This window comes from Galeopterus variegatus, unplaced genomic scaffold (assembly GCF_000696425.1).
Source record: "Galeopterus variegatus unplaced genomic scaffold, G_variegatus-3.0.2 Scaffold202, whole genome shotgun sequence".
Classification (NCBI taxonomy): domain Eukaryota; kingdom Metazoa; phylum Chordata; class Mammalia; order Dermoptera; family Cynocephalidae; genus Galeopterus; species Galeopterus variegatus.
This window is the reverse complement of record NW_007726313.1, coordinates 349070-421158: the sequence shown is the minus strand read 5'-3', so window position 1 is coordinate 421158 and position 72089 is coordinate 349070. Positions and strand designations below refer to the sequence as shown.

General features: G+C 35.4%; 1 protein-coding gene and 1 pseudogene across 2 annotated transcripts; one reads left to right on the top strand and one right to left on the bottom strand.

Moving 5' to 3' along the window:
• Positions 1 to 37775: 37775 nt before the first annotated feature.
• On the bottom strand, positions 37776 to 64122 carry NUP35 (nucleoporin 35kDa). 2 transcript variants are annotated; one of them, XM_008565724.1, is made up of 9 exons: positions 64030 to 64122; positions 60869 to 61039; positions 58939 to 59066; positions 56221 to 56281; positions 44768 to 44909; positions 42179 to 42248; positions 41190 to 41318; positions 39953 to 40117; positions 37776 to 38403 (listed from the first exon to the last, which is right to left on the bottom strand). In XM_008565724.1, the coding sequence occupies exons 1-9, from the start codon at positions 64067 to 64069 to the stop codon at positions 38326 to 38328; spliced, it is 984 nt and encodes a 327-aa protein (XP_008563946.1). In that variant the 5' UTR covers positions 64070 to 64122; the 3' UTR covers positions 37776 to 38325. The 2 variants fall into 2 exon arrangements, with proteins under 2 accessions (XP_008563946.1, XP_008563947.1); XM_008565725.1 differs by lacking the exon at positions 64030 to 64122 and adding an exon at positions 63503 to 63571.
• On the top strand, positions 48605 to 50755 carry LOC103584909 (annotated as a pseudogene).
• Positions 64123 to 72089: the final 7967 nt, after the last annotated feature.

Here is a 72089-nt window from a genome sequence, read left to right as displayed (position 1 = left end):
AACAAACTTTGTTTAAATAAATTTAAGTAAAGTGTCAGCCCTCATGTTTTGTTTTATCTTCAAATAACAGCAATTCCATATGGCAATCTAGGAAAATTGAAGTTAATATTTACAACGTCTTTTCAATATAAATTTTGTTGATTTATACGACTTAGCTGCCCCATTTTATTAAATTTATTTTTTATTAATTACTTTATATACACTCAGTTACCTCCTTTAGAAATCTTGTTTATTCATTTTGTGGTTCCCTATTGAGTTTAATAAGATATTTACTTTTAATAATGTAATAACTCTAGGTAAAACAGTATGATTAGTTTGAAATTTATTTTCTAAGTTAATAATATATTTAAATCTCTGGATAGTGCTTCTTTGCAAGGCTAGGATCAAGTTAGAAAATAATCACCTCTGAAATGATGAGAAAAGTCTGAAGACAGGAGACAAAGGGAAAGGCATCCTTATTTTTTGAAACATGTTTGGGAAAGGTCAAAAAAGCAAGTATTTTTATTCAAACTTTGATTTATTCTGTGCTTCCAGTGATTACAAACACACGATACAGTATTTCATTACATTTCGCTACCTAAATTGTAAATCAAATAGCTCTTTGGAGATGTAAGTATTTACCATATATAATTAACTTTTCAGTCGTAAGTGCTGATATAAATCAACGTTAACATTTGTATTTCTTATCTTTTAAAATGGTTAAATGATGAATACAGTTATCACAAAGGGACGGAGGGATTGAAAACCCTTTAACTGTTACTAAATCCCGAATCCTGTTCTGAATTTCAATTTGCTCTTAGAAAAATTTTAAAGCACTAGCACTTTGAGCCCAACCTCCTTTATACATAAATGCCATTTACTTCTTGCAACTTGCTTTTAATAATTGCTTGAGTCATTTAAATGCGTGCAGACTTCTTAGCTGATGCTGAAACTTTGTACGAGTACTAAGGGTAAAATTAAATGACTCATTTCCTTTATGATCAAAGCTGAAAACCTTTTCTTGCTATTATGTTGTGAATTCCACTAAATAATTCCACAGTCATTTATTGGATTTTTCTTCTTTCAGACATTCACATTCCATGCTATTGTACAGTAGGTGAAGTGGTAACTTTTTTCAATATACCTCAAAATTTCATTTTAAATGCCCTGCAGCAAAGATAATAGTAGCTATTTCCTGGCAGCGGGGTGAGCCAGTTTATCCTTTCTAGACTTTGACATTTAAAAGAAGTCCAGAAATATAAATTAAGAACATCTTAAGTTAATGCCATAGATTAAAATATAGCAAATAACACGTTTGCACTTAACTAATTTTGAATAAATGTCTGCTTAAAAGAAAAAATTCAGTCTTTCCTAAACAAAGTATCTTGTGAGTAACCTTGAAATATAATTTCAGAAGTCACAAAGCATCTTTGCTCTTTTTTTAAATATATAACAGCTTCTGTACCTCTACTTATATCACTCCCATGAAAAAGGAAAAGAAAAAACAAATCAGAAACTCTACAACAGTAAAACCTTGCGATTGCTAAGTGGCAATTGTCAAGAGTTAAGAACAAAATATCAGTAATAATTCTAAGAATTTTGGTAATTGGAAAAAATTTATGAAAGCTTGATGTGACTTTATGTTGGTGATTCATTAAAGTCAACTTTCTTAGCTCCTTTAAAGTCTTATTCAAGATCAGTTCGCCTTTATTTTTTGGTGTTTTTGTTTTGTTTTGTTTTGTTTTTTGGTGGCTGGTCAGTACAGGGATTGAACCCTGGACCTTGGTGTTACCAGCACCACACTCCTACCAACTGAGCCAACTGGCCAGCCTTCAGTTTAGCTTTAAATGGAGAAATATTTTAACTCACCAATCGCTAATGAAAACATGATCTTCATATATTCAGCAAATTGCATTTCTGTTTTCTAGGACTGATAAGGAAGACAGCAAGACATCAATCAGTTGATATGACATTCCATAGGATCTGTTAAGAGATGAATTTGGGCAATGTCATGTGCAAAACTGACTGTTAAAAACTATACCAGGTCACAGTATAATTTTTGTAGATATCTTTTACTCTCTCCCTTCATCTTCTATATTCAGTCTGTCACCAAGTGCTGACATTCTTCCATTATCATCTCCCTTCCTTCTCTTATTCTTTCTTCTCCTTTCCCAGGTTCTCATTATCTTATGCCTGAAAAATTATGATATTCTCTTAGTTCAGGGGATCTTGAATATCAATCTGAGGATCTGTGCAGATATATATAACAGTGTTTTACAGGTACAGGAGAAAAGAGAAAAAAAGATAAATGCTGTAAGTCTTTCATAACATCAAGTTTATTCATCTTAATGTTCTGTCCTTTACTCTGGCGGTACGTCCTTCCTACTGACTTGATATTAAAATCCCATTTCTTTATGAAATAGTAGAGATAGTATGTGGTAACTTATTTTTTATTTTTTGTTGTTAGTTTTCTTTTTAATATCCTTTCTTAGCAAAATAAATAATTTATACTACATATTAGAACTCAAGAATTTTTTAGAAACTTGACTGGTCTATGAAATCCAAAAATCTGCAAAACAGTATGGCTGATGATCTCCCTGAGTTTGGTTACTTCCTTCCAAATTCACTATTTGTTAAAGTTGTAAGATGCTCTGCCTAAAACCCAGAATCAGGCCAATCCATTGCTCAAGAACCCTCAATAGCTCCTTGTTGCATTCAACATGTGTTCTAACATCTACAGCAACCTCTACAATCTGGCCTTTTTGCACCTGTCCACCTACTCCAGGCAAGCAGGAGGCCTCACTCTCTCTCCATGTACTATACTTTTTTCAGCTCCTGGCTTTTGAACAGGCTTTTAACCCCTGTAAAAAATCACTCTTTCCCCAATTATGTCTGACACTAAAAATTGTATTTATTCAAATAACTGGTGGCTCATCCTGATTGTTCCAGTTCCTTTCTAGAACCAAATTCCCTGAATTCATTTTCTTGGTGAGTCAGTCAATAAATCTTTTTAGTATTATTATCTTCACTATTTCTAGTAGTCTGTGCATCTTCTCAAGGAGGTGGCCTTTGAGAAGGATTTTATTAATACAAATTGAACTATAAAAGGAAAAGCCACATTTTTTTAATCTGAGTGTTCACGTATTCATTACTTAAATTTTAAAAGGTATCTAGAAAGCCCAGATTTTAGGATATTGCATAAATATCAGTATTACAGATAGAACAGTGTTTTGTAGGTTCATAGGCACTGATAAATGAGCCAGAGATGGCCATAAAACTTCGTTATGAATATTGTAGGATTAACTGAAGCTTAAATCAACAGCCTAGTAGCCATGTTTCAGATAATAATCATATCCAATTACTTTTCTCATTATTTCAACTCAAACTCCTTTAATCTCTTCTCATCATGAAAGAGTATTAAACACCCTTCTCTATGTTAAAGACAATGCAATCTTGTCTGTTCAGAGCGCAGTGATGTGAAAGGATGTCTATTAAAGTGCATGGTGGTTCTTTGTTGCCAACCTCAACTCATTTAATACCAAAACTCATTGAATATATAGCATTTTGATAAGTCATTAAAAGAGCTTTAAATTGTTGAAAACATATGATCCTGTAATGTCTGAACAAAAATGTCAATTAGAAAAATTAATTTACTTTGAAGAGTCACTATATCTATGTTGTTACTTGTGTACATGCATTGTATCCAAGTACCTAGACCATAGTAGAAACAGCTCTAAATTTGGAGTCAGCAAACCTAGATTCGAGGATATACACATTCACATCCTGTGGTGGAGTGAATATGGCAATTCATCTTCCTCTTTGAGTTTCAGTTTTTTCATCTGTAAATAGGAGAAAAATTAAATACCCTTCAAAAGTTGTTTGAAGATTAAATGAGAAAATGTTTATGAAAAAATCTTTGTAATATTGCATTACTATAAGAAGTCTCAAATTAAACAGGACTTCATTAAATTTGTGCTCAAGTTTTGTGACTGTAAGCCAAAAAAAAAAAAAAAACAAGCTGCCTACAGCCAAAATCCCTATTTAAAAAGTGAGAGAAAACATCTCGCATGCCTTCAAAACTTACAACCAACAGTAATATTTCACGTAACACAAAAATATTTTTATTGTGCAAGTTTCTATTTACTGTTGATAAAAAATATTATTTCTTATTCCATCCAGTTTGACAGACAGGTTCAATTTTCTCTTTGGCCAATACACAATGAATGACTCAGCAAATTATCATGCACTGTGTCATAACATAAAATTAAAGAGATTTATGCAGAAAGTAAAAAAAAAAAAACTAATTATATGTGATTTTTGTTAAAAGTTTCCTTGGCATGAGCGATTTCAGTAGATCGATGAAGTCAAAATTCAATTTGCAGGTGGCTGAGGAGTAAATAAGAGGTGAGAAGGTGCAAATGGCAATTATGTGTTTCTCTTTTAAGAAGTTCCGCTGAGAAAGGATGGAAGAAGATGCAATGGGATCTAAAGGGAGGCCACTGAGACAAAAAGGAGAGAAGGAAAGAAGGAGTAAGAAGGTACTCAAGTTCAAAATGAGCAAGGAAAAGGGAAGGGAGAAATCTGTGGGATCAGAAACCAGATTGCTGAGATTTGAGAAGTAAATGAGAGTCAAGAAAATGGCAACAGCAAGACCCTCTCTTTTGCTACAGCCCAGATTTGTATTTTTTTTTTAGTTGTTAACCATTTGAAAGGAACTATATTTTTTTCACATTGCATAACTTACTAAAATCACAAATGACCTGCAAAATGCCAAATCAAATGGACACTATTCAATCTATATCTTGCAGTGAAGCATTTTACATCTTAATCTTCTTGAACCTTCTCTCAGCATTCTTTTTTCATCTCCTTGAAAGTCTCCTTTTCCTAAGGCTCTCCCTGAATCATTAGAATAGACTAGGTAATAGTGTGGTAACAAATAACTCAGTGACATAACTCAACAAAAGTGCATTCGTCACTCATACTGCAAGTCCAAGACAGTGTAATAAAAAGGATTAGAAATGCCCTGCTTTGTTGCAACAGTAACCCTGTACCCATTACAGGCTGTTGGATGAAAACCAGACACTCCTATCTGTGTCCAATCACCAGTGAGTAACAGTAGCTTTGGGACCCAAGACCTTTCAGACAGTTGAAGACTGTCACCTTCAGGTAGAGGGTTGAAAGCAATGTGATTAATATCTGAGTATTATTGAGAGCATTGTATTCGAAAGAAAAATAAAGGGCATGCAAAAGACTTTGAAAGATCTATCTCTCTTAGCATCCTGAAAGTTCTATCTCATTGCAATTAAAAGAATCAAAGGAAGGTCTAGCATAAGAAGGAAAATCACCTCCAGTTTTGGCCAAGTATTTTGTACTTAAAGATCCTGTGATTTTTTTTTTAAGCCCTCTGTCCTATTTTCTTCAATATTAATTTCTTTTAGTCCCAACAGATGGGTAAATTTATGTAATGGCAGCATATCTTCCATTAGTCATCATTCATAGGGGAAAACTCTATAGTTTTTCAGATATTCTGACTTGTGGATATAATTGTGCAGAATTTTTACAACAATTTAGATCTAAAATTTAGCACTTTTTGGGAAAAAAATCTGGGTGGTGAACTTCCTTTTTTTTTTTTAATAGTCACAGCATTCCATACTTAATTCTATGAAAGTTTTAGTACTCCATTGAACACGTGATAAAACTGATCCCAGATGCAGTTTTTATTTCACTAAATGCAACCTGAAAATGAACATGCTCTTTCATTTGGGAACAAAATTCAATTATAAAGAAACAGAAAATGCAATCTGAGATCAATAGCCTATTACAGTGCCAGCATGAGGGATAATTTCAGCTCAGTTTAATCTACTGAAATATGTGGCTATACAGTTTATTTGCTTGTGCATTCCTAACATACATTTAGTTTAATTTTATTGGAATACAAAGAGTATATGTAGAATCAAGTAGTATTCAAAAGCATAACAGAAAATTTTAAATCAACAAGCTGACAACTGAGGCAAACAAAAGAAAGTATCTCAATATGATATATAGATTCTCCTTAAAAATACAATTAGAATTTTAATATCCAATAGTCTCATTTTAATGAACATTTTCTTTTTTTTTTTTTTAAGTTGATTGGCAAGAAAACAGAAATGCACTAGGTCTCTGAGCTGGAAATTAAATCTAAAGATGCATATTTCAATTTCATACATTTGTTTTTGAGGTAGGAAGCTTGTGTGGATTATGTAATCCAATTCTATGATTTCATAGATGAGCAAACAGTGTCCCAGAGAGATTGAATGACTTGCTTAAGGTCAATCAGCTAGTTCATTGAGAGAAAAAGTGTGCTCTCATGACTGGTTAGATGGGATAGGAAGCCCGCAGATTTGAAATGTCTCTAAGAACACAGGCTCTGTATCTGATATCTCAATCCCTCCACTTATTACCTATGTGATCTTACAAGGTTATTTAATCTCTTTGTCCTCAGTGCCCATGTTTGTCAAATAGGGTTAATTATATTGCCTACTTCCTAAGGGTGCTGTGATCATTAAACAAGTCAACAGATGTCAAAAACTATGAACAGTGCCTGGCACACCAATGTAAATGACACCCCCAGAGTTGTGCAGTGTACAGTCTATCTAGTCACACACACGCGCAGGGCCTTCAAAACATTCATGGAAAGATTTCTATTATCTTTCACTTCTATTTTTCCAGGAACTTTAAAAAATATTATATATATTATATATATATATATACATATACATCTCTCAGAATATATACTGTATACTACAATATTGCATACTAAACACATACTAAATACTATGTTGTATTCTGGATTGCATCCCAGAAGAGCAAAATGACATTAGTGGGAACACAAGTTATATCCAAATAAAGTCTGGAGCTTAGTTAATAATAATGCACCAATATTTTCTTAGTTTTGAAAAATGTACTATGGTAATAAAAGATGCTAACATTAGGGGAAAAAATAAACAAATGAAGAAAAAAGAAAGAAAGAAAGATACAACAGTCACAATTATTCATTGAACTTTCAAATGGAGAGAGCAGAACTAAGACTACTAGAGGCAGGAAAGGGAAAAAGGGAGAGAGGTTAGTGAGAAATTGGTAAAGGGCCACAAAAAATGATTACATTGTATAATGTTGAATATACTAATTATCCTGAAAAAATAAATATATAACATTTTTTAAAAAAGGAAACTGGATAAAGAATATAAGAGGAACTATTCCACAGTGTATACATATGACGAAACATCACATCGTACCCCGTAAATATATTCAATTGTTATTTACCAATTAAATAAGTTAATTAATTAAAACAAGGGAAAAAAGAGGACTCTATAGTACCTTTGCAACATTTCTGTAAATCTAAAATTATTCCAAAATAAAACGTTTACTTTTAAAAAGCTAATATAGATAGTTTATGATAGTGTTACTTTGATTTTTATTTTTAAACATCTGGACTCAACCTGAATTCAATTCGATAGGAAATTTTAAGAATCACATATTGCATCAGTCCATTACATTGTATAATGTTGAATATACTAATTATCCTGATTTGAGCATCATGTATTGCACACAGTTATTGATATTCAGTGCTGTAACCCACAGATATGTACAGTGAAATATGTTTCAAAAAAAATAACAATAAAAAATCATTGCCCCCCTATATCCTTTAAACAAATAATTCTACTTGTAGGGAGCTATCCGACAAAATAATGCCAAAAAGCTTAATACACAAAGATGCATGTAAAATGTGGAAGCAGCCTAAATGGCTGGTTAATATGCAGTCATTTATAAATGATGATTAGAAAAAATGTTTAATGCCATGGGGAGAAATGCTTATATTGAAAGTGGTTGTGAGAAAAAATAAATAAATAAAGTGGTTGTGAGAAAACAGCAGGTTATAAGAAAACAAAATTGCCTCAGTGCTGAGATCTGAACAATGTTAAAAAGATACATGGGGAAAAATATAAATAAAAATAAAAAACAAAAGATACATGGAAAAAAAGACTGGAAGGAAATACAATTGCAACTTGCATCTGGCATGGGCCTCAGGCTGCTTCTACTCATGGTGGAAAGTGGCAGGTAGCTGGTGGGTACAAGCACATCACATGGCGAGAGAGGAAGCAAGAGAGAGAGAGAGGAGGTGCCCGGGTCCTTTAAAGAACCAGGTCTCGCGGGAACTAATAGAGCGAGAACTCACTCACTACCCCTCCTCCCCCAGGGAGACCATTAATCCATTCATAAGGGATTCGCCCCCATGACTCAATCAGTTTCCAACACTGCAACACTGGGGATCAGATTTCCACATGAGTTTTGGTGGGGACAACACATCCAAATTCCATCACATGTTATTTATCCTTCACTTAGGATCGCAGTTAAGGCTGGACTCATAAAGCACTACAGCAGCCAAGTAGATAATACAGCTCTCAGTAAAACAGTTAACAAAGAATTCATTTTTTAAAAATATTAATATTAAAATATTTGGTTTACACAATAAAACTTTCATTGCTTAAGCACTAAATCCAATGGTCTTCTTCTTTAAATGGCTACAAGATGCATGAAAAAGCCCATGCTCAGTTTCTCAGTTATGTACGTACTTATTTAAATATTTTACCTACAAACGTATTGTATGTTTGTTGTAAATAATCCAAACAAAAGAAAGGCCTATGTTTTGTTATTTCACAAATATGTTTTGTTATGCAGTTTCATTTTCTCTAATACTACATAATGCCTAGTTTTATAGTATTCTCAGGAAATTTCTCTCTCCATCTGAATATTAACTTTGTCAGGTGCTAGTTTCCAATCAAATGCATTCTTCTGGTATTTGTAAAATAAACTTAGTCCATAATTCAGATTTTATAAACAATGATAGAGGAAATGAAAGCCAGGTTTCTCAAATAACCAATGTTTCCAGTTATTCAATTTTCTCTTACAAAAAAAATCTAAATAATCTTCGACAAAAAGAAAAAATGTTATATGGACTCTTAAATCCTTTAATGTTCTACCAAAACATAAAATTCTCTAGAAATTTTTTCCAGATTTATTCTGTGTAATTCAATTCTACAATAGCAATTATTGGGGCAGTGTTTTACAAAGCAAGGGAGATGGATCACCTGCATCAGGATCACCAGAGAAGCATGTTAAAACTACAGATTATCAACCTGGCCCCAAACTCATTGGTTCAGAATGCCTGATTGTACAGCCAAGAAATGTGCATTTTTAACAAGCTTCTCTCACTTCCCAGCCAATACAAGTGAGCCTTACCCACACTAAATTTTAAGAACTCCTGTGGTTTGGTGACTCTTAGCTGTAATCCTCACTGCCTCCTATGCCCTGTTCTACATAGAGTGTGTTATCACTAATAAAATGGAACATGGGTCTTCTTTGGGACCCTTCACTTGCTCCTAAAACAGGACAATAAACTTAAATTTGCAGTCAATATAACCTAGGAAAAATAGACAGCACATATTTCTTTTTTTATTTTTTTAAATTTTATATTTGAGTTATATAACATGATGCCTTAATAGACATAGACATAGTGAAGTGATTACCACAATCTAGAAAATTAACATATTCATCATCTCGTATAGTTACCTTTCTCTTTTTTTTCATTTTTTTTTTTATGGTAAGAGTAATGAAAATCTATTCTCTTGGCAAATTACTAGTATACAATACAGTATTATTAACTACAGTCTTCATGTTGTACATTAGACTCTAGGCTTACTCATCCAACATAACTGTAGGTTTGTACCCTCTGACCTGCATCTTCCATCCCTTGGGTAACCACCTTTCTACTCTGTTTCTATGTATTTGATTTTTTTTTTTTCAGATTCCACATATAAGTAAGATCATGCAGTCTTTTTCTTTCTGTGTCTGACATATTTCAGTTAGCATAATGTCATCTAGGTTTATCTTTGTTATCACAAATGGCAGCATCTGCTTTTTTAAGGCTGAATAACACTCCATCATAATTTCTTTATCCATTCATTCATCAACGGACTCTTCAGTTGTTTCCATATTTTAGCTATCGTGAATAATGCTGTAATGAACATGGAGATGAGAGAGCTTTAGGAGGTGGTGGTTTTGTTTCCTTTGGTATAATTCTGATGGGATTGCTGGGTCATATGGTTTTATTTTTAATTTTTTGAGGAACTTCCATACTGTTTGCCACAATGGCTGTACCGATCTACATTCCCAAAAATAGGGTACAAGGGTTTCCTTTTCTCCACACCCTCACCAACATTTTTAACCTCATCTTTCCATGCTAACAGGTGTGAAGTGATATCACATTGTGGTTTTAATTTGCATTTGCCTGATGATTAGTGATGTGGAGCATTTTCTCATGTGCCTGTTGGCCATTTTTATGTCTACTTTGGGAAAATGTCTACTCAGGTCCTTTGTCCATTTTTTAATTGATTTATGTGTTTTTGTTTTTCATATTGAGTTATGTGAGTTCCTTACATAATTTGGATATTAACACCTTATCAGATATGGTTCACAAATATTTTCTCCCAATCTGTAGGCTGCCTTTTCATTTTGCTGATTGTTTCCTTTGCTGTGCAAAAGCTTTTTAGTTTGATGCAATCTTGTTTACTTTTGCTTTTGTTTCCTGTGCTCTTTGTGTCCTATTCAAAAAATTATTGCCAAAACCAATATCAAGGAGGCAAGGAGTTCTTCCCCTAAGTTTTCTTCCTGTAGTTTTACAGTTTCAGGTATTACATTTAGGTCTCTAATCTATTTTGACTTGATTTTTGTGTCTGGTATAAGATAAGGGTCTGATTTCATTCTTTTGCATGTGGATATCAGTTTTCTCAGCACCATTTATTTTAAAAAAGTATCCTTTCTCCATGATGTCTTATGGGTGCCCTTGTCAAAAATTAGTTGAAGATATTTGCTTGGGTTTATTTCTGGGCTCTCTATTCTGTTCCATTGGTCTGTGTCTGTTTTTAATCTTACTACCATACTGTTTTGATTACTACAACTTTGTAGCAGATTTTGAGATCAGATGATGTAATGCATCCAGTTTTGCTCTTTTTGCTCAGGATTGCTTTGGCTATTCAGCATCTTTTGATTGGCTGCTAGGTAGGCCCCTTACTTCTTCCTTTTGCCTAATTGTTCCTGGCTAGAACTTCCAGTACTATGTTGAGTAGAAGTGGTAAGAGTGAGAATCCTTGTCTTATACCAGTTATTAGAGGGAAAGCTTTCAGCTTTTCCCTGTTCAGTATGATGTTAGCAGTGGGTTTGTCATATATAGCCTTTATTGTACTAATGTACTTTCATTCCATACCCAATTTGTTGAGAGTCTTTATCATGAAGGGATGTTGAATTTTATCAAATGCATTTTCTGTGTCTATCGAGAAGATCGTGTTTTGTTTTTTTTCTTTCATTCTATTGATGTGATATATTACATTTATTGATTTGCATATGTTGAACCATCCTTGCATTCCTGGGATAAACCCCACATGATCATGGTGTATAATCATTTTCATGTGCTGTTGGGTTCAATTTGCTAGCACTTTATTGAGGATTTTTGCATCTGTTTTCATTTGGGATACTAGCCTGTAGTTTTCCTTTTTTTGTTGTTGTATCCTTGCCTGGTTTGGGTATCAGGGTAATGCTGGCATCATAGTATGAGTTGGAAGAATTCCATCCACTTCGATTTTTTGAAACAGTTTAAGCAGTGTTGCTATTCTTCTTTAAATGTTTGTTAGAATTCAGCAGTAAAGCCATCTGGTCCTAAGCTTTTCTTTGTTGGAAGACTTTTTATTACTGGTTCTGTCTCTTTACTTGTTATTGGTCTGTTTAGGTTTTCTATTTCCTTTTGGTTCAGTCTTGATAGGGCATTTGTGTCCAGGAACTTATCCATTTCCTCTAGATTTTCAATTTATTGGTGTATAGTTCATAATAGTCGCTGATGATCCTTTGTATTTTTGTGCTGTTATAATGTCTCCATTTGCATTTCTGATTTTATTTATTTGGGTCTTTTCCCTTTTTTTCTTGGTTAGCTGGTTAATGGTTTGTAGATTTTGTTTATCTTTTCAAAGAACCAACTTTTCAAGTAACTTTTTCGCATTGTATTATTAATTTCAATTCTATTTATTTATGCTCTGATTTTTATTATTTCTTTCCTTCTACTAATTTCGGGTTTAGTTTGTTCTTGCTCTTCTAGTTCCTTGAGAAGCATTGTTAGCCCGCTTACTTGAAATCTTTCTCTTTTTTTGATGTACGTATTTATTGCTATAAACTTTCCTCAATACTGCCTTGGTTATATGCCATAGGTTTTGCTATGCTGTATTTCTGTGTTCATTAGTTTCAAGAATTTTTTTTTCTTTCTTTCTTAATCTCTTCTTTAACCCATTGGTCATTCAATAGCATGTTGTTTAATTCCCATGTATTTGTGGAGTTTTGCAAGTTCCTGTTGTTATTGATATCTAGTTTTATTCCATTATAGTCAGGAAAAATACTTGATACAATTTCAATTTTTTTGAACTTTTAATATTTATCTTGTGGCTTATCATATTGTCAGTTCTAGAGAATGTGGCAGCAGTGGCACAGCTTTGCTGGAGGAGGTATTGCTGGGTTGGTTCACAGGCTGGGGAGTTCACAGGCTGGGGAGTGCACATGCACCCTGTGGGTCAGTCATCTCAGGAGTAGGCTGACTGGAGATGCAGTTGCTGGATTGATTCTCAGGCTGGGGGTGTGGGCATATTGCATGTCAGGATCTTCAGAACTGGATCTCTGCTGCTTCTCTGACCTGGGGTGGGCCTGCCAGAGGCACATCAGCCAAGCTGTTTCTCACTAGGATGTGTGTGCATGTGATTGCTCAAAGACCTGGGGGCAGGTCTTCCAGGGATGTGACAGCTCAGCTGTTTGAGTCAGGGGCGTGGGTGCACTTTGGTTCAGGTAGCCGAGTGCAGGTCTGCTGGTGACCCTTTTGCTGTGCTGGTTCCTGGGGCCAATGCAAGGTCATGCTTCCCTCTACAGTTCAGGAGCTGAACTGCCAAGGGCAGAGCTGCTGAGGCACTTCTCAGGATGTGGGTGAGGCCACTAGGAGAGGCTGCAGTGAAGGGGCCCATCCAGCTGCTTCTTGGGCAGTGGGTGGGGCCACGATGCAGGCCCACAGTGAGGGGGCCTGTCCAGCCACTTCTCAGACTATTGGCAAGGTTGCTAGGTAGGCTTATCTATTTCCCTCACTCTTCCCCTCTCCCTCTCCCCTCAACTGCTCTGCAACAATATCTTAAGATGTACAAACAATAACAATAAACAAATAAAAATAAATAAATAGAGTAGTAAAAGAAGGCCTTGCTGGGAATATGATATTTGAGAAATAAAAGAAAAAAAATAGGATAAGAGTTTGAGTCACATAGATATTGGGGGAAGAGTTTTCCAGAGAGAAGAGCAAATACAAAAGCCCTGAGATCAGAATGTATCCAGTATGCTTGAAAAACGTAAGACAAGTGCAGCTAAGCAGAGTAAGCATGGGGAAAAATAGTAGAAGATGAGGTAAAGAGGTAAGAGAAATGGGGCATGAAGAATGTAGGAGCCTATGGACCAGGTAAGAACTTTAGCTTTTACTTTGAGGGATTTAAGGAGCCACTGGAGGGTTTTGAGCAGAGGAGTGACATAACCTCTTATATTCAAAAATATCACTCTGGCTGTGTTAAGAATAAACTCTAGAAAGGCAAAGGTGGAAATAGCAAAAAATGGTGGTGGTGGTGGAGGTAGCAAAAAAAGAGCTGGATTCTGGCATTTACTGATTATTGTGTTTAATACAGACTGTGAGAGAAAACGAGTCAGGGACAACTCAAGGTTCTTTGGCTCTTTGGCCTGAGCATCCACAGGATGGAGTTATTATCAACAGAGAAGGGAAAGTCAAGTTCAAGATAAGTATTAGATATCCAAGTGGAGTTATTGAGTAGGCAATTACTGTAGTAGTGGGCAGTTCAGAAGACAGTTTCAGGCTGGACAGAAACATTTTGGAGATGTCAGCATGGGAATGATATTAAAAACCATGAGACTGAATCACATCACAAAGAGAATACATGTAGATAGAAAAGAGAAGGCATTCAAAGTCTGAATTCTTAGGAACTCCAACACTAAGTTGAAAAGATGAAGAGATGCCAAAAAGAGAGACTAGAAAGGGGCAGCCAGTGAGGTAAGAGAAACAGGAAAAGACAGTGATCAACTGTGCCAAATGCTGATGATGGGTCAAATCAGAGAAAGACAGAGAATTAACCATCTTCCACTGCATTTAACAACATGGAAGTCATTGCTTACCTTCATAAGAGCAGTTTCAGTGGAATGGTTGGGATGAAAGCCTATTTTAGTGAGTTTAAAAAGAACCAGAAGAGAAATACTGGAGGTATTTGAGAAGAAGTGCTATAAAGAAAGCAGATATATGTGACTCAAGGAGCATGTAATTGCACTAAGAATTGTTGTTGTTTTTAATGGGCAGAGATAGCACCATTTTGTTTTATGATAGAATAATCAGTAGCAAGGAAAAAAATGATGACTCAAAAGGGAGGTGAGAATTGTTGTAGTAGGCAAGAGGAGATAGGATCTAGTGCCCTAGTAGAAGTGTTGCCCTTGAATGAGAAAAACAACTCCTCTATAGTTTCAGAAGTGAAGACAGAGTACATGGTCACAGAAGTTTGCAGGCAAGTAAACATAATAATGGAAACTTGTGAAAGTTCTCTAGATTACCTCAATTTTCTTATTGAAAAGGAAGCCATCTTAGTTGAGAGTGAGGACCAGGAGGGCAGGAGCAAGGAGAAGTACAGCAGATTCACTACCAATTTCTCAAATTCACACTACTTCTGAAATGTGCAAAGAAAAGTCTAACGTCTTTATTTTCTATAACTCATTTAACATTCTTCTCAATACTCCACCCCATTTGAAGGAAAGTGAGAGGACAAGGGCTTATCTCAAAACTGTCAATTAATAGTTCCAAGTTAAACAACATCTGTAAAATGTAAAATATTCAATCAGCTCAAAGTTTAGCTCCCTATCAGAGCTGTTCTTCCAACCCTCCTCATCTGAAGCTGGCATCTGGGTATAGAAGAAATATTACAGAATTTCAAGGGATTATTCCTTCCATATAGCCTTCCATCTTTATGCTGGTCTCCATTGTGGGCCAACTGGTGTGACCCTTGGGTGTGCCAAATTGTTTGACTGAAGAATGAAAGGTCTGTTACCTTTGCTCAGTCATGGCCTGATGAGACTCCGTCCCCACCCCACCCAATCCTCACTGGCTCAACCCCCAATCAGATCTTCTTTGCTGTGCAGATCTCCTCATGGAATTTGGAGGTGACTCCCATTGAGTGCCAGGCCTCACCCACTACTGACACAAACCATGTTGAGCAAGTTCCCAGTAAGATCCCTTCCAGACACAGCTGGACTGTGGGAACCAGGAATCTTGCCTCAGACTCATCTTTCTAGACACCTTCATCCACCATTGCCTCTCTATTCCCTCCCATGTTGAGACAGAGCCACCCTAAGTGATCGTTTACACCAACATTCCAAAAGAAAAATAGAACAAAAGCTACTCTGTTTTTGGTTTTCTTGGAAACTTATCAGCCTGGAGAAGGGAAGTCAGAAACCTATATTTGACTACCTCTTTCCCTCATATTCTGGGACCAGAAGAAACACCCTTTTTTACTTTTCTTTTGGCAGGATCTTCCAGAGACTCACTTCCTCCTTCTTTTCTTTTGGGTATTAAAACTAACTGCTCAGCCTGAGTGGCAGAAGGGTTACCCTTGCTATACTACAGAAGAAAATATGTTATCTGAGTCCGCTTGGCATGATTCTAAACAACAGAAGCCTTGGATCAACTTGGAACTAGGTATTAGTAAAGATGAAAATACATTAGTTTAACAGTTGTATTATCCCTTCTACACCAACAACTTACATCATCAGTGCTTTCTACTTGCTCTGTGTAATTTGGAGCTGAGTTGAAAATACCTAACATTAAGAGAGGGACTTCTTCAAACTAGTATTTGAGTCTATGATTGTTTTAATCGTTCATATTTTGTTGTCCTCACTGTCTTTTTACTTTTTAATTCTGCACTGTGGAGATTTCCCAAAGGGTACAATTTTTAAAAATCAATCAATAAACATGCTTTACTGCTATCTAAACTGTAAAGCCAAAATATTATTCCAAGTGATTATGATGAGGTTATTTATGAATTCTCTTTTAAAGGTCATTCCTGTAAATTGAAGGCTTTCCATTAAACTGGGATTGCCTGTGCTGTGCTCATCATTGTTTAACCTATAACAACCTGTTTTCCTCTTGAGAGAAGAAAACCTCATTAATTCACATTAATACACACAGGTTTGACAGCCAATGCTGTTAGGCTTTCAATCCTTATTAATACTTATATACGACAAACTTTTCTTCTTGTCAAACAATGCCTTGAACACATTATATGAAAGTATAGCTTCACCAAAGAGACTCAAGAGTTAGCATTGTACCTAATGGATCAAAAATGTTTATTTTATTGATTGTTCCTGTTCAAGGTTTAGGAGATTAATTCCTTAATCATATAGAGTTGCTTATGAAGGAGGAAGTTAATTCATTTGAGCTAAATGTTTTTGTGATGTGAGAACACGGACCTTTTTTTGGCTAAACTGCAAGTATATCAGAGATTATGCAAAATGGTAAGGTAGCATACTTATGTTTATAATGGACAAACAAGTTTGAAATTCTATAACAGGAGAAACAATGGTACTGAGTCTATAACATCCCAAAATTTTATAACTCATTGTACCTTTTATGTTGTATTAGTAGAATTTTCCTATTAATATTTTGTGCTTTATTTTATTTCACACTGAACACAGAAAAATTTTGGAAAACAGTTTCCCATCTAGCCAATTGATGATAGACATGAGAATTAAGTTTACATTTATTACGTTCCCATCTTCTTCCAAATGCTCTAAGGAACATTAAAAATAACTAACGGTCCTTGTCCTTAGGTACTTAGAATTTCCAGTTTTCTGGAACCAATGATTCCTCACTGTCCTGGATTCTATTTAATTTGAAAAGATATTTAGTGACTACCTACTAAACACAAGTACTAATACACTAGGTGATAAAAGGGATAGGTTTTTTTCTTTTCCTAGTTTCCTTTCAGTTCTCAAGAAGCTTATGATCCAATTTCAGAAAAACCTACATGTTTAAGAGTTAAATAATAATCTAATGGATTTCTATGATCCCTAACTGTCCTAATATAAATCGTAAAATAGGTTTTAAAAATAATTAAGCTGTATTCAAAAGTGAACTTGGGTGAAAACTGTAGTGTATAAAACGCATAAAAACAGATATGCTTTGATTAAGCAGTCGCCTTAGAAGGTCCTGCAGAGCCAACTTGAAAGCCACCATGTGAGGAGCATGAGCTTTAGAGTCACACAGACCTGAGTTTGAATCAAACTCTACTCCTTACTACTTCTATGGCCTAGGACAAGCTGCTTAATTGTACTGCCCCAATGTCCTCACCTGTAAAATAGAAACAAGGCAACCTATGTTGTAGGTGCTCAGTTACACATAGCTGGAAAGAGTCCATAAAGGAGGACTTCGGGGCTAGCTGGTTAGTTCCACTGGTTAGAGCACAGTGTTTATAACACCAAGGTCAAGGGTTCAGATACCCATATCAGCCAGCTGCCAAAAAAAAAAAAAAAAAAGAACAGGGACTTGAAGGCTGGTTGAAGAGGAAACATAAAGCATTCTTAATTGGGAGTTATAACCAAAGTCTCAGAGGCAACTTGATCATGGCATATGCAGAGTGCCTGCCTATGAGCAGAGTTTATGTATTAGGCCTAGTGGAAAATAAACTGGAATACACAAGGTGGGGCCATATTTTAAAATGTTTTGAATGTTGGCCTGAATTTTATTCTTTCCAACAATTCTTAAATGTTAGTGTGCATCAGAATAACCTATGTTGCTTTCTTAAAATGCTGATTACCAACATCCATGTTCAGTACATGTAGGATGCCCACAGGCATCTGTACTTTCAGCAAACATCACAAGTGATTCTGATGCAGCAGTTCATACATCATGCACTGCACTTTGAAAAATGAAGAACTGTGCAAGGTTTTCTTTAGTGGACAAGGAACAAATGGAAAAAAAAATCATGATTTAAGATCAGTCTTCCAGCCATGTCTAGAATGAATTGAGAATACAGAAAAAAAGAATAGTATATTAATCTACTCATGAAATTATCAAGAACTGGACAAGAACAGTCTAAACCATAAAGGAACATGAGTAGGGGATATGAAGCATATTTCTAGACAAGAATCAAAAGGACTCCGATTAACTGAATTTAGAAAATAAAAGCAATTTTAAAAGTCCCTAAAAATAACCCCAAAGCATCAACCTAGATGACTGGGTGAACAAAACAAAAGAAATTGGTAAAACACACTGACTTGCAAAGGAATGGAAATAGAGTCCCATTTTCAACAAGTGTAGTTTAGGATAACAGTGGGATTGCCTGGTGGAAATAAATGTTCATCATGAGTACTAGAAGTCTTAATATTAGTCTTGAGTGAGAATACAAGACTAATAATAAAAGATTTAAACATCAATACAAAAAGGGAATGTTTGAAGCCCTAAGAATGAACCATTTCTTCAAGGAGAAAAGGCAAAATAAGAAAAGCAGATGGTCAAGGGAAAAGAAAAATCAGTTAAGGAGACCAACAAGTGATTTGAAGACTGAATTGGGGCTGGACCATTAACAGAGCTTATTTGGTTAGAGTGTGGTACTGCTAACACCAAGGTCAAGGGTTCAGATCTCCTTACTAGCCACTGCCAAAAAATAAAATAAAAAACAAAAAATGAAGACTGAGTGAAACATATTCCTCAAATTGATTAGTTTTATATTTATTCTCTCTAAAATCAAGAGGAAAACATTAAATTCAGAGAAAGAATTTCATGAGGGTGGAGATATTAAAAGGCTGGTAATTCTCTAATGCAATGTGTGAAGCTAGAAATAACTTTCATTCATTGATTCATTCATTCATTCATTCAGCACCTATTCTATGATATACGCTCTGTGAGGTACTGAGGATACAGAGTTTAATAAATTAATCCCTGACCTAAAAAAACTAATTTGAATTTTGTTAATAAAGTCTGCCTATTAAAAAAACAATGCCACTTTGTTCAAATTATGCTTCAATGTTTGCTAATAGCTATTATGAGAAACAAGAGACAAGAGCAGCTGACATTTCTGGTTCATAGACATACCTCCTTTGGAAAAGAAAAGCACAACTACCATTATATTTGGATTATCTCTTCAGTTTGGAACCAGTGCTGAGTCAAAGCAAACAGAGAGAATCCAAAAAAAAGTAAACTACTCCCAGGCATTAAAGACAGCTTTGGGTATGGATGCAGCTGTTACTTTCAAGGAAAATGTGGAATCGGTTAGTATGTAACTTAAAGCAACACAAAATTATTATTTTACAATTATGAACATCAGAAGTCCTTACTAGGCTAAAATAAACGTGTCAGCATTGCTACATTTATGTTGGAATTTCTAGGGGAGAATTAGTTTCCTTGCCTTTTCCAGCTACTACAGGCCACCTGCACGCCTTGGTTCATGGCCCCAAAGCCAGCAGTGTAGCATCTTCAAATGCCTCTCCAAACATCATCCCTGACTCTCCCGCCTCCCTGTTTCATTTATTAGGACTCTTGTGATCACACTGGGACCTCTCAGATAATCCAGAATAATCTATCTCAAGATCCCTAATTTGATCATATCTTCAAAGCCCCTTTTGCTAAGTAAGATAACATATGAATTTTTATAGGTTCTGGGATTAGGACATAGACATCTTTAGGGCCATTATTCTGCCCTACCACACTGAGGTTTTATTTTATAACCAATTGTCTTAAACACTTTTCACAAACACTTCCAGGAGATGGGATTTTTATCAGAAATTTTCGCAAGTCTGTTGCATATGGAGGGTGTACTATATAGAAATCTGAAGATAGCTAGTTCCCAGCATATGTGTTAAAAGAGAAATGGCCCCGTTAAAACAGCCAAAAGCAGGCTATAGTTGTGGATTTCATATGTACAAGTAATTGATGTATTTATACTCTTCCTACCACCACTATTACAGTTAAACATCAAAGAAAGTGCTAAATCAACATTTTCAACAGAGATGGAATTCATGGGTATGTTTTTCGGTTCTTGAAATAATTGGAACGCTTGTGGCATTTAATGCATAGGAGCCAGACATGCCAGATATACTGCAACATGAGGACTAGGACTACGCAATAAAGTATAAAATGGCGACCTGCATGATTTGTGTAGGTGAAAACCTGTTTATAATTATGTGGGCCTAGAATCTAATTTCATTTTACATGTAAATACAAAGTATTTTTTGCATTCTTTTATACAGTGACCATTTGTGTTACCATGTAATCAAGGAACAAACGTATTCGTTTTATACAAAATTTAACCGAGAGTTGCTCATCATTTTGGAAAGTAATGCCATCATCAATCATGCTTCCTCAAGGTATCTGACACGTCAGTATGATACAGTCTGCATTGTTAGCTATTGTATTCAACATGCTTCTCTGTGTAGATGCACAATTTTGTTGTTGAGTGCAATTGTGCTCATGGTTTTACATACTAGAATACATTTATTACATATTATTTTATATTTATTCTTTTATATTACACAGAAAATTATAGTTATTTTCCAAAATTTGTGCACGTAGGTAGGTTAAATTTCATGTTAAGATAGTAAAGGAAGCATTAGAAAATATTTGTTATATAAAGGGGGCCTTGGGGCTATGCTGGATTTTTCAAAGCTATGACTAGCATTGATCCTCACTTTGGCCTTGATTTTATGTGGCTTTTGAAAATTACCGATGTTCCTTACTGCAATCACTAAATGACTATGAAGACTTTGCGTGCCACTTTTAAACTTCAGTTTGGTTGATTGCTTACAGCTTTGTTATATACCATTTCTAATGGCCTACAACTTGCCCCTCTACTGGACCCCAGAGACCTTTTCCCCAATACTATTCAGTCTACAGTTGAAGGACATAAAAACATTATTTTATTAAACTAGTAATATAGGGTAATAATAAAAATAAAACCCAATTCTGAAAAATAGAAGTGTTATGAAGCTAATTACCTAGAAAACTACAAGAATTTGGTTTGTGTAAGACCATTTATCTCAATAAGATAAACGGTGTGCCTGGGAAAAGAAGTTAGGTGTAGAATGTTAGGCAGGAGGTGTCTGAAAAAGAAATTTACTGTTTTCTAAAAAATGAATATCTTATATTCCTATCTCCAAATTTGGGGAAATAATTTTTAACCTCCTAGAGAATTCTTGATGTATATATACAGTTTTTTCAGAGAAGGACAATTCCTTTAAAAGGAAACATGAGTATACTGGATAACCATAGGTAAGAGTTGACTGATATACAAGTCTTTTTCTCAACCAAAAGGGAAAAAAAAAAAGTAATGAAAAAGCCTTGAAAAATGATATATTTACTGTGCTGTTCCTGTCGGGCGCAGTACAGGGTAAGTTTTACATAGCACATCACACAGAAAGTTGCCTAAAATTCCTCTTGATATTTCTCCTTTCTCTCAAAGTGTCACACTTATAGCCATTGCTAAACTTTCTTCATCAATCCCTGCATGTTTTCAAATTATGACCCTTCTTATCAGCCTCTTGGGATAAGGATTTTGTATCCCAGAATGACTGCCTTTCTTAAGAGACCAGTCTACCAAGAATTCTGCCAAACAAAATTTGTCTCAAATTTCCAAATTAAGGTCTATTAATCATGCAACCCAATCGGTTTATAAGGCTTTTGCTGCCCTTTCTTGGCTGTCTCACAGACCATCTCGGATGGTGTGGGCCCTTCTGTACCTCATCAGTCTACCACTTGCATCCTCTCAAATCAAGAGCCAGGCCAAAAGTTCCTAACCCTACAGTATCTAAGCCATTACAGTTATCACTAGAATATCTGCATATGCCCTTCCATGCTTGTTTTCTTCATCTTCAAATGCTTTCTTTCTATGAACCCTAGACCCAATTCTACCACATCCAAAACCTCTCAAGATAGACTTTCGCTTCTTCAGGAGCAAGCCACATTGAAACAGGTTAGGAAGCAATCATTTCAACACTCCCTTTTCCTAAAAAGTTATATTTTGGTTTCTTAACTTTGAGACTAAATATTCATTTTTAAATTTCCTAAAATATTATTTACTGTGAAACCACTTATATACTCTTTACTGAAAGACAAAAATTAAAACCTGTTTTTGACTCAACTCTAATTAAATAAATACCTTTTTTTTGTGCTTGTTACTCAACATGAGATTAATTATAGTATCTGTCCATCACTGCCCAAAAGAGACTTTGTATTTGGAAGAACGTTATAACTAGAAATACATAATTCTATAGAGGAATTCTATATAGTCTACATTAAAGAGACAACAGAATTTCCCAACCCTTTGCTCTGATTCAAATTGATCCTAAAGAATAGAAATGATAGATATAGATGGATACATACATACATACATACATACATACATACATACATACATACATACATACATACATACATACATACATACATACATACATACATACATACATACATACATACATACATACATACATACATACATACATACATACATACATACATACATACATACATACATACATACATACATACATACATACATACATACATACATACATACATACATACATACATACATACATACATACATACATACATACATACATACATACATACATACATACATACATACATACATACATACATACATACATACATACATACATACATACATACATACATGGATGAGTGGTGACTTTTCCCTGAAAATTCTGCTTTGCTATGGATTTTCAATGCCCAGATTAAGTCAGCCACATCTCAGAACTGGTATATAGTCTCATTATTAATAATTTGGTGATATCAAATAACACCTGATTTTCTATTCTATGCAGAACTTCTCAGAGAAAAACAAAAAGGTGAGGGGATAGACCAAAAAAAATAAACAACTTTCTATGTATGTTCAACTGATGTTCCTGTTAAATAATTTTTATATTATAGTGTATTTTTAGAAACTACATCCAATGCTTTATAGAAAGGACCAGAATACAAATACAGGCATACACGCTTACACAATATAGCTATATCGTATTTCCTTCTGACCCTTCACATTCTAATCCCTGTAAAAATACTTTTCCCTCCTTTGAAAAAGCCTCTTTCACACAGACTATTGTTTCCAAAAAAGGCTAAAGCAATATGTACAAAGTTTAATAAAACTATTTTAGGAGCCTCAAATATCACTATCTTTAGCAGGTTGCAAAGGGCCAAATTGTAATATAATTAATATTAGGCCCAGCAAAGAACCAAAACTAAAGCTTTAAGGTTTTTAAAGCTATAATGGTTCATATTTTTTGTACAGTCACAGAACTGCTAACTTCAAACTTCTATAACTTTAAAAGCACTCAGGGACGGTTACTTTAGAACACTTAACAGAATGTACATTTGCTACTTGAATTGATCTGTAAGTGCTATCACTTCTCTACTGCCTACTTGCCACTCTCTACCAGCAAGTAAAAGTAGCACTTTTGAGTGCAGTGATTGGAAATTGAATATTTTAAACATATTAAGATTTACTCAACTAATAAAATTATTTCTTGACGATTGACCCTCTTTACAAAGTAATTGTTTTTAAAGTACATAAGCTCTGTAACTTTCCACTAATAGGAAGTCTGCACTTTATACTACTAAGAATAGCTTAATATTTACTTACATAATATTTACCACATTCCATGCACTAAGTCCTTCATATACATTAATCCCTAACTATATCCCCTCACCAAGGCTGTGAGATGTGCATTCATTAAGGGAGTCTCAGCATCCTTAACGCTCTGGTAACTGTTCTTTATAGGCCAGGAAAGACAGACGAAACTGCTGCCATCAAACGGGACTCCTTAAATTCAATGGTGATAGTGACAGGATGATAGGGACCAAATGACAACATTTAATTACCAAAGACAAGGTTGGGGTGCTACCACAATGGGTAGCAGAGGTGAAGCATTAACCAGAATGGTTTGACGTATATAAATATCTTTGGAATAGGTAATCAATCATGGTGTCCCTAGAGGTGAATTAGATGGGCAGCCTACCAAAGTCTTCCTTGATTCGTACAAGTGAAATGTTCTAGTTGTGACTAGAATTACAATAAAGAGTCCAGGTCCCCTAATAAATTCTCTGAGTAAAGACTCAATCCATTTTAAACTACAATAAATTTTACAAGCCTTCAGTGTTTTCAGTGCTGCATAGTACTAACTTCTCTTTCCTAATAATCATATTAATCATTAATATTTCAAACGTTTTAACTTAAATCTAACAATGTTACATTCGGGTTGGGGTTTCAGTGGAAACAGGAATTAGCTAATATAAGAAACTGCATTATGCTAAAAGACCCTTTGTGAACAAGCTTTACTGAACCTTAGGGAACTACTTGCCTTGATGGTTAGTGCAATTTACAGTGCATATGTGAATTTAATCTTAGGTAATGTAACTCCAGCTTTTTCAGTTTAGAAAGGATTGTGGAAGCAGCGTATCTATTTTGCCCAACATTTTACCACAAAGAAAGGATTACATTTTTTCCTCTCCAGAAGAATGGTAGTGTTTCCTAAAAATGCTTACACATTATAGTTCTATCACTTAAAAGTGAAGTTTGAAGCTATTGGCCTTCTAGTATACAGAGTTGAGTCAATTTCTTTTGAAACACAAAAGGACAATAGAGGATAGCTTCCATCAGGATGTAAACTGTACTGAATACAAAGTTTTGAGAAAACCTCTTTTTAAAAACATTCTATTAATGATTGCTAAGTCCCATTTTAGGTCTTTCTGCATGTTGGCCCAGAAATTTTCCTTTGTCATATTCTCCTACAGGTACAACTTCTTAAACATAGCTAATTGGAGAAGATCCATAGTCCCAAACTGTAATCCATTGTCTCAAATGGAGCTAAGTTTTATTGAGCATGCAAATTTAGAAAACAAGCACTTTAAATTCCATGCAAATTTAGAAGACAAACACTTAATGATGATCAATTCATAAAAATTATGTGCTACTGCTTGAGAGAGACAAAATAGAATGCTGTGGAAAATATATCCACATTCAAGAAACATTGAAACATGAGCTTAAAGACTTTTTATTCCTCACTTAATTTTTAACAACTTTGGTTTTAACAAGGACTTAGTTCATGGGAATAAAAATAGGAAAAAAACAAGGATTAGGATTGGCTTCAGAGGTATTCAATCTTGGCTTTCCTAGGTGTCATTTTTGCCTAAATAAATTAAATTATTTTAAATTTATTTAATTGTTCCAAATCATATTAATCTGAATTTCCTGAAAAAGAAATATATATTAATGTTGAAATCTAGTATAAAAGACTTTTCAAACTATCAAAATGTGTGCCTGGTATTGAGGTTATAAATTACTAGCTTTCTATTACCAAAGCTGAAAGGTGTTTACCCTCAGAGAGATTATGAAAACCACTGTGTTGTTAGGTCACAGAAATTTACATAACAAACAGGACACGTCATGTCATAATACTCTTCTACTTAAAAGTATCCCATTGTTCTGTTTCATCCAGAATATATTAGTTTTCTATTACTGCCATAACAGATTACCCCAAATTTAACAGCTTTAAAAAAAAAATTTATTACTGTACAGCTTCCATAGGTCAGAAGTCAGGTGTACTTGGATCAGTCTCTGCTTAGTCTCACAAGCCCAAAATCAAGGTATCAGCAGGGGTATGTTCCTTTCAGGAGGCTAAGGGCGGAATCAGTTTCCTTGCTCATTCATGATGTTGGCAGAATTCAGTGTGTTACAACTGCAGGACTGAAGCCTCCATTCCTTTACTGGCTGTCCAGTTGGGGGCCATTCTCAGATTCTAGAAGCTTGCTCTGTGATAGGGAGAAGGGAAATGGGGGGCAGTTTTCCTCCACGTTTAAGGGCTACTGTGATTAAATTGGACCCACCTAAATAACTATAATATCCCCATCTCAAGGTCCATATCCATAATTACACCTACATAGTACCCCTTGCCATGTAATGTACGTAACATATTATTTACTAGGATAATTTCCTGCTGTTTTTCTGCTAGAATGTTAGCCCCACAAGAGTGAGAAACTGTCTTTATTCCTCTGATATATCCCAAGGCCCTAGCACGTAATAAGAACTCAATAAATATTTGAACTAGTTGTTGAACGAAGCTCAACAAATATTGACTGATAAAATTACAGGTATATACAATCTGTGCTCTTCTTGAGGGTCATACAGACTGCAGTAGAGCTGCTTGAAACAATCAATTATATCACCTTGATTCTTAACCATTTCTACTTTAAATCAATGACAAATCAATGTTTCCATATTTCAATCCATCAAGGCCGATATTCCTTTTATTCTGGCTCAAAAGAAAACCTGGAAAAAGAAAACTAGCTTATTTATACCTGTTCATTATCCCCCGGAAACATTTTTGATCCTTTACGATAAAAGTAAATATGTACAATATGACTACACCAAGCCTCCAGAAAGGCAAAAAAGAACAAAGATGTAAAAAAGTTGTCAGTATTTCCAAAAGCTTAAATACAGCAATTGATATTTATCTCAGATTTCCAGTTTCTGTTTTTAAAGTTTACTCTAAAACCTTTTCATTTTGGACACTTCTGACAAATCACCACAAGATGGAGGTACACCTGTAGTTTGAGATAGGTTCTGAAGTATTGAGAACATGAATGCTTTTTCAGTTACAGAAAATCTACTTAAATTCCACTTGAAATTATGCTTCAAAAACTGCTGCAAGACTTAACCACTATTTACAAGAAACAACCAGAAAGAGATGGCTGGTTTAAATTTATAAAATATCTTCCACTGATTAACCAAGAAGTAATCTGATAATTTATGATGTGACCTAAATTCTCCAAAGAAACCTGTTTCATCTCTTAGAAAAAGTCTGGAGTCCCTTCCCAACGTCATTGCACCTACCCCAGCACACATTGCCCTGAGGTTTCTTCCAGTTTGCAGAAACTTAGAGCTAAAGGATGTATATGTATTCTCTGGGTCAGAGAGGTCTTTTTGTTCCAAGAATGATCTCAGCCTAGACAGTAAGTGCTACCACAAAAAATATATACAAAGAATTCAGCAGACTTTAATGATATTTAAGTATTCACAATTAACAAATATGTATTGTGATTTATACTGTGACAATCCTTTGCATATTGTAAAGTTTTAGGTAAAGTTTTTTACGTGGCCAAAAAGAATTCACATATTTGACTTTGTTGTTTTTAAAATATTTTCTTTTCAAGTGTTCTTTAAGCATTAGTTAATTCTAGAGCTATGATTGGAACCCAGGAGGTTCACGTAAAATACTTCTCCAGTTCATCTTAAATTTAAAGGGTTTAAAAATCAAATAACCTAAATATCAACCAAAATATGCTATAGTTCCACAACACTGCATTTTGGAGTAGAGGATCTGAGTTTCTGTCCTACTGCTGTCAGTACATATCTATGTGATCCTAGACAAGACATTTAGCTGTTTTGTGTTTTTATCCTCTGCTCCAGTTGCTGTGTAACCTACTACCCTAAAACTTAGTAGCTTAAAACAACCACCATTTTATATCTCACAATCTTGTGAATGAGTAATTTAGGGAAGACTTGGCTGGGTAACTCCCTTGCTTCACTTGATATGGAATGAGCTCTTCGTAATATTCAGCTGGCAGCTAGGCTATGCTGAATAGTCTGACAGCCTCACTCATTTGCTTGGTAACTTGGTCAACTGAAGACTGGGTTTAGCTGAGCCCCTCTCCTGTTTCACAGTCTCAGGCCCTTTCCATGTCATCTCTCCCACAGGATTACCCTAAAGGTTTTCTCACTTGACAGATCAGGGCTTCAAGAGAGCAAGGTAGAAGTTGCCAGTCCTCTTACAGGCTTAGGTCTGGCATAGTATTATTTCCACTGTACCCTACTGGTCAAAAAAAAAAAAAAAATCACAGAAGTGAAAACAGACCCCACCACTCAAGGGAAGGAATGCCTATAATTCTGCAGCCATCTTTAGTCCATCAAATACTCATTTTTTTTTTAATGAGGCTAAAAGTGAGCATATCAGCTAACCTTAACTAATAATGGTAGGTAATGTTCAATGGATACATAGTCCATGCCAGGCATGGTTCTAAATGATTTATATGTGTTAATTCATTTAACCCTAGCAATCCTATGAAGATACTATGATTATCGCATTTTACAGATGATGAAACTGAGGCACAATGTTAAAATGAGTAGCCCAAATTGGTAGCTAGCAGACACAGAGGAAATTAAAATCTCACTCCAAAATCCATGCTCTTAATCACTTTTAAGAAGCCAATTTTAAGATTCCAGTAAATTTAACCACTTTTCTTTTTATCATTACACAGTGTAAACATTTTTTGTGGCCCTTTATCAAATCTCTCCCTAACCCACCCTCCCTCTCCACCACCACTTTTTTTTTTTAAAGATGACCGGTAAAGGGATCTTAACCCTTGACTTGGTGTTGTCAGCACCACACTCTCCCAACTGAGCTAATCAGCCATCCCTATATAGAGATCCAAATCCTTGGCCTTGGTGTTATCAGCACCACACTCTCCCAACTGAGCTAATCAGCCATCCCTATATAGAGATCCAAATCCTTGGCCTTGGTGTTATCAGCACCACACTCTCCCAACTGAGCTAATCAGCCATCCCTATATAGAGATCCAAATCCTTGGCCTTGGTGTTATCAGCACCACACTCTCCCAAGTGAGCCATGGGCCAGCCCTCCACCACTACTTTTTAATTAACCAGTTATTAATACAGCAATGTAATACACTATCAGAATATTTACTGCAACTAACGTTAAGGACAATTAAGTTGAGAAGGTATTCTAAGTCAGATATCCACTTTGGAAAAGTATTTAAAACTATGTGAAAGGTATTAATTTCACTTTAAATCATTACCTTCCAATGACCTAGCTAAATAATTGAAATAATTTTGATTCAACTTATTTACTTACTTGCAGGTAATTTCCAATATCCACACCTTTGCTTCATTAACATTCAAGAGTCTTACAAACTCTCTAAGAAATTTAACTTCAGTACAAACTCATTAATAGCTTTAACTTCAATCAGCTTTCTACGTAGGTGGAAATCCTGACCCTTTCAAAGCCTGTCTGGACTTGCAATGTCTAGGCAACATATACCTAAGTCCACTCTACTTCACTAGGTTGTAGGGATGGGAAAGTTACTGCAGGGAAAGTACTTGAGAGTTAAAAGAACATTCAGATTTAAGGCTAACTTTGTAATTCATAGGTGTGACTTCATACCCTAAATCACAGAGCTATTGCCAATCAAATCAAAGGAAATGAAACAGAGACTCACGATTCCCCACACTATCAGAACATAAAAGTATCCAGGAGTATTATGAATAGGAGAGAGAAAGATGTATAGAGAGAGCTTGTAAGTTTCACAGGAGGTCTGCAATATAGATGAGCTAGAAAACACAAAGCGGAAAAAAACCCCATAAAAACATGATGTCATCTAGCTCAAGACTTGTTTATGACTATAACTTTCCCTTTAGTTGCAAATTAGGATATGAATAAAGATGTATTTCAAAAGTTAAGTTTTTTAAAAAATCACAATGTAACACAAGTTTTTTAGTTCTTTTCTTTTGCTATTATTCTTCGGGAATGGAGACCAAGAAGTGTTGGGAGACTAAAGGAAGAACATGGTGAACTCTGGAGAAACAGAGGTTTTTAAAAAAAAAAAAAGTGGGGGGAGGAAAGGAAGATACTAGAAAATGAATCATCTTGAGTCTCAAGAAAAAGATCAAACCCCCATGTCTTTTTTTTGCTCAATTTCTAGCACCTAGCATAGTGACTACAATATAATACGTACTCAATAAATATTTCACAAATGATCAAGAATATTAAGAGTCAAGATCAGGTAACAAAAGGAACGATGGAAGGGAAAGGGCTTTTTAAACCGACAAAACTTTATAAAGATGTGATTATTACATTTTGGAGGAAAGGCAAAAGAATTCCAGAAAGAAATGAGGGGATTTAACTGCAAACTTTCAAGCTACAAATAATTATATTTTTAGATAACAATGGGTTCTTTGTGGAAGAACTTCAGATTCTAAACACACTCCTGTATTTTTCTTCACTCTAATCAGTAAAAAATATAGTTGGGACAAAAACAAGTTTTCCATCTGCAAAAACATCCAACAACTCTGCACACACGCACACACACACACACTCACTTCTGAGTGTATAGGAGGCCCTAAGACTGAATTTTCACTACAGACTCTCCCCTCAAGAATCCATTATGGCTTCAAATGCTATCTATTTCAATGTTCCTATATGCATACATAATATTCAAATTTCAGTGACAGTCTCCTGAAAAATAACTTATACTAAAGGAAGATTAGGTCAAGTAGATAACTTGGCCTATTATCAAAGGTAATTCTGAGTACAATATAATGTTGCTGTTTAAATTTGCATTGAAATTCCATCCCTCATGAATTCGGGTCTGAGTCCTAAGACCTTGTGAGTAGGGATGGAAGTGGAGGTGGGCAGGTCTTTAAAAACTGCAAAAGATGGGCCGGCCTGGTGGCGCACTGCTACAGTGCGCCACTTGGGAGTGCGGCGGCGCTCCCGCCGATGGTTCGGATCCCACATACAGACCGGCTCCCGCTCACTGGCTGAGCGAGGTGCGGGCGTGACACCGAGGGTTGCGATCCCGTTGCCGGTCCCGGTCCGGTGCGGGCACGACACTGAGGGTTGCGATCCGTTGCCGGACACGAAAAAAGACAAAAAGGGAAAAAAAAAAAAAAAAAAAAACTGCAAAAGACTCTGATTCAAGGGAACAGTCTGAAAATACGCTTGTGCCTGTCTCCTTCCTTATAGCCAACATAAATAATGGTGGGAAATACCAAAATAAACTAACACAATATCAAAGATAAAAGTAGCAACAGCACCAAGTAATTTTACAAGACAAAATAATTTTATAAAATTCTATAAGACAAAGCATGTGGAAATGTATAGACAGATATAACAACACAGTATACAAATGAATGGACCGCAATGAAAATGGAAGCCACTCTTCAAAGCAGAACCTTAGTGGGCCGCCCTGTGGCTCACTCGGGAGAGTGTGGTGCTGAGAACACCAAGGCCCCGGGTTCGGATCCTATATAGCGATGGCTGGTTAGCTCACTGTTTGAGCATGATGCTGACAACACCAAGCCAAGGGTTAAGATCCCCTTACTGGTCATCTTTAAAAAAAAAAAAAAAAAAAGGAAGAAAAAAACAGAACCTTGGTCTCCATGCTATTTATTTCCTCTTAGCTCCAAATGCACCCTTCTTTATCTAACTTTACAATACTGTAACTGAGTTCTGCAAATGACATTTCTCCTTTTCAGCTAATTTGACGTTAGACTCTGCTAATAGAGGGTGCAGAAGAAGAACCGCAAGGGTGGTAGAGGAAGAGACCAAAGATCTCTCTTTCTTCTTCCAAAGATCTGTTTTCAATGTAGTTGAGAGTGAAATCAAAACTGAGCAGGATAATGACAAGAGGGATAAAGAAAAAGAAGATCCCTTTAAAAGTGGGAGAGTAAAACAGTCAGGAAAGAGCAAAAAGATGCCACATTGTTGTTTATAAGAAAACGACAGAAAAGGAACCACTGTGAAGTTAGACTTCCCTGAACCTTAACTTTTCTATAAGTTCATAACAACTAATTTCACATAAAAAATGAGCAAGAGCAAAGTATCAAGGTCAAATCCTGTACAAAGTTATTATAAAAAAGAAAAATGACATCCATACAGACAACAAAAGCATGTGAGAAAGACAAGCCCCTGAAAATATCCAAACTATAACCTTGTATCTCAAGCAGAAATAAAAGACATCAAGAAAATGATACAAACATAAAATAACATAAATCAAAATTAGAACTAAGAAATGAGGTACAAAATTTAGAAAAGAATCAAAAATTAATGAAAAATTTTAAAATGAAGATCAGAAGGAACACAAGACTGAATAAATACAAGAAATGAAGCCATAAAAGAGAAAAAAAATTTAAAAACTCCATAAAAGATCTTAAAAGTATCCAATTCAGTTTCTCCCACATACTGCTTTTTTCTTTGCTACTCAAGTGGACAAGATTACTACCTCCTCCAAGAATGTCCAAGACAGTGGTTTTTTGTTTTTTAATTTATAAATAATAAAACGCATTTCTACCACTACCCTTTCTCTGTGCTTCCAAACACTCCTGTGCTATACAAGTTTAAATACTATTTCTTTATAAAGCTTTTTGAAAAAAAAAAGTCAAATCGGGATAAAGCACTTGTCTAGATTCTCCTGTTTATTCACATACTTTTTCAAGAGAACAAATGTTTATTTAAAAAAAAACTTTTCCTGAAGTCACCCCACTACTCTTTAATTATTCAAGTTTAGTAGAAATTAAGTAGATCCTTATTAATGTTAATAACAAAAGCTATAAGAAATCACAAAACATGAAGATGTTTGCATGTTAAATGTTGTAGGAGATATTAAAATGAACATATTGTTCACCTTTCTCTAAAACATATGAAAAAATGACAAAATATTGAAGATAAACAAAGATCCAACATATGAGTGGCACGGGTTGCTGAAAAGCAAATCCATAACTATGAAACTGAATAAGCAGTATAAATAGCAATTCAAGAAAATTTTCCTAATATTAAAAAAAATTTTGAAACTTCATATGAAAGCTTCTGGATCAGTATTCTTAAACACAATTTTAAAAGTTCTGGGTCAAAATTCCCAGCTACTGGACTGTGTATCTGAGAATACTGACCGAGAATAACCAACATCACAATACATTCTAGTAAAATTACTAAATTTTAAATTTAAAAAATATTTTATGCATCTAGGCAAAAACACCACATGATTTCTAAGGGAAATTAAATGATCATGTTTTAACAGTAACACTATATGCCAGAAGAAAATGGTGTTATCCATTCAAGATACTCAAGGAAAGAAAATATAAACCAAGGATTTTTACATCCAGAACACTGGTTTTCAAGTATAAATGGTAAAAACTTATCCACATGTAATAATTCAGGAATAATTCAGTGTTCGTGTTTTCATGAACACTTCATAAAGAATGTAGTAGAGAATGAGTTTCAACAACCAAAATTAATAGGAAGATATCTACATAAGCTTGAGCATTAAATATAGTTACCTGCACAACTAATAGAAAGTTTAAAAAGATAGTATTGTAATGGCTAAATGCTCAATGTAGATATAGCACAACAAAAAATGGGAAGGGGGAATGGGAAAAACAGATGCAAAAAAATGGTTTTCAACCATTCTTAACAATTACATTAATGGTAGTTTTAGCATTTTTATTGAGATTGATATGTATGTAATGTGGGATAAAGTAACTGATTAATAATAGGACATTCCAACATTGTCATTACCTGTCTTTAAAAAATCAGAATTCTAGTATATTCAAGCATAATATGGAAGAAATTAAGTTTGTAATAAATGACTGGAGTTCTGAATTTGAATACTACCAATATGAGCTCATGAAATAGTTTATTATATATAACCAATTTAGTAGCAACAAGCAATTCCAAGCACCCATATTGTGGAATTGAAGTCATTTTCCCTAAAAGGAGAGCTAGAGCTTAGTAAAGAAATGACTGATGCAGAAAATGTAACAAGATGAGTATCCTGTGACACATAATGAAGAAACTATCAAAAACTACTAGGGTCACGTTAAAAGGGCTCAGGAGCCAACTTGAACCAACAAAGAGGCTCCCAAAGATGAGATGATTTGAGCTTCAATGTTTATTATAAACTGAAACCATCAAATATGGTTGTCCCTCAGAATTCCTAGGGGATTGGTTCCAGGATCTCCTCTGGATACCAAAACACATAGACAGACACTCAAGTCTCTGATATAAAACAGTGTAGAATTTGCATATAACCTACGCACATCCTCTCGTGTACTTTATGAGACAATGGAACTTCTCTTTGCCTTATCTACTGTGAAAATGAAGACCATTCTCAGCAATAAGATTGTCAACATTCCAGAAAACGTAGACATTACTTGGAAGGGACACACATTCATAGTGAAGGGCCTCAGAGGAACTCTGAAGAGGGACTTCAATCACATCAACATAGAACCTCAGTCTCCTTGGAAAGAAAAAGCAGCAGCTCTGGGTTGACAATGGTGGAGAAATATAAAGGAACTGGCTACCGTTCACACTATCTATAGCCATGTACAGAACACGATCAAGGGTGTTAGGCTGGGTTTCCATTACAAGATGAGGTCTGTGTATGCTCACTTCCCCATCAACGTCGTTATTCAGGAGAACGGGTCTCCTGTTGAAATCTGAAATTTCTTGGGTGAAAAACACATCTGCAGGATTCAAATGAAGCCAGGTATTGCTTGTTCACTCTCTCAAGCCAAGAAAGATGACTTAATCCTTGAAGGAAACAACACTGAACTTGTTTGAAATTCAGCTGCTTTGATCCTGCAAACCACAACAGTTAAAAACAAGGATATCAGAAAATTTTGGGATAGTATCTTTCTCTGAAAAAGGAACAGTTCAGCAGGCTGACGAATAAGACCTGAGAGTTGTCCAGCTACAGAAAACACGCTACAGGATGATTCCTAAGACATGCGTGCCAACTGTAATGATGGAATAAAGGACCTGTTCATTTGGGACTTTTTCTTAAAAGAAAAACATTATGTAAACAGTTGCTACACTTATTGTTTAGGGAATAATAAGAAGAGAAAAAAGTCTGTACATGGAATCCATGGTTAAGAAACCCATGAATATGGAGGGATGACTGTATACCCAATTGCCACATTTCATAATGAAATAAAGTTATTAGTTATCACAGATGAGTCAACCTGGTATCTTACTATAAACCAAAAATTAACTGCTGCCCAAAAGAGTGGACCCAAAAGACAGTAATTAGGAAAAATTTACCCAGCAGGCTGAGCTTCAAGCAATAAAAACTTGGTCAACACTTTGGTCTAGTGATGTGACGTCAAATTAAATGATCACCACAGACTTTATGTCAACATCTTTCTAATTAATTTGAGGGGAATTCTCTAGTTCATTCCTCAGGAAGCACTCAAAGGAAACATGCTCTCTGAATTCTCACATGTTTATAATGCCTGAGCACTGATTTTTATACTTAAAAATCAGTTCTGCTAGATATAAAATCTTTTGCTCACGTTTTCTTCCCATGAATATCTTAACTGTGCTTTTTTCTCCTAGCACAGAGCTGCTGTTTTAAGTCTTGCTCTTATCAGTCACATACTACTGTCTAGAAAGCCAAACGCAAAGTTTTATCTTGCTATTTGGAAATGGTTGTTGCAGAATATTCTTAGGTAAGCAAAGTGCTCTTCCAATATGTAGTTCCAAGTCCTTTTTTTTCCCAGCAAAGTATTTTTAATTTGATTTTGTTCCATATATATGTTGAATCTTTTTCTTTTCTACCTCTAAAACTTGTCATTTTCCCACTAATTATTTTTATCTTTTCTTTCTGGCTTCTAAAACCATCTTCCATTTTCCTTAAAAGCATTATCTGTTGTTTATCTGCTTTTGTTTATTCTAGTTTAGTCAATTTCTGAGTGACTTTCTTCCTTTGTTTCTAATATTTTCCAAAGTTTTTCAAATTGATTTTGGCTATCCTTTCACATCTTACATCATTTTCTAAATATCTCATAATTCAATTTTAAGTAACAGGTCATAGTTTTTATCCATTTTATAGGCATGCCTTTCTGGTGTGCTTTTCAATGGCTGTAGAGATGTTATTTTGTTCTTTATCCTCTTTTTTTGTAACAACTTTTCATGACTATAGTTTTGTTATTTGTTTTTGTATAAAATCAGCTTTTCTGAACTTTTACAAGGAAGCTTGATTCAGGGTAACTTTTCTAGTTTCACAGATATCCTATTTCTGTTGTTTTTGTATCATGTTCAAAAATACAGCGGCTTCCTTCCAGAGATCTTCCTGGATCTTATTTAAAATAAATGATGTGACAGACACAAAGAAGGGTAAGTAAGGATACTGGGGGGAAAACAAACCCAAATATAGCAAACAAATATATTTAGTAAGAAAGCAAACTTCATACTCTATGGTGGCCTATGCAAATAAAACACACCCTCCAATAAACAAACAAAAAAAGCCCTTATAAAAATGTATACAACTCAAATACAAATGCAAGAGTCTAATGGAATTTAGTAGCCAGTTCTACCTTGATTAATTGAGTTCTGCATGTATAATGAAATAGGATATAAAAATATAATCTTATTTTAAAGTTGAAAGAGACTTCAGTGTAAAAGTTTTCAGATAAAATATACTCTACAAATATAACGATTAATGGATTTTCATTCATGCCAGTACATTTCTTAGTATCACTCCATCTCAGAAAACTAGTCTTTAATGGTAGTTTGCTGTGATTTCAAAAGCATATCAAAACCCTCCAAACCATATATTATTTTAGTTACTTTTTTTATAAAAAAGGGATTAAAGGTGAGGAAAGACCTAGATACATGTACTAAGATCAAATATAATTTCAATTAAAAGCCTCCTTTTTGCACAAGAGCCACTTTGATGAGGTTCTCACTGGCCAAGGGCGATAATATGAACAAAAGAATAATGACTGCAATCGACTAAAATAGTGAACTGAAAAAAAAAAGTGACACCAAAAAAAAAATTCTTTTTTTAATTCATAGGATACCAACTGGAGGTTACTAAGGCAGCAAAACAATACTCTGAAAACCGATAAAGACGAAAGGATTAAGTATTTATCCTGCCCTTTTATATAAATGTATTCCATAGTAACCAAATAGCCCTAGCAAGCAAAGTTCTTCTATATAAGAGAATTCCAGCTCATAAATGCAACAGGAATGATAGATTTGGAAAATAATCATTTTGCAAGCCTTGATTAAATAACTGATTCAGAGAAGTATCATTAATGCATGCTTTTAAAACATGTAAAAAGATTACAAGGAACTTTCCGATGAAGGTGTCAGGCTTCTGCTTGTGTGCCCAATTATCAATCTGAGCATCATTAAAAGTGGGACAACCAGAATTAAATGCCTCCTTCATTTAATATAATATAAACTGCACCATACTACTATCAAGTATTCTTGCCTCCCAAAATAGAATCTTGTATATCCTCTCTAGCTCTAATTTCTAGAATATGGAATAAATGATAAACAAATTGAACAAGAAAGCAACTGACTAAATTCACACTGTGGGATACTCTATAAGCAACTCACATCGTTCCTTCAACAAGTCATCTAAATCTAATTTAGATTTCAAGACAGTTAAGAGACAAAACAAAATATATTGTCTACACCTAGTGTAGATCATGATTTGAACAAACCAACCATAAATATTAAATTTCAGAGACAATTAGGAAATTTTAAAATGGACTGGTTAGTAGATATTAAAAAAACAATTATTAATTCTGTTAGGTGGGATCTTGACATAATTACATAGGAAAATGGGTTCTTTTTGATATATCCTCAAGTATTTAGATTAAAACAACACATCTGAGATGTGCTTTAAACAAAATAAAAGAAGAAACAAGTATGGCAAACAAGGGTAATTAAAGCTGGATTACAGGTATATGAAGGTACATGACATTTTCTCTATTTCAGTAAACACTTAAGACTGTAATAATAAATCACCATTTCAAAAAATGTTCAATACATATAATAGACAAAGTTTATTATTAAGAAACTTTAGTAGTAGGTTTCTAAAAAGAATGTTTTGATTTTAGAATACTGAAAGATGACAATCCATGACAGGACATATAGTAACTACAATATTAAAATATTAAATACTATCTAAATTAAAAGACCATAATTCAAATTGCTAATTATAATCTCTGTGTCTTGGTAGAAGTGCCTGTAGGTTCCCTTCATGAAATTCACCCCACGTTCTCATGAAGACTACGAAGCATCACCACAAATTATTTAATTTACAGTAATCAATGCTGAGTTTTCTTTGTGCTTAAGCATGCACAATTACAGGGATTTTAAGTTTTCTTTAAAATGTATCTCAAGCATCTTTTAAAGTGCACGCTACAAATAAGCTGTATCCTTAACGAAAAAGGTTTCTAAAAGAAGTATGAGCTAGCTATCCGATACTGCCAAGAGTGGTTATACAACTAACCAAAGGAAACCGGCAGTACTCTGCTAACTCTTTTAGTGTAGCAACCTCCTCCTTGGTAGTTCTTAGCTCTTATCATACTACCAGCCGAACATGTACTCCATTGCTTTAGATACAAGACTTTCATCTTTTTTTGGCGTTTGTCTGTCAGAAATAACCTATTAAGAAAACACACATAAGAAAAGTGTTACGTTAATGGTTTCTTCAGTGTCATAGTTAATACTAGAGTTAATAGCTAACTTAAAAGAGAAACACTAAAATGCATTTATAGCACTAAATTGTACATTTTAAAGATTAAAATATGGACTTAGAATATCTGTAAACTTTTTGTCTTTTTTTTTTTTTCTTTTTCTTTTTTTCTTTTTTCCGTGACCGGCAATGGATCGCAACCCTCAGTGTCGTGCCCGGACCGGACCGGGACCGGCAACGGAATCGCACCCCTCGGTGTTGCTCCCCCGCCTCGCTCAGCCAGTGAGCGGCCGGTCTGTATGTGGGATCCGAACCCTCGGCGGGAGCGCCTGCCGCACTTCCCAAGCGGCGCACTGTAGCAGTGCGCCACCGGGCCGGCCCAATATCTGTAAACTTTTTGTCTTTTTTTTTTTTTTTTTCCGTGCCCGGCAATGGATCGCAACCCTCAGCGTCGTGCCCGGACCGGACCGGGACCGGCAACGGAATCGCACCCCTCGGTGTTGCTCCCCCGCCTCGCTCAGCCAGTGAGCGGCCGGTCTGTATGTGGGATCCGAACCCTCGGCGGGAGCGCCTGCCGCACTTCCCAAGCGGCGCACTGTAGCAGTGCGCCACCGGGCCGGCCCAATATCTGTAAACTTTTAAGAGTCAAAATCTTATTTCTTTGGCAAAGCAAATATCTGCTTCTTAAATTAGAAAACTGAACAAACACAAAAGCTACAAACAACAGGGAATTTGGGGCTTAGATGGGGAGGCAAAAAAAAATGGGGAATTTAAAATATCAGTAAAAGAAAGGACAGGGAAAAAAAAAAAAGCTCTAGAATGACTTCCAAATTTCAGGGGAAGTCAGAAAGCTGAACTATCACTACCTGCCCTACTAAAGCACAAGTGTTCTATGCACAGTGTCTACAACTAGTTAAGTTCAGAACTCTTGGCTAATTAGTAGGGGACAATGAGAATCACAATACTTCTACCATCCTTCAAAGAATATAATAAACTTCTCTTGCTGTTTGGCTTGGGTTGTTTGTTTATTGTTTTTTAAAAAAAGAATATAACACACTTCTTCAAATTTTTTTGAAATGAGAAATTTTTCTTCTCTGAATAATGGGAAATGGTCAATGCCTTCTTTTGATAACCAAAGCTATTCCACCTAAGGTTCTTCACTTGTGCTATCATCAGACTCAGTCTTCAAATAAAAAGGGTTTTAATGTTTCCTCATGCCAGACATGTGCATAAGAGACACTTGTATGTATGCAATTATAGTTCAGAAAATACTAAAACAACAAACTCTCAAAATGTTTTCAAAAATGGCAAAGAAATGTTTTTAAAATTCAAGATAACTTTCCAATTGGCCAAGATTCTAACTTTAAAATAGGAAATTTAAGAAGTTTAAAGGTTTCACCAAGGCAATCACCTAAGCAGGAAATATTTTATGGTATACAAATCAATCCAATGAAAAAGTTAAATATGCTATGCGCTCAGCTTTTAAAATATATCTTTTTTATTCAGTCCTTAAAATACCTGATAGTCACTAGTAGAAGCTTTGTATGCTGTAGCAAGAGGTCTCATGGTAGAAATCCTAGGAGTACTTCCAGGTTGTGTTGGTGTACCTAAGGTTCTGATTGGTGGTGTAAAGGCTAGAGATGGAGATGATAAAGCACATCTGTCACTGTTTTCCATAACACTCTGGAAAACAAAGAAACAACTTCTCTATTAATAAACATAATGTGTATTATCCAATATTATGTCCTATTTACAAATAAAATTTATTTTAAAAGGCAGACTTTATTTGATCTAATTAACCTTTCAAATAATTTTAGGCTTCAGAAAACAATAGATGCTTCTTAGCTAGCATTTGAGATCTCAGCCAGAAGTCCCACTTCAGTGACCATAAACAACCTCAGTACAACTATAGACCACAAGAATAAGAAACTCCTAACACTATGAAATATCAGCAACAACAAAAAAGAGAATTCCTAGGGAAACCTGGATTGGACAGAAGAATCAATGTCCAAAGCTATATAGTACCTAGTAACCCCAAATATTCCTCTAGCCTCTGTGAACATCTACTACAGCACAGTATAATAATTACACAAATACAAAGCTACAATAGACTATGAGAACAGCAATCACATCTGCTTTATTCACTAACGCATGTATACTAACACCAAGTACAATGCCTGATACATAGTACAAGTTCACATATATTTACTTAAAGAATGTTCACAGTGATTTTAAAGTCACAAAGGAAAGTTTAAATTGCACTCGATATTGTTTAATAAGTATATAAATATAGAATAATTTTTAAGTATTTTGAAATAGAAATGACTAACAAAAAGCTTCACCCATTTGAAAGTCAACCATCAGCTACCATTCATGTGAACTAGTTCACTCTGAAATAGTACCATTTCTTTAAAGGATTTAAAGAGTCTGATATTGCTTTGTATAAAAAAACACAGTGGGTTAGTAGTCAAGAGTCCTAAAATCTAGACCTCACCTTTAACAACTCTGGGCAAGTTACTTATGCCCTGTTAGCTTATTTATCTGAACAATGAAGGGGATGGGATGGATTATATCCAAATTCTAAAGTCTTGTGATTAAATATTTTTCACTTATCACAAAGAATACTATAAATATTACCACATTTTACAAACTAAGAAAAAGAGGCACGGTGAAGCCAAATGATACAACCACCAATGTCAACATTGGTGTTCTTCCTATTGATTAAGCTATTTTCCTTACATGACCAATAACTTACTTTATCAATACATGGTTTTACACCAATCATAATGGATTCACCAAAAATTCTCCCATCTTTGCTTAAGGCTTTCCGGGCCTGCAGTTTAGACTGATAACGAATATGCATCCAATTTCCTGTGTTAGACATCTGCAAAGAATAAAATTGTTTCTTAAAATACAAAATATATAAAATCTACACACCTAATGAATTTGGTTCGAAAATAAAAACGTGTGAAGTTAATTTTACTTCCATTTTTTATTTTATGCCCCATAAAATGCTGTATACTAGGGCATTCAACAAATAGTTCACTAATCTCTATCTAACTCTCAAATATTTATTCCCCATTCTAAAATAAAGAATATGTGGCAAATATTCTCTAAAAGTAAAATAATTCTAAAAGCCTGGCTGGTGAGCTCAGTTGGTTAGAGAGTAGTGTTGTAAAAGTAAAGTAATTCTCAAAAAACTATTGCTTCTTTAAAAAAGTTATATTAACACATGCTATGAAATTTTTAAAATTGTATTCATCAATCTCTTTTTGTGTAGGAGTTAAGTCAATCTCTAGTAATAGAAAAAAGATTTGTTATTTATAATTTCTTGAGCAAGGAAAAAAATTTTTGAACCCTAAGCCAAAAAGCTCTAAAAATTCCATAAGCTCAGGAACTTCCACCTCTTCCTCTTCCCCCAATAAAACAAGCTCAAATTGGAAAATAATAGTATAATATTTGGCATAATATTTCTTTTTTTAAGATTATGAACTACTTAAGAAATGGGGGAGTGGATCCTGAAACTCCCACTCTCTTCCTTATCTTCCCTCTTTATCCCTTTTTATCAAACTATGCAATTTCCAGCTTTCCAAACTCTAAAGGACAAACATAAACAAAAAAAAGGAAAGAAAAAACACTTTTCAAGTTTAGAAAAAATAAACAAAATTCAAGCGAAACCTTCTTCAATTCTCAGTTTATCTTCCCTTAGCCAAAATCTTCAATTGAAAAAAAATTAAGCCTTACCACATGTTTTAAGATATTCCCATATTGTGCAAATTGTAATAATATATAGGAAGCAGATGCTTGAGGAAACCTGAAAAAGAGTCGTCCAAACAAAAGTCAACTTCCCCTATCAATACGAATGCAAATTACCATACTTACAAGTCTTTCAAGATAAATTCCCCTCCAACTGTCTAGAACATTAATAAGGATCATCCTGTTTTCCTAAAGTTAGTTTTGACTCAGCTATTCTTCTCCATCCCCAGATTCTACATCTAAAATCTCTAAATATTCCACTGTCATTGACATTATCACAGCTCTTAAAGAAGAGTTATGAAGTTACAGTTCCATACAATTTATTTTACTGCATGTGTGTTTATATACAATATTTAGGTATACTATGGTTATTGAAAGGGGAAAGAAATTTATATAGAGTCATATCATTATGCATTAAGCACCACCTAAAAATTCTGAAATTCTGAAACAAATATAAAATCCAGCACCAATATCAATTGTATAGAATCATTAGAGAACAGTAACCAAAATTTTAATAGCCATATCTCTGGTATGAGAAATTCTAAATGGTTTTTGCTTTCTTCTTTATGAAGTTCTGTAGGGTTTGAAAATTTTATAATGACACATTACCCTTATAATCCAAACAATAAAGCTATTTTCAATGTGAAAAACAATAAATGCTATCAATAATATAGAAACACTTATCTAGAATTTCTTTAACCACTAACTTCAGTTATCTGGAGTTTGGATTAGAACCCTAAAGAGAAAATACAAATTTCACAAATAAATGAGAAACTAAAACACATTAAAATCTATGTGAGTGAAGTATCCACTGCATTCAGAACTGGAAGTAAAGTAAAACGTTATTTTCCTTTATTTATATAACTCTGGATAGATTTCTAACCCCAAAGAAAAACAAATGGCAGAGATAAAGAAAACAAAAGTGAAAAGGAGAAATAATGGTTGCAAGTAAAGGAGGTCCTTAAGAAACAAAACATAATTCTAGGACTCTAGAGCCACTTTGAGTAGAATCTAATATTCCAATATTCTATAAAGAGTCACCCAAAACAATGAATGATATTTTTTGAAGTTCTTGAGTAAGCAGGAAAAAAACCTATGAAATAAAGAACATATATAATGCATTTTAGTAGTACTTTACTACAAAATGGTCAAAATAAAATGTTTTATCCTTTAAAAGAGAAGGCTTGAGTTCCTGTTTAATCTCATAGAGGGTTACTAAACATAAGAGTAACAAAAATAGCTGGGAAAGTATTGTCTTAAACATGAAAATAAGAGCTAGAAGTATTTCAAGCAATTTACCTAATTAATGGGAATCTTAAAAGCAACACCATTACTATTATAGACTTAGGAGTAGATAGCTATTTTCAAACACATGCAGCCATTTTATGAGAATACAAAAATTTAAACATAAAAGAAAAAAAAATCAAGAAGCTAGACAAATTGCTATGGACAGGGCAGAACATGGGCTCTCTGAAGAACAAGGGAATGCAACAATCCAGCTTTTTACCTAAATAGAATCAATAACACACAGAATTTCTCTGGAAGGATACACAAATATAGGTGACAGTCACTGTCTTAAAGAAAAAAATTGTAGATGGAGGCAAAAGTAGGAAGAAAGACTTTTCACTGTATTCTTACATACCTTTTAAATTTTAAAATTTTAAATAAATTGAATACATAAAATCCACTAAATATTTATTGTGCATTATTCTTCCTTCAAATACTTTGTTATTTTCATATTTTTTTACCCCAGAAATATAGTAAGATCCAGTATCACTATAGCAAATCACATTTTCAGAAATAAACCTTGTGTATTATAGTATAAATATCAGCTTGAAAATCAAAAGATCTGAGTTTTTGCTGAAGCTCTGCTATTACATAGATGTGAACCTCTGAACAAATCACTTAATCTGTCTCTACCTCAGTTTCCTCAACTGTAAAATAAAAGATTATATAATATAATCAATCACTAAGGTGCTTTGAGGTACTTTTTTTTGGACCTAAAAATCTATTCAAAATGCATCCAAGACTGTCTATCCTCTGTTTCAATTAATATTCGATGTCCTGTGACTAGAAAGCATCAATCCTGTGACTATATATATATAAATGAAGTTCAATTTATTAGTTCAAAACCGGTTAAGTCCACTAGAATTAGAGAAATAGACATTAGAAAGAGGGAAAGGAGTTTCCTAAGTCTACCCTGCTCCATCCAATATCCAGAAAATATACTCAAGAGAAAATAATTTGGGGAAAGATAAACAGATAAATGATTTTTTAAAACTACACAAATACCAAACCTTAGTTAATAACACATATGTTGAAGTATCAGGGTGATATGTACTGATGTCTACAACTTACTCTGAAACGTACCAAAAACAACAAAACAGATGAATTGATAGATGGATAAATGATAGATGAAGCAAATGAGCAAATTATTAACAACCGTAGAACCTAAGTGGTGGGTATATGGGTGTTTGCTGCTCAAGTCTTTCAATTTTTCTGTATGTTTGATAATATTCATTACAAAATGTTGGTCTGGGAGTACTTTTTAAAAGGTAAATGATCCAAAAATCTTACCCAAACACAGTCACCCAAGTGTCATCGAGGTGATCTTCGGAAGTCAGAGAATCTCCTTGAGTATAAAAAGGATCCAACTGGGCAGGAGATAATGTCGTCTTTCGTGGTTGACCAATATTTGCTGGACTAAACATACTTTGCCCTATATCAGTATATTTAGTAAGTTAGTTTCCGATATAAATGGTTTATTTTAAGTCAAAGATCTTAGCTTTAAATGAAAAAGTATACTAAAAGTTGGCAATTACATAAATAGTTCAAAACATAAAATTCTAATCAAATGGCAACTTCATACTACTGAAATCATTAAAAATTGAGTATAGTTTATGATTTTGCATATACATTTGCTGAATGTTTTATCAATTTCTGGTGATGTCTATTCCAGAAGGATCTTCCAGTCAACCTCAAGGACTTTCTGTTGGATTCACCTTCCAAACCTACCACTGTTATCACAGCACCTCTACCTTAAAAATATTCAAAAACTCCTCATTACCCACAGATATCCAATGCCTCTGTCTCCATGATATAGTTCCAACCTTATTTTTCCTGTATGCCCCTGAAGAGTCTCTACACTTCCCCCTAAAATGTGAATGCAGTTTTTTTTATTCAAGTCATTCCTAAAATATCTTATTATTTCTTATGCTTCAATAACTGCTACCAATAAATGAGTACTTCCATGTGCCCAATATGCCATGCTAAACACTTAACATGTTCATTTTATCTCAGAGGCACTGACCAATTAAGATTATACCTTTCCAAAAATGTTGCATATATACACAATGAAATAATACTCAGCCATAAAAAAGAATGAAATTCTCCCATTCGCAGCAACATAGATGAGCTTAGAGAATATTATGTTAAGTGAAATAAGCCAGGCACTGAAAGAGAAAGACCACATATCCTAACTCAGAAGTGGGAGCTAAAAATAAATAAATATATAAAAAAGAAAGAAAGAAAGATACAATTACAGTAATTCCTTAAACTTTCAAAAAGAGAGAACAGAACTATGGTTACTAGAGGTAGAAAAGGGTGGAGGGGGGTAGCAAAAAATTGGTAAAGGGTCACAAAGAATGATTACATTTTGTAATGATGAATATACTAATTATGCTGACTTGATCATCACATATTGTATATAGGTATTGATAGTCAACTCTGTACCACACAAATATGTATAATGAATTGTTTCAATTTTTTAAAAAGACTATACCTTTCTAAGAAAAAGAAATTTTTCTTTCATCTTGTAGTATCAGTAATGATTCACTCATTAAGTAGTATTTTTTCAGCACTTAATATGCACCAAGCATCATTCTAGGTATTGAGAATATAGTACTAAAAAGGTTAAACAATCAAAAAACCCATCCCTAATGAAGCCTAAATTCTAGAGGAAGAGAGGCAAATAAGTAAATATCTAGTATGTTTAAAAAACAAAAAATCCTATACAGAAAATGAAAAAAAGAGAAGCAAGATAGGGATTACGTGTGAGGAAAGGTTAAATGAAAAAGATTTCACTGAGGTGCCGTTAAAGCAAAAACCTGAAGGAGATGGGGGCAGGGGAGCAGAACATGTCAATACCTGAAGAAGTGAATGTAGGTGGAAAAAATAGCAAGTGAAAAGGCCCTGAGAAAGAACATGACTAGTGTTGGATGAACAACAAGAAGGCCACTATTTACACAGTACAAAAGGGGGATTTGAGGTCAGAGCAAACAGACGAGAGAGCAGAGAGGTAATAATATGCCAGATCACGAAGAAAAACCTTATAAACCAGTGTAAAGGCTTTGACTTTTACCTCAGAAATGCTTATTACTACACCATTCTTTACACAGATAATTTTACTTAACTCTAACAACCTATAAGATAGGTCATATTAGTAGTTTCATTAACAAATCAGTAAACAGGATAATATTAAATGACATCCAGAAGGTAAACTGGAATTCCAGTCCGGGCAATCTAGAGCATGAGCTCTTAGGCAGTAATCTAGTTAACACTTGTTATTTTTACTACGACAGCAGTAAAGTGTGGTCCAGAGACCCTTGGCTCCCTAAGACCCTCTCATGAGATCAGCCAAGTCGAAATTATTTTCACAATAATATAAAGTTTCATTTGCCTTTTTCACTCTATCTCATGAATGTACAATGGATTTTTCCAGAAGCTACTTGATGGGACCCAATGGATTCAGATTGAATGTAGAAGATGATTCATGAGAATTCAGTGATACTTTATTACACCAGACATTGAGAAGATTTGAAAAACATAAAACAATGTCACTCTTCTCACAAAACCTTTTCCTTTTAGAAAATTGTTATTTTTCACTTCAAAAAAAATGTCACTTATGTTTATATAAAACAGGTTTATTATTTTTAAATGAATACATACTTTAAAATTCATTAAATATTTATAGCTATGACCCATATGAACAAAAGCTCTTTGGTCTTCAATTTTTAAGAATGTAAAGAAGGTCCTGAAATTAAGAAGTTTGAGAACCTGTGCCCCTACAGGGGCACACACATGATTCACACTCCTAAAAATGGTCTGTCTGGAAACTGATCTTTCTCGAAGCTCCCTGCTCAACACACCCTAACTGTAGACCTGCTGCCTTGCCATTTATCCTAAATTCCCAAATGAGTCAAAAATCAGCCTAAGTTATTCCAAAGTATTTATAGTTAAATGAATTTATCAAAATGTTCCCAAGAAATAAAAAGATTCTCTACGGGGGGGCGGGGGGAAGGGAGCTACTGCAGCAAAAGTTTTATAAAAAAGATACATATATTATCCCGATGGGAGATATAAAACGCATATTAGCATATTAAATACTCTCAGAAGTTGTTCAATATGGAAAACTTCATTCAACTCAAAATTTCCTATACTACTTGAGTGCATTTCACCCTCAGAAAACATATACTTTGGTAATGCTGATCTTGTATCAAGTACTTCCAATATATCTTGTAACACCTGTCTAACAGAAGAATTTATAGAGACCAAACCTCTTACAAAATGAATTACAAAGCCACTAATCAAACCCAAAGATGAGACACACAAAGGGTTACTGACTTTTAATTTCCTATCCATGAATATTGAATGATTTCCTCAGAGCCATACAAGAAGTTCTCTTAAGAAACAAGCTATATTCAATAACCAGACAATGACACACTATTAACCAATCACAAAGAAGGACCAGAGAGTCAAGTTAGTCTTAAGATTTTACTGTAAGAGTCAAAAGGTCAAAGTAAACTAAAAAAAAAAAAAAAAAAAAGCCTAGAGAGTCCCAAAGAATTTACTTTGGAAGATTATTATTTTATTCTAATTCCTCATGCTCCAACTGCTACTGAATTACAAAAAATAATGAAAATATCTTCTAACAGATAGAGGGGAAAGGTAGCACAATACTTTGCTTTGGGGAAGCTAATATGTCATTGTGTTATAAGTTCAGAAATGGATTGAATGGCAGAAGGACAGCATTGCTAGCCTCAAGCCAATCATCTACCTTGGTAGAGAGCATCATACAGTGAGAAGAGAATAAGTTTATAAGTTCACACTGTAATTCTATTACTTACTGGCAGAAGCAGAGCAAGATATTGAGCCTCACTTTCCAAATATTACAACAGCAATATTAATGATTGCCAGCATGTACTGAACACTTATGCTATACACAAGGTGCTATTTCAAGTACTTTGCACATATTCATATCTAATCCTAAGAGCAAATTCTATAAAATAGAACTATATCTCAGAGCATGGTGCTGATAATGCCAAAGTACAGGGTTTGATTCCTGTACCAACCAGATGCCAAAATAAATAAGTAAATAAAAGTATACCTTAACAATGTATAAGTTCAATATAAATAATGCATTTGGAGATCCTGCCAGTGCAACATCCTGCAGCCTCAACCAGGGGGTCGCAACCGCTTTTAATGGAGAAGCCTGGCCAACCACAGCCTCAGCACCATCAAAACCGTCACTATCCATACCATCACCCCCACCAGCACTACCACCACCATTATTATTATTTCTACAACAACAGCCACAATCACCACCACCACCATCACCAGCAGCTTCACCAATATCTGCAGCATGGAGCCAAGGGCAGCCCCAAGGCCCAGCCAAAGCTGCTAAAACATGAGCAGAAACACACACTCCAGCAGCACCAGGAAACACCAAAGAAGAAACAGACTATGGTGAACTAAATGGTAATGCTGAAGAAAGAGAAATATCTTTAAAGAGCCTAGGTTCTGATAAAGCCATCAACCCATTTCCAGGGTCCCAAATGGCAACCAACAAGTAAGTTGTAGACACTAGCCTGAAGCAGACTGTAAAGTCCAGCACCTTTGGGAAAGCAGGAATTAAAATGGAGAATTTCATTCAGAAAAAGAGTATGGACAAAAAGAATGGGAAGTCTTATGAAAATTAATCTGGCGAGAACCAGTCTGTAGATAAGACTGATACCATAGCAATTCCAAATGGTGCTGTAACAAGTAATTCTGGCTATATTACTAATGATTGTTTGGGCAAAGGAACAGATAAAGACCGTAGTGGATCTGAGAGCAGATATACCACTCCAAAAAAAAGGAAAGCTAGATGCAATAGTGTCAAGGTTGTGAAAACCTTAATTTAGTTCAGGACAAAATAAGGCAACGAGAGACCAGTGTCCCAACCTTAAAACAAGAACTTGAAACTTTCAAACCTGACTACAGTGAACAAAAGGGAAATCAAGTAGATGGTATAAATAAAGCCCATTTGGAAGTATGAAACTGGGCCTAGAGGAACAAGTCGAGGAAAACTTGCTGTGGGTGATATGCTTCAGAAAAGCTCAGATGTTAAATGCGATGTAAGCAACAAAAAGTTTGATGATTGGCCCAAAGGAAAGCATGCTTCGACTGCTGCCTCCAAAGTGGACTCATGGACCCTATTTAAACCACCCCCAGTTTTTCCAGTGGACAACAGCAGTGCTAAAATAGCTCCTAAAACAAGTTATGCAAGCAAAGTTAAGGAAAACTATTCAGAACTTTATGTAACAAAACTATACACAACTCTTTTGTGTCATCATCTTTACCCTCTTCATCATCTGCTGGGGAAACCCACACCCAATCTTCAATCAGTTATCCCAGGTCCCCATGTCAGCGATGAAATCTATTACTTCTGCCCACTTTTCTAATGGGCCTATTTTAGCAGGGACAATGAAAGTGTGTATCCTCGAGGTGGTCAGCCACTGCTAACTACTGCTGCTGATACTCTAACACCCACCTGGGACTGAATCGGTTCTCCAGAACATGAGTCTAACTTCAGCAGCAGGTGAACAAATTAAGTCTAGCCTTTTATCTACCCTTCAAATAGGCAAACTGTGCTGCAGAGCACAGCACAAGTGGATCTTCCCTCTTAGATCAGCCAAACCTGGGGGATATCTTCCAGAATCAGTGGGGCTTAATTCATAAATGAGCCCAGTGTTGGTCCTGAGACTGTTACTGGGAAATCATCAGGTCATAAAGTAATGGAGGCAACATTTCAAAGAGAATATCCTGCCACCTAGATTTCACAGGGTGTGAAATAATCCCCTCAAGAACTAAGCATCCTGAACTGAGTGTCCCAAGGCTTATAGACTAGAGAAATGGACTAGTCCTCAAGTTGTGGGTAACATTCTAAAATCTGGGATTACCAGTGGAGCCTTATCCTTGGAACCTAGTCATATATAAGACCTGTGAAAAGGGGACACCAGTAGTCAAGGTGCTTTACTGTTTCTCTCAAAGGACTATGAGATACAAAATCAAAATCCTCTGGCCTCTCCTATGAACACTTTCTTAGGCTCCGCCAAAGAACAGATAACAGAGAGGTCTAGAAAGGAATGATAGCTGGGTTTCTTTTGACCTGAGGGCTGCTATTGTATATCACCCTAAAAAAATGGAATCTACTTGTAATTTGCAAAGCAAGATCCCAAAAGGATAATCACTTACAATGAAGCCATGGATAGTCCAGATCAACAAAGGACCAGACTGCCTATCTGAAACTTTTTTGTAGCATTGGAGACACCATTCATGGGGGACACTAGGCTTTTTATGCTCCTAGATCTTCAATACAGCAGAGGAACCATAAGTAGAATCACAGGATAACATATACATACATACATACACACAGTTATTTTTAAAAAGCCAACTGAAAGTAATTAGACTTCTCAAGGAATCTAATTTATTTCAAGAGACTACACATGGTTACTTAATCTCTGGCATCGAATTTTTTTTGTTAGTTTTTAAGTGTGAATGCAAGTGACTAACAAATACACAGACTTAACGAGCGTGATTCTAAAGTTCTTGCTGTCATCAACATGGGCAAAAAAACGACCCACTAGAAAAGGCGAGTCCACTTAAAAGATCTCTGTATCTTGTTCTGTGACTAAAGTGATACACTAATCACAGGGAACCCAGAATGATTCAACATTTTCCCCCACTCCTCCCTTGACCTTTTGGTTTTACTTTAAGCCCTGTGAGAATGCTGGATAACTGCCTTCAAGTTTGCAGGGATGAATCTTTTCTTTAGTGAATATGATTTGCACCTCTTGCCAGGAGTTAAAAAGCCTCTGTGGGGTGTTGGGGAAATATTTTCTTTCTTTCCTTTTATTTTTTGTGGGGTGGCGATAGGGAAGGACACTGAAGTTCTACAATTCTGGAATAGCTGGTGGTAAATAGTTAACTTGGATTTGGTTACACACTGGACTTTTAACAAGTGAAGAATCCATGAGTGTCACTTAAAGAAAAGTTACAGAACAAGCGACTGGCTTAAATACTTAATAAGGAAAAATATTCTTGTGCCCATATTTTAATGTAATTGTATACCTGGGAGTGGTATACAAATATATTCTGCTTTTCAACTGTAGGTGCTCCAGACTTGCTCTCTGTCACTAACACAAAGTGTGCTATTCTCCTTGTTTTCAAACATCTAAGAGAAATTTCTGTACCCATCTATAAATTCTTTTAATTTCTCAGCAAAATCTAAAAGGGGAAGAGAAAAGCCTATAAGAACTAAACTTTTCATGTTTTTAGCCAGTAAGGAGGTAAAAACCTGCCTATAAAAGATGTGTTTTCATGCAAACTATACTTCTAAGCTTATTAGCTTCTAATTATATCCTGATAAGTACATTTTATTACTAGAGCAAAATGGGTTAAGAAAAATAGTATGAAATTCTGCAAATTTCCTTCTGGGCAGAGAAGAGCATTAACCCTGACTTACACTGCCATCCTGTTGCATTGCAGCTTGTATTGGGCATGCTAAAATGAATTTTTGTGTGTGTGTGCAGAAACTAAGAGTCCAATTTAAGACTGGGTGATGTTAGTGACATAATATCACGTTCTCTGGCCTGATGTAGTGTCACACCACACACACAGAAATTAATATATCCATGTATGTCAAATACAGGTTAAAATAATAGGGCATTTTTATAAAGAGCTGCAGTCTTCTAATAGAAGTAGACTGGATCCCTTGGGGTTGTTGGGGAGAAAGTAACTATTTTTGCTCTACCCCTTTGCTTAAGAAATGTTTGGTTCTGAACAACTGTGAAATGGATGGGTTTTCTTGTTTTGATTATTTGAGGCTTTTAACATGAAGTTCATGAAAGAAGCTGTTGGACTCAACAAAGTACAGAGAAAATATCTTTTTAGTCTGGATTTCTTCCCTGCTTAAATTTTAAAAGTATAAGCATGGGCTGCCAGATCCACTTGATGTAAACAAAAATTTTTAAACATCATATATACATAATAACTTACTGTATCTGTCCAGGTTCAGAAACATGTGGTAGGCCAGTTCCAGACAGTTTCATTTCACCTGTAAACTGTATTGCTTTAACTGATACTGTAATTTCCAAATGTGTAATATGTTTACAGATAGGCTCTATATTTAGTCTGCCTTGTTCTTATTTTGATATTTGTTGAGTCTCCTGCTTGCCTGCCAAAAGCTAGGATGCTTCAGGCCCATGTACAATAACTGAAAGCAGAGGCATCCTTGAGCTTTAAAGCACTGAACAAACTGGAAAATGCAACATAACACATACTGAAGTGAAATAAAGGCCAGTGTTTTTGTGTTTCTTTAAATAAAAATTTTTTAAAAGTTAAAAAAAAATGATGTACTTGGTACAATTATTCTTTTGCATCAACAGCACAAATATGATCATATTCATAGAGTCAAGTCTAAAAGACTTCTAGGAACGATGTCCATCTCTTGCCTCCAAACAATACCAAAACCAAATTATACCCCAGACAGGATCAAAAGTTAAAGGTATCAAGTAGAAACTACAATGCAACAATGTGATTCTAATTGAAGAGAAAAAATATTATTACCCAAGGATTTCGAAAATCTTAACTCTTTAATAAGTATGCTATATAATTTGAGTCCTACACTTCCTTGGACTCAAATTTGGAAACCATAAGTACTCTAATTTAACCTATTAAAATAACTTTCCTTCAGGAAAAATATCTTTCAGATCATCTCAAATCTAAAGAATCGATTTAATTCAGAACACTATCCTATACCCTACTAGAAAATAAGGAAAGATGCTCAAGGTTACCTCTCTGTTCATGTTCAAACAGTAGCAAAGTAACCAGGATAAAAACAATTTACCAGCCAGGAAATGTGAGTAGCCAATAATCGAATATTTTTATAAGAACATTCAAACAAATGAAGATATGTAACAATGATTAACTCTAGAGAAAAAAAGGCATACAAAAGGAAAGGCATCCCAGTATAGCTGAGTCTTATAGAATTATCTGACTATCAAAACTGAGTTCATGCTTAATTGGGGGAAAAAAAAACAAAACAGACAACACACAAAGCAAATAATTTAAAGGAATGCTCAACTACATACATGCTATAATAAAATTATTTTTTTCTAATCATCAGAGATGTACTTAACATATTTCTAAAATAAGACTGACTTAAAACGAAACATCCCGGGCCGGCCCGGTGGCGCACTGCTACAGTGCGCCGCTTGGGAGTGCGGTGGCGCTCCCGCCGAGGGTTCAGATCCCACATACAGACCGGTTCCCGCTCACTGGCTGAGCGAGGTGTGGGAGCAACACCAAGGGTTGCGATCCCGTTGCCGGTCCCGGTACGGTACGGGCGCGACACTGAGGGTTGCGATCCGTTGCCGGACACGAAAAAAGACAAAAAGGAAAAAAAACGAAACATCCCACTTCGTCAAGTGCTATATGTCTTAAAAATATCTGCTTATCAACAAACTTCTCAACTATCTCTTCAGGAAGTATACAGAAGCACACATTTATACAAAAGATACCATCAAATAAATTTAGTTCTTACTACAAAGATATGCCTTTAACAAACCAAAGATAGTAAAAGCCATTTTAGTATAAAATCTGAAGCCAATTAAAAATTTTTATGTTCTGTATTACCATTAAGAAGCTATGATTTAGTTATGCCAAATCACGTAATAACTTTTGAGCAAGAAATTAAATGAAGGCTCAAACTGAGACAACCATTATGACCTTTAAAAATAAAACAAGTCAAAATTAAGTCTCAAATGAATAAGCAATCTAATTTTTGCCCTGTCAACTTCTCTGAAAAATGTAATTACTTATACATAATCTAAAATTATTTACATAACTTCAGCATAATTGCCCCCCATCTAGTTAATGTTTAATTGCTCCACTGATTTTACTTCCTTTCAATCAGACTTCTGGTACCCGCATGCTATGCTTTATAAGATGAAAATAAAGTATGTCTATCAAACCACATCAAACTGGACTATAATGTGTCTCCTTTGGTAAATCACTATTCAAACATTCTTTGTAAGATCAAATTAGAGGGCAAAAGACCTTATTACCCTTTATGAAAATGTCTTCAATTAAAGAACAGATTCAATTATTTCAAAATAGACTACTAACCTAAATGAAAAGAGAGATTAAAAGTAGTAAATTTTAAACAGATATGACAAATGCAACTTGGAAAAAAGAGGTGCCTGGCAGTGTCATGTTACCTTTTCACCATAAAACACAGGAGCACAATGTGTAATAAAGAATTTGTACCAGCCAGCCACAAAAAACAAAAAGAAAAGAATTTGGTTTCAGCCCAATGAGAGGTCTGGCCTTTGTCTTGTTCCTAGGAGGAAACCTCTAAACCTCAGGAATTTCCCCACCAATAGGAGTGTCTTTATTACTCATGGTGGGCTCCACAAACTGCACCTGATAGTTTATGCTAACAAAGTGACTCATGGTGGGGGCTGCTTACTCCAAACAGACCAATCATATGATGAAAGGGTGGAGCTTTGAGCCACATGATATCATTCCACCTCTGGGAAAAGGAGGAGGACTGGAGATTTGAGTTCAACCACTTCATCAATGATTCAGTCATATCTCAGCAATGAAATTCTAATAAAAACTCTGGATACAGAGGCTCCAGTGAACTTTCCTAGTTGCTATGCGTGTCTCTTCCTTTGGCTGGTTCTATTTTGTATTCTTTTGCCGTAATAAAACCGTAACTTTAAGTATAGCACTTTCAGTGGATTCTGTGAGTATTTCTAGTAAATTATGAAATAATGACAGTTTCTAGTAAATTTACTAATTTCTAATAAATTATCAAAGTATAACACAGATATAAATGACAGGAGAAAAAGTAGAAAATTAGAAATCTCTATAATGATCAAACACACAAACAGAAGGAATTCCAGAAAGAAGAAAAAGAGAAAGCAGAGGGAAACCAATTACCAAACAAACAATATAGGGAAGATTCCCCAAACTGAAGGATACAAGTGTCTTGATTGAAAGAATCCATCAATTCCCCAGCAAAACAAATGAAAAGGTCCCATACCAAGGCACATTTGTGAAACTGAGAACACCAACCATAGAGAGATGGCAAATTTTTCCAAAACAGGCCACATACAAATACTCAGAAATCATCACTGCAAATGACTTCCATGGAACACTGGAAGGTAGAAGACAATGGAAAAATGTCTCCAAAATTCCAACCTAAAATACTGTACTCAAACTATAAATCAAGTGTGAAGACAGAGAAAAAGCACTTCTGTCATGACTTTAAGGACACTGCCAATGAGGGCTCACAGACTGAAAAAATTGGGAGTTAGAGGATCAAAGGATCCAACTCATAGCTAACTATGCATTCATGTCTTTCAAAACACCTTTATTATAGTCTCTTGAGTATTCCTTTTCTTCCCAATTATAACAGTTTTCTTTCATTACACAATTTTTAACAACTCAGGAGACACTTTAAATATTAAGTATACAATTTTTCTTAAAACTCTTAATACTTTTGACTAGAATATTCCACACGCCTGTAACTTCAGAAAATAATCAATATACGAAATATTTCCTTCCTGAAGGAATTATTGACACGTAAGAAAGTCTGCAAGTTTGAAATATAAGAGAAAAAAATTTGGCCATAATCAACAAAGGTCTTACATTCTCTTAAAAGAATAGAGAACAGTCTTTCGTGTTAAGAAGGAATTGCTTACCTGTCCCAGGAGTAGTAGTTGTAACCCCAACAAGAGGACTCTGCATTACTGCAATGTTTGGCTACATGAAAACAGAAAGATTAAGATAAAAATGCAAAGTTCTCACCATATAACAAACATAGTCAGTGTTTAAAGGCTTTGTTCAACAGAGAACTGAATTTCAATCAGGTGCTAGCAATGCCTCTAATTAGCTCACAGTCCAAAGGCACTCTTTTTTTTTTTTATTTTAAACAAAACATTTTTTCTTTTTAAGTTGAGCAATATTAACCTAAAATATGCTAGTCCACTCAGCCTATTATTTGTTTAAACTAAAAAAATTTACATTCAGTAAAAAGACATTTTTTTTTTTTTTAAATCTTTTTGTGACCGGTAAGGGGATCGCAACCCTTGGCTTGGTGTCACCCGCACCACGCTCAGCCAGTGAGCTCACCGGCCATTCCTATATAGGATCTGAACCCGCGGCGGGAGCGTCACTGCACTCCCAGTGCAACACTCTCCCGAGTGCGCCACGGGGTCGGCCCAAGAGACATTTTTTAAAATAGAAAATAACACAGTAGTTCTTTGTTTCTAGTTCTTAAAGTGCAATATTTGAAATAATGGGGATAATGGTGATTCTTCAAATCATTCACTTAGAAAAACAGAAAACTAAATTTTACTTTTCAACAGACATAAACCATGAAATACCATAAATTCAAATCAGTCTACACAACAAAAAACAGCATACCCCTACCACTACCAGTAGAAAGTTACAAAGTTCAAAAATTATCAGTACTAGTCTCTTTAAATGAGGAAATCAAAGATTAATCTATAAACAAAGACACTAGTATCCAATCAAAAAAATGAGACTGAACTCTCTCTAGAATACATAGATTTTTAAAACATATTCTGATTCGACTAAAGAAATCTAAAATCTAGCTATATCTAACAACAAGAACCAAATGTTGAGTAAATGTTAGGAGCAATACAAAATGTTTTATTCAATTCTTAATGCCAATTCAGAATTAGAGAGGTTAAGCAAAATCTCAGGGGGCATAACTAATTTGGGCTCTAATCTAGCAATAATATTCTTTTAAGTCAAAAACATTCTCCATAAGTTATGACACAAGTCTTTTTAACATGTTGAATATAGCAATAACTGTAAACTACATTTCTTTTTATGCAGAGCAGTAATGAAAACTAACAAATTTACAAGACAGTGGTTCTCATAGTAAACTAAACATCAGATTTACTTAACCTTTAGAAAACCATCCCAGGCCAAGATATCCTGGATTTAGTAAGCCTAGAACACCACTGTCCATTAGGAATATAATACACACCATACACATGATTTTAAATTTTCTGCTAGGCACATTTAAAAAGTACAAACAGGTAAAATTGATTTAGTATAGCTTATTTAGCCTAACACATAAAATATTAACATTTCAATACACAATCAATACAAAAACTAATGAGATACTTTACATTCTTTCTTTGTAAATCTTCAAATTCCAGTGTGGTATTTTACACAAAGTATATCTCAATTAGAACACATTTAAAGTATATCTCAATTAGCCACATTTGAAGTGTCAATAGCCGTGCTTGGCTAGCAGCTACTGCATTGGACAGGAGAACATTCTTAAACTCTCAAAACAACTTTGCAAAATTTGATTTAAGAAAGGGCATAAAACATGTCTCCTAATCAAAGAGCAGAAATATCTTCATATGAAGAATTTATCAATTTAAGTGATACATTTTGTTTATATGTCCTACTAAGCATAATAGTGACAGAACAGTTGTGACTATAAAAGCTACTCAATTTCGTACTTAAAAGAAAAACCCATACTACCTTCCAACGGACAATCCAGACTTTGGCTCAGATTCAAGACTGCCTGGGTTTGAAGCCTGGCTCTGCTATAAACTAGCTGCCTTACCCTTGACAAATTACTTAATCTTTCTGTGTCCTAGTTTCATCAGTGATAAAATGAAGTTCATAATATCTACCTCATTCACAATGAATAGATTCATTATGAGGATTAAATAATACATTAGAAATTGTGAGATTAGGGCCTGCACATAGTAAGTACTTAAGTATTAGACACTTTCTTATTGCTGTCCCAAACAGAGAATCTCTACCTTGAGTATAACACATGACCGAAAATAACACCTACACTAACCAAAACTTAAATTAACAACACCAACAGAACACCTACACCAGGAGCATACTAAACAATCAGCTTATAAATATGCAGAAAGCAGCTTTTTTAGTAAATAGTGAATATAGCTCTAAAAGGATATTGGTCTCATATCAATAAAACCATTCATAAAATAAAGATCTCAAATCATTACCAAGTCCCCTACATCTGGATAAAGCCCTGAATCTCCACTTGTCCTTTCACAAAATTATGTAGAAATATTAAACTTCTTAAACTAGAATGACTTAAACCTTAATCGTATTCTACGTGTATATTAAGTAGGTTGGGGACATGAGCAGGTGGATAAGGCATACCTAGAAAAACCACAGAATTACCTATATGAGAAAACAATCTAGAGTTCTATTACATTTTTAAGTACATTTCATGATAAACATAATTTAAGTAGATTCTATGACAACTGTCTTTAATGCTTAGTCTGCTCAACCCAGTTACACTAAAATGTTCAGGGAAAAATTGATCCTCATTGTATAAACACATAAAAAACATGAAATTACTCATTGTGGATCATGAGGTTTATGTGTATCACCTGTCTTCTTGAAGTTAAAGGTGTTGACCCAAGTCCTGGGCTGGAAATGTCATCGTATATACTTCTAACTGGTGGAGCTCCACTTTTATCTTTATGAGCTGGTACAATTGGTTGTGGTGGTGACCCACCTATAATGTACAAAAAATATAATCAGATGAGAAAACAAAGAAATCTTCCATCTTTCTGGTAAGATTTTTTTAATTTATATTTTTAAATACAAACTCTTGTCTCTTAGTGCTTTTCAAACTTGAATATGCACAAGAATCACCTGGGGATCTTGTTAAAATTCAGACTCTGATTCAGAAGATGTGGCGTGAAGCCTGTGATTATGCAGGTCTAACAAGCTCCCAGGTGATGTCAATGCTGCTAATCCACAGGCTGCACTTTGAATAAAAGGTTCCAGAATTAGTTAACAGAAATTTTAGTTTTTAGAAAACACTTGTAACTTTTGCTTTCTCTACAAAATGCTTAACATTTCAATGTAAAACTCAATCCCATTTCTCACTTGAAAGTAGATATTATACATCTCCAGTCTGTATATATACCTGAATAATAAATATATGCATAATCCACTAAAGTGGAATTTAACTATCAAGATTAAACAAATCCCATTAACATTTCTCACAGTAGAAATGTATTTAAGTACATAATAAAGTGTAGAAAATGGACCAAATGACATAAAGATGTCTTGATAAGTCAGAGAACCAGCAATGACAAATAGTGAAGCAACCCAAGCCCTTTTTAAGACTAATGTCAGGGTCTGGACAGTACAGCATAAGCTACGGAAGAAGGCTGGGCTGGGCTTTACTGTCCTGGTCTGTCACTTACTAACAAGTGAGCCTTAGCAAATTATTTACTGCATTTAGTCTCAGCTTCCTCTTTTAAAAAACGAAGATACTACTACCTACCCTTTAAGATTGATAAAAGAATGAAATAACATATATATATAATGATTAGCTTACTGCCGGGCTCAAAAGCACTCAATATATGGTAAGTACAATTAAAAAATAACACATTTGAAATTTTAAAAAAAATCTTTCCAGGAAATAAAGTTAAGTATATTACTTCAAATATGATTTATGATAATTCTCTGATCAATTAAAAAAAAAGATAATAAACCACTTTAAACCAAATAGTACTTTAAGGGCAATTAAAGAAGAGTTTCCATTTAAACATCTATCAAGAGGATTTTAGCTCACAACTGGAATTTAACCATTTCTGTAGCTAATTCTCACTACTCATAGTTAAAACTTTAAAGTTATCTTTTAAAATATTTCTTTGCTAAAGGAGTCCTATAATAAATACAAGTTGCATTTAGGTTAGAATACTTCATGCTGACAATTGCAAATTCTGTGTATAAAAATTCTCCCCCCAATTTACAAAGTACTTTCACTAAACATGCTATATGTGAGAATCTTAATTCACTATTACTAGAAGTAGAATTCACATCTACAAATTTTCAAATTACACTTATTATAACTGAATATTTGCTATTCCTATATTTTTAAATAAATTATTTAAATTTAATTGACTTAAAGTTAAATGACCATATTTCATCAATTCTAAGCACTTCCCTCCACAAACACACACTTTAACATCTCTGAAACAGAGATATATTTTACAAAAATTAGCATCTTGGCATTGTATCATATTCAGTTTAAGTGGTACTTAAAATAATGGTGAGTTTTACAATCAAAGGCATCATAGATTGGATGAAATATAGTACACATATTTTTAATGAGTGGTTCTTGAAATTACAGTAGCTCATACTACTTACACCTCTACTTCAAAAGCCTTAAAGGTTTTACTTTATAATAGAGGCATTACTTAATTTTTTAATTAATATATGTGTTGATGAGGGTGTATGATGCATCATTACTCTACTTAAAATTCTAGTACATGTATTAAACTTTTTAAGCAATTTACCTACCTGCGAGTAAAGGTGATCTCATTTCCATTACTCCTACTGAAGGGCCACTAATTGATCGAGGTTGTGGAGTCACTGGAGCTGGCAAATCCCCCATTAAAAATCCAGGTAAGAACTGGGCATTAACTCCTGGTTTTGGCGATGTGGGGGAACCCAGCATCATTGGTTCAGATCCTAAATGAATCAAAAAATAAAACAATTAAGAACTTTTCTGTTACAATATCTAACAAAAAGATGCAATAACCTAGCATAAATAAATGTGAGAATTTAATCAAAACTCCTAATATTAAAGAACTCTGAATTTATTATTTTAAAAACCAATAAAAATTATTTCTAGAAAAATATAAAATTAGCTTGTATTTCACAACATTAATCTTCGACAGGTGTTTCTGCTTACATCATTTCACAGTTTTAAAAATCAACACTTAGGGCCGGCCCCGTGGCGCACTGGAGAGTGCGGCACTCCCGCAGAGGGTTCGGATCCCATGTGGAGACCGGTTCCCGCTCACTGGCTGAGCGAGGTGCGGGCACGACACCGAGGGTTGCGATCCCGTTGCCGGTCCCCGGTACGGGCGTGACACCGAGGGTTGAGATCCCATTACCGGTCAGTAAAAAAAGACAAAAAGGAAAAAAAAAAAAATCAACACTTATTTTTAAATTTAAAAAGATTAGCTCATTATCAAAAAAATCCCTAATATAAACAGAATAACTTCTCTCCACTTCTGGGTCAGTTTCTACCACGTAACAACCAAAAACAAGGACAGAGTGCACTAGTTATACAAAGTTTTAGCAAGTCAGACACAATGGGTTTAGCTACCTAAGTATTCCATTTCTTTTTCCCCCATACACAACGGCAAATCATTTTTGTGATTAAAGTGTATTCAGGCATACATTAGAGCACTTATGTAATAGTGATAATTAGCACCTAACTCGGAAACATTGAAAAGAGTTGAAAATTTTATTTGAGATCATTTTTTAAAATAATTAGTTTTAAAGTTAGAAATAATCAAGTATCAACTAATACAAAACCAATTCAAAGAGAGAACTGATACCACATGATCATTTAATCATCAATTCAAAATTAATCTTCAATATTTACAGGGTAGATATTATTCTCATTTTGAAGACGAGGATGCTATGACTTATTCTAATTTCAGAGCAAAATAACACAGGAAAAAAAAAAAACCATGGACCATGGAGTCAGAGATGTGGGTTCAAGTTCTCTCAGCAAAATGAGCATAAGGTAGCATCCACTCAGAGCTTTAATATTATAGCAGGTACAGCACTTGACCTGGTACCTGGTATACAGTAAGTGCGCAATAAATATTATTATTCTTCCAATAGCTTATAATAGCAAAAACTGAGTGATTAATGTGTAAATGTAGAATTTGCAATTTCTGCATATGGAAACTTAATTTTCTGACTGTGACAAGCCTGAGTATGATTCATGGCACTCAGAAAGGTCAAATGTTAGGTAGATTATTTATATGTTTTTTGTTTTTAATCAACTATTACTTAACTTCTAACTAGCCTCAAAAATTTGTTTGTCACCATCCAAATACTGTCAAATACTTATTCTTCGTTTTATTTCCCATTATGGTAGACCTACATATTAACAATGCAAGTATATAAAAGAGGACAAAAGCAAAGAAATTCAGGAAAAAGGATAAAGCAAATACTGAAATAAGGTGTGACGAACTATAATTACATTGTAAGTATTTTATAAAGTGCTAGTTACTATGTTACATGGTACTGCTACATATTTCCAAAAAATACATATATTAAAATCAAACCAAAAGTCTAAACAAAAGCATATTCTGAACAGATATCTAGAAAACCATAGTAATAAATATGAAGTTTTTGGTAACACCAGCAACTACCTTCACTCTCCCATTCCCCAAAAGAAAAAATATATATATATGGCAAGTATAATAAGAATTAGGTCAAGAAAAGTTCTGCTACATCTGCATATATACTGATACAGTAGAAAGCACCAGAGAATGAGGAGGGCACAATGGGTTCTTCATCTGGACTGTCAATAACCACCTCTGAGGGCCAAATTTCACTTGGAGAGCTTAACCAATGGATCCTTCATGTCTTAAATTCCGTTTCAGTCTGTGCTCGGAAATGGTAAGTACTGTGTCTTAGTCAGCTAGCACAGTTTGTTGAAGTAAACCCCTCAAACGGTTCAAGTTACTCTATTCTCAAAACGAACTTACTTTATACAAAACATGGCAAGCATTTCATGCCCTTCAAATAGAAAAAGACTCACTGAACACAATATATCGCTCTCTTTTCCAAACTCAGAAAGTTATAATTTTCAGGTAAGTCTCTATGATAGCAGACGGTTTACTTTGTGTTCTAAAATTTTCAATGGTTCTCACAGGTCACAAAAATTCAGCTAAAAAAGTGGGGGGGGGGGTCAACAACATGTTGTTAAATTAGATTTTTTTCAAACACTACATATTTCAACAAGGCTCCCCAGTAAATAATGGTAAATAATGTTTAAAAACCGTATTGTGACTGATTACATAAAGACTTCCTACAATACTTTCCCAAGGAAAAGGCGGGAAAAATCGTGCCTAGGGAAAACTCCTAGCTTGCTATTAAGGCCAATATCTCAGTAATTACCATCACCTGGTCGATTAAATGTCGCAGGACTCAAGTTTCCACGAATAACAGATTCCTTTCACAAAGCCCGCGAGAGGGAAGGATTCAAAACAGGAACTAGAATAGGTGACCAAGAAGCAGCGGAGTGTAACCACACGCTCCAGGGCACCGCCCACCCATGTGCAAACCGATCAGCTCCTTCCCAAGGAAGCTTCCGGGGACCCGGGAACCCTGCACCGCGGCTCGGACGTCGGTGGGATTCTCAGGTATGGGCCAGTCTGGGTGGGGAAACGAAACCCGGCTCAGTCGCCTCCCAGCGGCCGATTCCTCACCCTCCCAGCCCCACAGCTTCCTGAAGCCGTCTTGGCAGCACCCGGGTGGCGACGCCTCCTACAAGGGGTTGACTAGGAACTTGGGAACACAGACCCAAGTATTCTCCCTCCGCGACTTGGTTCCAGCAGACGAAAGCCTGACTATTGCCTTTCAGTCTTGCCCCATTCCAGGCCTACAGAGTGGATGGCAGTGATGGCAAGGAAAAGCAGTTTTTCACTTACCCAGCGTGGGCACCTGGGGTTCCACGGCAAAGGCTGCCATCGTGGCTGCAACTACACTTAATCTCGGGACCTTCCCAATTTTCGAAAATGGCGGAAACTCTCCCCACGGGTAGGGGCGCGTTACCTTATGGGATTGCGTAATTTCCGGACATGCGCTGTGCCTAAGTTGTGGTCACCGGAGCCATTTTGGAATAGGGCAAATGTCTTTTCGCAGACAAGAATTGTCCGACAAAAGGATTTTCCGCCGGGATAATGGTGAAGCAGAATGGGAGCTGTGGTTCTGGAAATGCTTTTGGTCACTCTGTGAGCCTCCTGATTTGTTAGTACTTAAGTTTTATAGACGCACAGATTCTTTTACTATTTCATAATTAGTGCGAGTTTACCCAGTGCTCTGTTACCTGTCAGCTTTTCCGAGTAACACCTGGAAAAGTTGACTTGATTAAACAGTTGGTGCCTCTTCCCAGCGTCGATTTCTGGGCTTAGTGCATGACGCTCCTTTCTCAAAGCATATTTCCTACCACCTGTATGCCACTTCTTTTAAATTTTTTGTTATGTAGGCACATTACAGCATAACTTATACGCTGTTTCATTACATATTAATACATACAAAATAATGTAGCTAACGAACGCTTAGATAACTGTAAATAATGGAAGAAATGATTATAAACACCCCTGAACCCACCACACCGTGGATCTTGTGTACTTCTGCCTATGTCAAACCTGCCATCCACCTCCCCTCACTTTGCTGCTTTTCTTTAGGGCATATTCGTATATAAATTTCTCTCTCTCTCTCTCTCTCTCTCTCTCTCTCACACACACACACACACACACACACTATAGAGGTATATGTAAAAATATGTTGTTTAGTTTCGCTCATTTACTAACTTCATAAAAATAATGTGCTACATGCGTTATGTTCTGTGATGCTCTCTAGTCTGCACCAACCTCATTATCCCCAAGATATCCACCCATCCTCAGCTATTTCCTCTGGGAATTCCTAAAATCCCAAATCCAACCAAAAAAGTTATTGCGATGAGGAATAACAACTCCAGGATTAAATGGCAGGTTCCTAGAAATCAAATTTTAAAACTGCTTACAGATTGACTTTTTTTTAACAGGTGCATGGGTTGAATTGTGTCTCCCAAAAAGTTATGTTCAAGTCCTAACCCCCGTACCTGTGAATGTGACCTTATTTGGAAATAGGGTCTTTGCAAATGTATCAAGTTCAGATAAGGTCATATATTACCACAAACTTGGTAACATAAAACAACCCAAATTTATCTTCTGCTTCCGGAGGCCAGAAATCCAAATGAGTATTGTGGGGCTAAAATCAAGGTGTCATCAGGGCTTGTTTCTTTTGGAGGCTCCAGAGGAGGATCTGCTTCCATGCCTTTTCTAGCTTCTAGAGCTTACCTGTATCCCTCAGCTTATGGCACCTCCTACCTCTTCCAAGCCAGCAGCATAGCATCTTATGTCTCTCTGACACTGCTTTCCTCAGCTTCTGTCATCACATGTCCTTGTGATTACATTTAGGACTCACCCACCTGACCAAGGATAATTTTCTCATTTCAATATCCAGTTTAGGTGATTAAGTTAATAATCACAACTGCAAAGTACTTTTTGCCATATAAGGTAATATTCACAGGTTCCAGTTTAGGGTGTGGGTACCTTTGGGGACCATTATTCAGCCTACAACACACACATCAGTCCACTTTTTAGAATTAAGCTACCAAGAAAGATTCATCAATGAAGGAATTTCTATTAAAATAATGATCTAGCCAAACAAAACACTATGCACCTGTTAAAAAGAATAAGAGGCAATTGATATGTGAGTGTGTATTGACCTAGAAAGATCTCTATGATCGATATAATGAAAGAATTTGAAAACATAAGTAAATATTTGTGTGTATATAATATGTCATCATTTTATTTAACAAAAAGGTATATTTTGGTACAGATGCAGGGAGAGAGAAGAATGAGAGATGCTTGTTTAAATACAGGAAAAAGTTGGAAAAGATTTGCATCAAACTATTCACAGGAGAGAGAGAGTGAGAAAGGGGTTTGTAAACTGGAGGATTTAAGAAGGGTCCTTAATTTACATAATTTTTGGTTGATTACAGGTGTTATTTACACTATTTTCAGTATTTTTTCAAATGAAAAAATTTTTTTCCTTTAAGAAACTAATTTCCCTTTCCTCACCTGCATTTCAATCTTTTACCTTTGCAACTGGCTCTTTCCTTATCAAGCTGTAAAAATGCCCAGTTTGTCCTATCTTGCAATCTTCCCTAGGCTTTGGTACTCCTTCTAGCTACTATGTGCTAAGTTTTCTCACATTTTTTTTTCAAGATCTCAAAAGGAGGGTCTAAAGACTTCACTAGATGATCTTTTTCCCTATCTTCACCATCTCACTTTTTAATTCATTACGCACTGGCTCTTGTGTAAATCCTCTTCTGAAATGAAACTACTGACCCCAACTATTTTTTTCCTAATTGCCAAATTAAGCCTCTCTCCTTGACCTCTGCAGTATTCAACAGTTTTTACAATCTTTCCCTCAATACAAATGTTTTCCTTTGTATTTGGAAATGTTTTTGGTGATACTATACTTCCTATTTCTCCCCAAAAGTTCCTACTCCTTTCCTGGCTTTTTGATGATTAATTACATTTCCTTCTAATTTGTAAATATTTTTAGTCAAACCTTTGTCCTCTCTCCTTTCTTCTTTGAATCTCAATAGTCTCTCTTGCAGTCCAGTTGTCAAATCGATACAAAAAATTTCCGATACTGTATGCCCAACCTCTCTCTAAAGCTGAATGCCACTTTTCCAAATGCTTGCTTAACAACCTACAAGTACATCACACCTCAAAAACAAGCTCATCTTACCCTTAAAACCAGCCATATTCCAGTTGTCCCTTTTTCTATTAGTATCTTAGAAACCCAAAATTAAAATTATGGTGTGTTAGAGCAGAATTTAGAGTCAGATGGACTTGAATTCAGAGCCCAACTCTCCCACTTAAAACCTTATAACTTGGATTTGTATTTAATTTCTAGACATTTTCTGTAACAATTATTTTCTAAAACAATACCTACTTTGAAAGGTAGTCATAATTAGTATACTGCCTGGTCCACTTTGCTTTTTCTGGCATTCACCTTCCGTGCCATTAGACATTCAGATACCAAGTCCTTTTCTTTCTGCCTCCTCAATTCCTAGACAATTGCAGTCAACTGTTTACATCTCCCTGCCTTCAGTCTCTCCCAAGTCAAAACTCCCTTCCTTGTATACATTACCCAACTATCTAAAAACCGTCACTGACTTCCTGTTCCCTCCTTCAGTCTCCACAAGGTTCACATCTGCAGCATGTGCCAACTAATAACATCTTTCATCACACTATAGAACCCCTCTGACCTGGGCAGAAAAGGAAGGGAAAAATCAAAATCTCTCAGGAAAGGAGTGTAGAAGCATCTCCTTCAGAGATTTCAATTGCCACTCCTAAAGGTAATACACATTGTCATCCTACTTTCACCTTAGGGTGGTTGAAAGTCCTGGCTTCAACAGTAAAGGCCCTTCGCCTTCTCATCCTAACCTGCTCCAATCAATTCTCCTTTTATTCCCCTTGGCAATCATATCTTCACATTGTATTCCTTGCTAACAACAGTTCCCCTGCCTAGCATCCCTTCCCTTTTGTAAAGCTAGGGCTAGGGTTCACAGACCCCTCGAGCCTGTTGTACAGACTGGGTCACAAATCCTCCATGCACAGGTCTAAGAGCTAGGTAACAGGAAAAGGGCCTGGGAACCGTGGGTGAAAAATTAATAGGCTTTATTCAGAGCTGCTCCTAACTCTCTTCCCAGAGTGTCTCAAGAAGCGCCGCCCATCAGAACCGTCAGTCCTCTATACTTAAGTCCGTAACTCGAAACACCTGGGTGCACAGGCGCACTCACATTAGACAATAATAAGGCCCACCTGGGTGCATGTGCATATTTACATCAGATGCTGGGCAAGATTCTGAACATCTGAGGGGCCCTGAGCATTTTTCTATATTTTCCCAACACCTTTCCGTTCCAATTTACAAAGTCCTGTTCTTCTTTTAAGTAGCAGCTTGTAGGGAAAATATAGAAAAATGGTCAGGGCCCCTCAGATGTTCAGAATCTTGCTGAGCATTTGATGTAAATATGCACGTGTGCCCAGGTGTTCTTTGATTACTATCTAATGTAATTGCACATGTGCACCCAGGTGTCCTGGGTTATGACTTAAGTATAAAGGACGAGTGGCTCTGATCCACAGCGCCCCTCACCCCCAGGATGCCCAGCGGAGGCAGGTGCGTGCATGCGTGCTATGGCTGCTGCTGGAGGCTGTTGCTGCCAGTGACCCCAGACCCTCCAAGAGGCTGCCGCCACCGCACACGTAAGCTGCTGGGCCTGTTTGCTGCTGCTGTTGGTAAGGACTGAGCTCATATTGTCTGCTAATGGCTCCCGGAATCTTTCCCGGTTACTTAGCGTGGACCTGCGTGTGAGAGGTCTGGTGACCCAGTCTGTGCAATGGGTTTGAAGGGTCTGAGCCTTAGCCCTGACAATACAAATGGAAACTTAGTATAACTAAAATAATGAAAGCTTTTGGCTTTAGTTTTGAATGCCTAGCCATACGATTAGTGTAGCTGTTGCCTCAATCCGACAACTGGCATAGTCTTGTAGCTTTACACAGCTCAAGTCCCACCTGCCATAAAATCCACTCCAGCCATGCCAGCCCTCATCTTTCATTCCATTTCAGACATTCAATGCACTTTCTCAGGAACTCTTTGCTATAAGATACTTGTTTTGGAAGTTTTCTTTCCAGCCACACTAGATGGACTTTCTTGAATGCAGAGATTATAACTTTTTCTTTCTCATATTTTCATTGCTTTTCAATAAATGTATATTGACAAAATAAATGAACAAATTTATGATGAGCTCTAAACATTGAATAAAGGATAACTATGTGACAAAATGGTACTTCAAAAAGTTTGTGGAAAATAAAACTAAAAAATATGAATCGTTCCATGAAATTTAAGTACCCTCATAACTTATTGATGTAATTTTGCATGTTTGCACAGTTTTTAATCTTAGCTTTGTACATTCATTCTACCAGAAGTGCTTATTATCATAAAATGAAGATTTATAGCTCTAATTATTCCTTTTATTTATTTATTTATTTTTTTGTAAAATGAGATTTTCAAAATTTGGATTATCTTGAATGTGAAAAACATGTATAGTTTAAACTACAATCTTTAGAAATATTGCATGTTCATGATATTCCTCTCTATATGAATATTATCTAAATTACGATACTTGGTTTCCTACTTTCTGTTCTGACCGTATTGAATAAAATGTCATGTAAAGTGGAACACCTGTTCTCTATTTCTGTTTTGAATTTGTGGTTCCGTGAATACCCCCCTCCTAGGACATGAGATTTCATCAAAATGCTACTTTTGTAGACTACTGATTTTCAAACTTAAGATGGGAAACCCTTTCTTCAAACAAAGTATAGTGCAAATGCTTACGAAATACAACAGAACTGCTCTGGTTGGGAAAAAACAAAAAATCAGGAAGAGTACAAGCCCCGCTAATGCAGGGTTCTTGCTCCCTAAACTGTCCTCTGACTATCACACTTCCAGGTGACCCTGAAACACTTGAGTGGAGTACCTAGGGCTAGAGAGAGCTCAACCTGAAAATTAGGTCTGGGCTACATATATTTCAGCTTTCTTCTAAAACCAAAACAAATTTTGAAAAAGTCTGAAACATGTAAAATATCAGAATGTATTTGTTTTCAGTAAGTTTGATATATTCATAGCCAAACTCCTTGTGTATCTATCATATATGCTGAATATTCATTAACTTATGTGTCTATTAATATGCAGTGTTTGTATTTTATAAATATAAAATCAACTTGTTTCTCTTAAAAGCCCAATCTCAGTCTACCCTAAAAAATAAAAAAGTTTTCAAAATTGAAGTAAAGAGAAAAAGATATCCACCTTTAGTAAGACTTTAGAAAAAAGATGGAGTTTGTCATCTTCATAAGGAGAACACGGGGAGGGAGCATCTTTCACTCATGTTCTCATCATCTCAGCCTTTGGCAGCTGGTGTTGCATGGGCTCTGAGTCATTTAGACTATGATGTCACATAAAGCACACAGAGGAACCATGATTTCATAGGGCCTAAGGACAAGTGATCTCCAAAAGAACTTTGTTATTTAAGAGGTAGGAATCATCTCCAGGAAAATACAAATCCATTAGTTGCTATTTGCATTATCTGGCCTCTATAAACAATAATGACCAAAGCTATGTCTTTATAAATTTAAAAATAAGGTATCAAAGTGGGAATTTGAGGTTTTTCTAGTCATTTTGTTATAGTAAACAACTGGTAGAAAGGAGGTAGCCAAACATCAAAAGAAACATCAATTTAGCTGATTCACCTGTTTTTTAATCAATTAAATGGTTCCTTTCATCTGTTGGAAGTGAAAAAGTAACTTTAAAACTTTCAGAAGTAATTTTATTTCCTGCTCTTCTGTTTAAACTGTCAGATAGGTATAATCCAATATTTGAAAGCTTTGTGTATGTTTATAGAAGGCAAAATGAATAACTTTGACAAAAGTGGGATTGATTTTAGAAAGCTATGTCTGGGGTTTGCCTTCTAGGGTTGTGGAGGTAGAGATAACCCCAACCTTTCTGGTAAACAAAACCAGGTGCTTAAGACCTTCCATTGCCAGAAGATTAGGACTTTCCGCTGCCAGGGGGAAGGGACTTTCCAAAGAACCCAAAGTTCACCCTGTTCCAGGAAGGGAGTATGTTCACCTGATTACCTTATCTTTGAACACCAAGGGAGGAAAGAGGGGGGGTGGACCATTGGTCAATACCTCAGTCCTTCCTTTGCCCGCCAAAAGCTAAAAGCCCAATGGTTTTAAAAATTGCTTAAAGTGGCCAATAAATGGTGTACAACCCAGCCTGTTACCAAAGCCTGCCTACCAAACTGTATAAAAGATGCTTGAGTTAAGAGCTCGGGGCCGCTACTGTCCTGAAAACGGGGCAGCCTTCAGCATGCTGAAAATAAAAACCTCTTGCCTTATTGCATCAAACTCTGTCTCCTGGTCTTTGCGAGATGAGCCTTCCCCACAAGTAAGATTCGCGCTTTTGGCCCAGTCTTACAGGGTAGGGACAGCAGAAGGGAGGCAGGGGGGAGGAAATGATGCCTGGGGATATACATTAAACTAGAAAATCCATGAGTGTTGCTTTGCTTCTCATGGATTTGTCACCCCTTTTCTCCTGGGTGATGGGGCCACCAAAGATTACTCAAAGCCCATCTCTTTTGAGCAGTGAGAAGCCCCAGAAAGGGGTTAATATCTCAGCACCCTCAAGCATGAGGCATCCTTCCATTTAGGAAATTAACCACAAATCCGGATTCTCTTCCTGCATTTATTCTCCAGACCTAGAAGTTACAGGAAGAGACATAGGTGGGGTTTTGCTAATTACAGTTTAACAAGTTTTACCATAGAAGCTGGTAACATTCAGTAAAAACAAGTCAGATGACATTCTGTTAGGCAATTAAATGATCCACTAACAAAGGCTTGATTTAGCAAATATTCCTTTTCCCTCTAGCAGCTTTTTAGTAACTTTACATATCAATTAGTAACTTGTTTGTCTTAGAACCAGCAGCCTTACTGTGTTACAATTCTTTTCTTGCAACAGAGATTCAATAGCCTGGGGAAAATTTCCTGTCCTTTGCAAGGTCAATATTTGAAACTGCAAGGCTTTGGAAAACCAGGCCCTGTGAGGTACATTTGTTTATGGAATCCTCTACATATGAGTTAATAAATGTTGATAGTAATTAATTATGCTATTCTCTATAACTGTGTATTTTTGACATTTTCCCTAATTAAATACTTTTTTTAAAAAATCAACAAGCCTAAATTCTAGGGTGATCAAAAGTTATACATTCTGTCTCAGTATATGTGAAAAATGAGAGTAAGAAATCAATGAAAAAATGAATCTTTCCTTACTTGATAATGTCTTCATATAAAAAAGCATTTTGTTGGAG

What these genes read in the sequence shown, in the direction of transcription:
- NUP35 (XM_008565724.1), bottom strand. Translation starts at nt 64,069, where the DNA reads ATGGCAGCCTTTGCCGTGGAACCCCAGGTGCCCACGCTGG. An exon ending in GAGATCACCTTTACTCGCAG is followed by an intron (nt 59,067 to 60,868) that starts GTAGGTAAATTG and finishes TGTACATTATAG; the next exon opens with GTGGGTCACCACCACAACCA. An exon ending in GGAATATCTTAAAACATGTG is followed by an intron (nt 41,319 to 42,178) that starts GTAAGGCTTAAT and finishes TATTCTTTGCAG; the next exon opens with ATGTCTAACACAGGAAATTG.